This window comes from Aotus nancymaae, unplaced genomic scaffold (assembly GCF_030222135.1).
Source record: "Aotus nancymaae isolate 86718 unplaced genomic scaffold, 86718_ANA_hifiasm-v0.15.2.pri h1tg000006l, whole genome shotgun sequence".
In the NCBI taxonomy this organism is placed as follows: domain Eukaryota; kingdom Metazoa; phylum Chordata; class Mammalia; order Primates; family Aotidae; genus Aotus; species Aotus nancymaae.
The window spans coordinates 91,992,536-92,064,624 of NW_026988417.1; the positions used below are offsets into that span (position 1 = coordinate 91,992,536).

The 72,089-nt window shown below is 38.0% G+C and overlaps 1 protein-coding gene and 2 pseudogenes across 1 annotated transcript in view; 1 reads left to right on the forward strand and 2 right to left on the reverse strand.

The window, feature by feature from the left end:
* Window positions 1-3,407: 3,407 nt before the first annotated feature.
* On the reverse strand, window positions 3,408-9,204 carry LOC105717586 (rRNA-processing protein FCF1 homolog; annotated as a pseudogene).
* Window positions 9,205-15,147: 5,943 nt separating this feature from the next.
* On the forward strand, window positions 15,148-31,906 carry LOC105717574 (F-box/WD repeat-containing protein 12-like; annotated as a pseudogene).
* A 32,327-nt stretch (window positions 31,907-64,233) lies between these two features.
* LOC105717541 (alcohol dehydrogenase 1C-like) overlaps window positions 64,234-72,089 on the reverse strand; it is an 18,319-nt gene continuing 10,463 nt past the window's right edge. The window contains exons 6-9 of the mRNA XM_012452804.3: window positions 70,435-70,695; window positions 68,246-68,381; window positions 67,513-67,651; window positions 64,234-64,515 (exon numbers count right to left, since the gene is read on the reverse strand). Coding sequence (XP_012308227.1) covers window positions 64,491-64,515; window positions 67,513-67,651; window positions 68,246-68,381; window positions 70,435-70,695 — 561 coding nt within the window. The 3' untranslated portion in view covers window positions 64,234-64,490. The remainder of the gene's footprint in view (window positions 64,516-67,512; window positions 67,652-68,245; window positions 68,382-70,434; window positions 70,696-72,089) is intronic.

Sequence of the window (72,089 nt, forward strand, 5' to 3'; positions counted from 1 at the left end):
TATTCTATTTAAATCCACTGTTAAAATGCATTTGTATTAGGGACTTTTGTTCATTATTTTTTGTTCATATTTATTTAAACAAAAACTTTTTATAGAGCAATTTTCATGTTTCAGGCATTGTACCTGATGTTGGGGTTATAACGATGAATGTGATTCATCATTTGAAGAATTCAAGAATTCTTCAAATAAATAATCAGACAATTGCAATGCAATGTTTGACATGTTATGATGGGGAAAGTAGAGAGTGGAATGGAAACAGAGAGAAAGTGTATATAACCTAGATTTCTGAGAGTTTAGAGGCCTTGCTAAACTGTGATTTGAACAATGGCTAGGAGTTAATGAGGCATGGAGTATGGTGGGGGTGGAGTATGGGCATGAATGGGTTTCAAAGCAAGGAACTACAAGCATGAAGGCTTAGAGACAAGGAACCTGAGATCATTCTTTGAGGGGCAGACTTCGGGGTAAGCAATGAAAGGACCTCAGTGTGATTGAGGCATTGAATTCAAGGGGTGAAATGACAAAATATGAGAATAACATGGAAGGTTGATACAGAGAAAGGAGTCGTAGGCTGGGCGCAGTGGCTCACGCCTGCAATCCTAGCACTTTGCGAGGCCCAGGTGGGCAGATCACCTGAGGTCAGGAGTTTGAGACCTGCCTGGCCAACATGGTAAAATCTTGTCTTTACTAAAAAACAAAAAAAATAGCTGGATGTGGTGCACCCCTGTAATCCCGGCTATTTGGGAGGCTGAGGGACAAGAATCGCTTGAACTTGGGAGGCGGAGGCTGCAGTGAGCCAAGATCACACCATTGCACTTCAGCCTGGGCGACAGAGTAAGACTCATTTCAAAAAAAGAGGAAGGAGTAGTTGAGAATCCAGGAGAATCTGCTCAATTGGTAACTGGTATATAATTCTGGAAGGTCACTGTACTTCTTTGGGTCTTGATTTCCGTCTCCATAAATGAAAGAGTCAGTCAAGTGATGTCAGAGCTGATATCAGCTCATATCCTATAAATGCTAAGTTCAAGAAGTCCCTCTAACAAATGGCTTCTGTTTGTGGGGCTGGAGTAGCTTAATACCATTCTTGCCTAAAGATGTTTGCATAAGCTCTGGAGGCTTGGTCTGCATTTTTTTCCTCCTCAGGGAAGTTTATCTCAAGCCTTCTATAGCACATTTTTTTCTGTTATCACACATCATGCTAATGTTACAAAGGCACTATTAATGTTTTACCACTGATGCCAAAGTCAAATGTTCCTAAGTCATAAAAAAGCCAATCCCAATAAAGTATATTTAAAGTATATTTAAAGAGAAGTAATATTTCCTGATAGCCACAATGTAAATTGCATGAGTTCTTTGTGAATAAGTTAATAAAAAAATGCCTTCTTCCAGGGTTAAGTTCTGGAATTAGGTTTCAGGTTAGGGATGATAACTGTGATAACTGTTTAAAATGAATTCCTAGGGCTCATTAGTAGTCACTGCCTATTAGTCATAGTTAGCGTGAGTGGCAGAAATGGCAGATTTTCTGTTCTTTGTATTGCTTCTCAACTTTGTGAAAGTGGCCATTCCATAAATAAAAGCATGCTTTCCATCAAATTATTATCAATGCCTATCTCATCTCCTCAGATAATTAGATTTACCCTTCACATTTTTACCCAAAGCTTTGGTGATTTTTTGTCTTTAAGTATTTTTGAGAATTAATTTTAAAAATGCATGAAAACTATGTGTTTTCTAACTTTTAGCATAGGTTTTCTTACAAACCCTGTTGTATGAAACATTGTGTTAGCCTAATGCTTTGAATGGAGAATACCTGGAATTTTGCGAAATTCTAAGCGTGTTTATCTCTTCCTATAAAGGTGAAGCTTATGTAATCCACTGTTAGCAATGCAGAGGCATCTTTTGCTTTTCTAGAACTAGTGATGAATGGATTTCAATACTCCCTTGCTATTGGTGATTGATGGAATGCACCCATTTGAATGCTGCCTGTGTGTAGCAGTAAAATATTTAGCTAAAGATTTTTAAAGGATAGCTAATTAAAGGTAAATTTTAAAATTCTATAAATCTATTTGATTATATTGTTATAGAACCCACAACACTAGACTCATTTGCTCTGATCTCAATATACATAGAAACGCCGGTGGCATCACCAAGCGGGAAAGCGGCTTTAAGGTCAAACAAACCAACATCTATACTTTTCAGATGCTTTGGATCTCTACTGATTTCAGCCAGTCCACTCAGTGGACACTGATAATTTCAACTAAAACTATTGTTGATTTATGTCAGTCACTACTAGGTGGGGTTTCACAGCAATATCATATTCTTAGGGTCAGAAAAAGCAAGATCATTTGCTAGGGAAACAGTTCTCTTTAGATATAAAAGTTCTTGCACTCTAATTTAATTAGATGAAGAAAATACTTTGCAATCAAGATATTTACACTCACTACTCAAACACAATGTGGTCCTTGCAAACTATATTGTTTGCTGTTTTCGATATGCAAATTTCATTTTCTGTCCTATGGACTCTTGTCTCAATTTCTGTGATGCTTTTTACCTAGAAGTTTGTGTTATAGATCTACAAGCTCCCAAGGCCCAACTCAGTGATGTTTTCCCAGCTCTATCCAGTCAGTAATGAGGTCCCTATGCTCTGAATCTTGAGTTTTAGCTTTTCTGACCAGACGTCACCACATCCAGCCTTCTATTGTAGTTACGCAGATATGCAGCGCTCTAAGCTCCAGGACTGATCCGTCAACAACCTGAAGACAGTGAATACATTAAACTTTGTTTCTCCAGTTGTCTAGAATAGAGTCTTGTTGTTAGGTGCTTAAGGAATGTATGCTGAATAGAAATACTTCTGAAATGTCAAATAGTAAATGGTCGATTGAAAATAAACCCTTAGAAGTAGCACACATTGTAGCTTTTCCTTTTTTTCCCTTAAAAAGATGCAACTAATTATTTTTTATTGTAAATACACAATTTATAATTGTATAAATTCATGGGTTACAAGGTGATGCCATAATTTGTGGATACAGTGTAGAATAATTAAACTAGTTAACCTATACATTATATTTAACATTTTTGTAGTGAGATCATTTGAAATTTAATGTCTTAGCAATTTTGAAATGTCTAATACTCTATTATTAATCATATTCACCAGTTGTACAACAGACCTCAAAAAAGGGGATAAAACATATCCTTTCTGAGATTTTGTACTCCTTCATTATCATTTAAAATGTTTAAATGACATGAAATATAAATTTCAAAGCAGCATCAAAAAGTGAGCATATTTAACTATACTCAGTTCATAACAGGAGCATGGGTGAAGAGAATCATAATTCATGGTATTGCATGTTTAATGAACTGGCAGCAAGAGGAGGTTGGTGAAAGAAAGGCAGAGGAACTTTGTCTTGTACAAATTAGAACTGAGGAGCTCCGTAATCATCTAGCATCTGTTCAGTGCTGTATTTATGGTAAGAAATGCACATGCTTAGGAACTCGAAAGAATCTTATGCATTCATCTTTTAAGGTCCAGTCAATCGTGGCCACAAAGTAGCACTTGTGCTGAATCAGTCATCTGCTAAGCAGTCATCTGCATAGGTTCCTTTGTGTATGCATGGTAATTATTCAGATCTTGGATCCTTGGCAATCCTTAGAATCACTTGATACTTCGGCCCCAATTTCTCAATTTCAGTTATACAAGGGATACACTTGGCATACAGACAGTTACACAATCAGTTATACAAGGGATACACTTGGCATACAGACAGCCCATCATTGACCACACTAAGTCCAGTTTGGCTTTAATGGAAAAGTTGATAAAGTTGGTATCAACAAAAATACCAACGTGATAAAGTGGGCCCATCTGTGTATTTTATTGGAAAAATAAGCAGGATGGGTGTTGGGGAACTTCTCTTTCCTGTGGCATGCTGGGATCTTTCTTTTCTTTATTTTTGGGTTTAATCTATCCTTTTCTTCATGCCTCTGATCTCTGACACTAAGGATTCACTTCATGGTCACAAACTTTCTTGTTTTCTTTTGCTTCTCTATGCTCATACCACAGTCTTGTTTCTTCCAGAATCCCACTGTAGCTTTTTCTGGTGAAGTCAAATCATTTCAAAATTGTGTTAGTTTTGTAGGTGGCTAAGATATAATTTTTCTTTGTCATATCTACTAGTACTCATGATAATAACAAACAATTTGCTATAGTATACATTGGTAGCATGTTTTCTTTCATTGGTCTTTTTTATTTTTACATTTGATCTTCACAGGAATCTCTCAAAGGATGTGGTGTCACTATCTCCATTTTATATATGAGGACAGCAACATGGGCAAAAGGCTGAACGCACCTCACAACCGACTCAAAGCTCTTTTTTTTTTTTTTTGCTATTCTCTAAATCATTTCCCACAACTGGTCAGCTTTACAGTTAATCTGAGCCTTCTCATTTTTCATAAAATTTTATGTAAGAGTCACATGTATAAGATCTCTCACAAATTCTTCTTACACACACACACACACACACACACACACACACACCCCACTCAGGCACAAATAGTCACAAATGTCCATCTTGGAGCAATTCAAATGTCTTACTGATTCTTTCAAAAGGCAACTTATGGGTTATAAGTGGGTCTTTGTTTTATTTTATTTATTTATTTTGGTATGTGGTCAGTTATCAGTTTAGTAATAAAGTCTCTGGTTTTAAACTCTGTAGAAAGAAAGGTCAACAATAACAGGGCCTGAAAAATACCAAAACCAACCACAGAATCCAATGAACTTCTCATTCATAAAGTTGGCAAAAGCATTCATGGCAGATGGTAAATCATTCACTTTTTGATCCTTTTCCCCATTATCATCAGTGAGGCAATTAGCAGAATCCAGTTGCTGTTCAGGAGCATTAAAACCACCCAGTGTCATAGATGAGCCCTGCGTACGTGAGCCTAGTGGGACTGTCAGAGCATACCCAACACTGTCATGATCACAGCCCAGCAGCCCGCAGCTCTCCATGTCTTCAGGGCACTAACAATTTTTTGTCACAGCATACTTTCCCCTGGTCTGATCTGAGTTACTGCATTCTCCCTTTTCCTTCTAGATGTATCTGCTTCACAAACCTCACATTTCAACCTCAGGAATGACACTCTTTAGTTCTGTAACAGTGTCGTGTAGAGTGGTGAGGTAGAATAGTTGTAGTAGATGCTGGCAGCACCCTGCCAAGATCTCATTTATTATTAGATCACCAGGATTAAGGAAGGGATTTTTTTAATTTTGAAGAAGCTGAGGATTAGAGAGGTTAAATATTTTTTCACTGATGTATTAATCATGTTTATGTTCTATATATTATGATGCTTTGATATCTGAGGACTTTGGGGACCTAGGGAGGGATTGCCCCTCCCAAGTTTAGCGAATTTCTAGAGTTAGCAATCAGATCGCTGAGAGCATACATTTGTCATGCAAACCAGCCGATCTGAGTCCATATACCCACTTCCACCTGTCTCTTTTTTATAAATCAGGTTCCAATTGTTAGGGACATTATCCTCCTTCCCTAAGTCACTATAGGGCCAGTTACTAGAAAGCAAGGGATCACCCCATATATCCCAGAACACATTGAAATTATTCAAATTACCTAATCCTAACTTATTTAGCTTGCCTGGTCTGTCTGGATTCTTTTTTCCTGTGAAAGCCACAATAAAGACTCTGACCCATGCTACATCCCTTTTGCCTCTAGACTGGCCTCAGTGCTTCCCTGTGTGGCTCTGCATGGTGTGACATGCACCTTCCTCTTGGGAACCATAAGCCATAAGCTCTTTTTTCAAGGTAGCTCTCTGTGTATGGGTCATCTTACCATATCTGATTAAAACAAATCCAGGGTATATTTAAAGATACTGATGGATTTCTCAAAAGTGACAAAGCTGAACCTAGAACCGGAGTCTTTATATTCCTAACAAGGTTCTTTATAACTCATTTATAAAGAATATTATGTTCTTTATAAATGCCACTTAAAATTTAATTTAAAGTTATTACGAGATGTTAGAATTAAGTTAAAAAAAAGGTTGGGCTCTTCTAAAAATGACAGCCAGTACTCTTGATCAAGCTCTGGTTACAAACATTTTATGTTGCTTAATAGAACTATTTGTACTAAAATATCCAGGTCTTATGTAATTGAACAACTTAGAAATTTGTCAGCATGGAAATGAATGTAAGAAAAAGACTGCCACAGAGTTTTCCATCCAGAATGATTTTCCTCAGTATGTTTAGTTATAGTGAGGAGGAAGGAGACTTGCAGATACCTGATGAGAAATGTGATAGCATGTGAATAAATTCCTTTAATGAAGCAAAGGATGTTTAGCAATGAAATGAAATACCAAGGTCAGTTATGCTTAGTCATTCTCAGCACCAACTTAATTACTTCTGAAAAGGTTTAATTTTTTTCTTTTTTTTTTTTTTCCGGTGATGGAGTCTCACTCACTCTGTCGCCCAGGCTAGAATTCAGTGGCACCATCTTGACTCACTACAACCTCTGTCTTCTGGGTTCAAGCGATTCCTCTGCCTCAGTCTTATGAGTAGCTGGGATTACAGGCGTGTACCACCATGCCTGGCTAATGTGTGTGTGTGTGTGTGTGTGTGTGTGTGTGTGTGTTTAGTAGAGGGGGTTTCACCATGTTGGCCAGGCTGGTCTCGAACTCCTGACCTCAAGTGATCCTCCTACCTCAGCCTCCCAAAGTGCTGGAATTACAGGCATGAGCCACCATGCCCAGCCAGAAGATTTAATTTTTAAACTGGGCTTTTATTTAAGTTGGAAAATTCAGATATCCACAGGGTTTTTTGTTTTGTTTTGTTTTGTTTTGAGACAGAATCTCACTCTGTCACCCAAACTGAAGTGCAATGGCACAATCTTGGCTCACTGCAACCTCCACCTCCTGGATTGAAGTGATTCTCCTGCCTCAGCTTCCTAAGTAGCTGGGATTACAGGCATGCACCACCATGCCTGGCTAATTTTTGTAATTTCAGTTGAGATGGGGTTTTGCCATGTTGGCCAGGGTGGTCTTGAACTCATGGTCTAAAGCAATCTGCCTGCCTCAGCCTACCAAAGTGCTGAGATAACCAGTGTGAGCCACCCTGCCTGGCAGTTACAGATTCTGAAAGAAGAAACTTCCACAATAGAAGTCAATGGTCAATGGCAAAGGTTTCTCTAATATTTGATGACTACATAAAAATTCAATTTTTAATTACAATCAGCTCATATAAATCTACATCAATGAATAAATGAAACAGCACTAAGATATTTCAAAACAGCAAAAAGGAAAAAAAATCCTCCAGCCATCCTTTGCAATGTATGTGCTTTCCTTTTCATCTTTTGTCTAAGCCAGTCAGCTACTGTTATCATTGTTGTTACTGCTACAATTAAACACTTATTTTGCGTCTATTATGAGTCAGCTTGTTTGCAAGTGCTTTATCTGCTGTCTTACTTAGTGTTGCTGTAAAGAAATGTTTGAATCCTGGTAATTTGTAAAGAAGAAAGGTTCATTTGGCTCATGATTTTGATGGCTGGAAAATTCAAGATGGGGCATCCGCTTCTGGTGAGAGTCTCAGGTTGCTTCCACTCTTGGGGGAAGGTGAAAGGGAGCAGGTGTGTACGGAGATCACGTGTTGAGTGAGGAAGTTGAGAGAGAGAGAGAGAGAGAGAGAGAGAGAGAGAGAGAAAGAGAGAAAGAGAGAGAGAGAGTTGGGAGATGCCACGCTCTTTATAACAACCACTCTTGCAGGAACTAATAGAGTAAGAACTCACTCACCACTTAGTCTATTCATAAAGGATCTTCTTCCATGACTTAAGCATCTCCCATTAGGTCCCATTTCCAACAATGGGAATCAAATTTCAACGTGAGGTTTGCAGAGGACAAATACCCAAACCATTGCACTTGCATTGTTTCATTTAGTTCTCACTACATTATATAAGAAATAAACTATTATTTACTCTATTTTTCAGATGCTGGACTCTGAATTAAAAAGTTTAAGTAACTGGCCTAAGGCCACATGTCTATTAAGTAATATGACAGCAAAGCTCATATTTTTAAGCTACATACCATAGTTCCCTCAAATTAATTTATCTTATCTGAGCATTCTAGCTGAAGTCAGGGAAAAAGACAATTTCACCTGCATTGTCCAATAAGGTCGCCACTAGTCATACATGGCTACTTAAGTTTAAATTAATTGGAATTAAATATAATTAAAAAGACAGTTCTCCAGTCCCTCTAGCCACACTTTGAGTGTTCAATAGTCATATATGGTTAGTGGCTACTGTATTGGGCAACACAGCTACAGGATGTTTTTATCATTGCAAAATTTCTCCTGGACAGTTCTTGTCTGGAAGCATACTGGGTGTGGGTGTGAGGTGTGATAAGAGAGGAATTTACAGGTGTCACTTGGGGAAGAGAGATTCAAATATACCACATTAGAGTTGTCTGTTTAGAGTTGTCTGTTTTGTTCTTAAATAGCAAATTAGGGTAATTGTTAAGAAGATAATTGGGAGCCAATACAGTGAGACTTTCTTCTTGCCTTATCCCATGCTGGAAAATGCCCTAGAGACGTATAATGGCTCTCCATGAATTACGATATGTGTAGGTGCCAATGGGTACCCTAAAATATGACTCTTCCATATCTTATTAATAATGTCAAGCTGTTAATATACTTTTGCTCTTCTAGGTTATAAATGCTTTAGGGAGGGTAAAAGTGTGCTTTTCTATTTGTGACATGTTGTCTTCTATTTCTTTTCATAGAGGATTATTTTTCCTATCTTCCCTCCCCTCCTTTTATTTTCTTTGTCAAGGAGCATGCAGGGTGTCTAGGTTTCTGGAAAAGGCAAAAGAATAGTGAAAGACCCACCTCCTATAATGTTACCTTTCAGGGTTATCTCATAGAAAATCAGCATTGGGTAAAAAAAAAGTTGTGAATTTGAGGGTGCTAATAATCACACATACTCTGTAATTCAAATGGCATGATTCCAAAGCTGTGACTTGATTTCCAAAATAGACTGATTAGCCTCTCAGTAGCCCCAAATCATACTTCTTCTGATTAACAATCATAAAACATATATTCAGAGTGATTATATGGGAGAAATAATACAGAATAGAACAGTATGTGGTATACTCACTGTGATATCTTGGGCAAACTTCCTTAATTATGATTAAGTTTTTCCAATCTTTAAAATGAGAATAGAAGAAAATGGCAGATAGGAGACAGAACTAGATTACAGCTTTCACTCAGACAGACAGAACAGTAGGTGTAGACTTGCACCGTGAACTTTTGCTCCAGAGCTACTGCAGAAATATACCAGGAAAGACAAGGACAATCTGCCTCCTTTGGAGGGTCTGGTATACTGCAGGAATATAACAGGCCCTTCGAAGGAGGCAGATTGTTCCTGCAGGACCTGGGAGACAGTCCAAATACTGTGAGTGCCCAAGCTGTGAAAGTGGGAAAGGGGTAACGTCCTTCCCAGAACACACACCCTTACTGGGGAACCTGAAGGTCTAGATCACAGGAGAAGGATTTGACCTTACATGGAGCTGAGTCAATTTAGAGAGCCAGGCAAAATATAGGGGTAGAGGAAGCAGGAAAAGCCCTGTGGGCTCTCTGGGTCCCCAGGGAATCAATTTCTGACTTGTCTCACAGGGATTCTTGGGAAGGGCTGCCAGAGGCACTGGGAAAAGACCACAGGGAGAAGGAAACTTCCAGCTGAACTCTGTAACAGTTCCAACCAAACACAAAGTCTTTTGGCCAGAAAGCAGGGGAGGGCATGAATATGGTGTGCAGACTCCACAGGCAGGGAGGTGAGAAAGCCCTGCTTGCTTTCTCTGCTGGGAGGTTGATAGCCCAGAGGAAGTTCTCAGCCCTGCTCACCACTGCCTGGAAAGAAACCTGGTTCTGTTGTGGGAGACATGGTGGGAGTCAGACTGGCCTTTTGGGTTGCATGGGAACTGGTGAGGCCTGTAACTGCCCGCTTTCCCCAACTCTCCTGACAACCTGCATGACACAGCAGAGGCAGCCTGGGAACACAACTCTGTTGACCTGGGAACCACACCCCTATTCCCCACAGCAGCTGCAGCAAGCCGCACCCAAGCAAAGTCTGAGCTCAGACACGTCTAGCCCTTCCCCAACCTGATGGTCCTTCCCTACCCATTCTAGTAACTGAAGACAAAGGGCATATTCTCTTTGGAGTTCTAGGGTCCTGCCCATCACCTGATCCTTCTTTTACCACCATAGCTGATGCTCTCTTGAAAGTGCCACCTCCTGCAGGATGCCAACCAGCACAAAAATAGTGCATTAAAGAACCGAAACTAAGTACCCTCACAGAGTCCATTTCACCCCACTGCCACCTCCACTACAGCAGGTGCTAGTATCCATGGCCGAGAGACCTGCAGACAGTTCATATCACAGGACTCTGTGCAGACAACCCCCAGTATCAGCCTGGAGTCTCGTAGCCCGGCTGGTTGGCTAGGTCCAGAAGAGAGATAACAACCTTTACAGCTTTGCTATCAGGAAGCCACATCCTTAGGAAAAGGGGAAGAGTACTACATCAAGGGACTACCCGGAGGAACAAAAGAAACTGAACAGCTCTTTCAATTTTGACAATAGGGTGTCAATTTTAGATCTCTCCTTGCTACCCCAAAACCTAAAATGCAATTAAAAAAAAAAAGAAAGAAACTGAACAGCAGCCTTGAGCCCCGGATCTTTCTTCTGACATAGCCTACCCAAAAGAGAAGAAACCAGAAAAACAATTTTGGCAATATGGCAAAACAAGATTTTTTAACACCCCTCAAAAAATCACACTAGCTTACCAGTAATGGATCCAAACCAAGAAGAAATCCCTGATTTACCTAAAAAATAATTCAGAAAGTTGATTATTAAGCTAATCAAGGAGGCACTAGAGAAAAGTGAAGTCCAATTTAAGGAAATCAAAAAATGATACAAGAAATGAGGGGAGAAAACATTAGTGAAATAGATAGCATAAATTAAAAAACAATCACAACTTCAGGAAATAAAGGACACACTTAGAGAAATGCAAAATGTTCTGGAAAGTTTCAGCAATAGAATTTAACAAGCAGAAGAAAGAATTTTAGAGCTCGGAGAGAAGGTATTTCAATTAGCCTAAACCAACATAGACGAAAAAAAAAAAAGAAAAAAAAAGGGACATAACCTCCAAGAAGTTTGGGATTATGTTAAATGACCAAACCTAAGAATAATTGGTGTTCCTGAGGAAGAATATAAATCTAAAAGTTTGGAAAACACATTTGGGAGAATAATCAAAGAAAACTTCCCAGGTCATGCTAGAGACCTAGACATCCAAATACAAGAATCTCAAAGAATACTTGGGAAATTCATCACAAAAAGATCATCACCTTGGCATATTGTCATCAGGTTATCTAAAGTTAATATCAAGGAAAAAAATCTTAAGAGCTGTGAGACAAAGGCACCAGGTTACCTATAAAGGAAAACATATCAGATTAACAGCAGATTTCTCAGCAGAAACCCGACAAACAAGAAGGGATTGGGGCCCTATCTTCAGCCTCCTTAAACAAAACAATTATCAGCCAAGAATTTTGTATCCAGTGAAATCAAGCTCCATAAATGAAGGAAAGATATGGTCTTTTTCAGACAAACAAATGCTGAGAGAATTTGCCACTACCAAGCTAGCACTAGAAGAACTGCTAAAAGGAGCTCTAAATCTTGAAACAAATCCTGGAAATACATCAAAACAGAACCTCTTTAAAGCATAAATCTCACAGGACCTATAAAATAAAAATACAATTAATAAACCCGTAGGTATACAGGCAACGAATAGCACAATGAATGAAATGGTACCTCACATCTCAATACTAATGTTGAATGTAAATGGCCTAAATGCTCCACTTAAAAGATACATAATTACAGAATGGATAAGAATTCACTAACCAACTATCTGCTGCCTTCAAGAGACTTGCCTAACACATAAGGACTCACATACATTTAAGGTAAAGGGGTGAAAAAAGACATTTCATGCAAATGGACACAAAAGTGAGCAGGAGTAGCTATTCTTATGTCAGACAAAACAAACTTTAAAGCAACAGCAGTTAAAAAAGACAAAGATGAAAATTATATAATGATAAAAGGCCTTGTCCACCAGACAAATATCAGAATCCTAAATATATATGCACCTAACACTGGAGCTCCCAAATTTATAAAACAATTACTACTAGACCTAAGAAATGAGATATATAGCAAAACAATAATAGCAGGGAACTTCAATACTCCACTGACAGCACTAGCCAAGTCATCAAGACAGAAAGTCAACAAAGAAACAGTGGATTTAAACTATACCCTGGAACAAATTGACTTAACAGATATTTACAGAACATTCTACCAACAACCACAGAATATACCTTCTATTCATCAATGCATGAAACTTTTTCCAAGATAGACCATATGGTAGGATGCATAACAAATGCATTTTTAAAAATTTAAATTATATCAAGCTACTCTCTCAGACAACAGTGGAATAAAACTGGAAATCAACTCCAAAAGGAACTTTCAAAACCAAATACATGGAAATTAAATAACCTGCTTCTGAATGATCATTGGGTCAACAAATAAATCAATATGGAAAGTAAATAATTCTTTGAACTGAATGATAAGTGTCACAATCTATCAAAACCTCTGGGATACAACAAAAGCAGTGCTAAGAGGAATGTTCATAGCCTTAAATACCTTCATCAAAAAGTCTGAAAGCACACAAATAGACAATCTAAGGTCACACCTCAAGGAACTAAAGAAAAAAGAACAAACTAAACTCAAACCCAGCAGAAGAAAGGAAATAAGATCAGAGCAGAATGAAATGAAATGGAAACAAACAAAAAAATGATACAAAAGATGATAAGTGAAACAAAAAGCTGGTTCTCTGAAAAGATATATAAAATTTATATGCCATTAGCAAGATTAACCAAGAAAAGAAGAGAGAAGATCCAAAGAAGCTCAATTATAAATGAAAGGGGAAATATTACAACTTACACCACGGAAATACAAAAAATCATTCAAGTGTACTATGAATGCCTTTATATGCATAAACTAGAAAGCCTAGAAGAGATGGATAAATTTCTGGAAAGATACAACCCTCCTATCTTTCATCAGAAAGAATTAGAAACCCTGAGCAGAACAATAACAAGCCGCAAGATTGAAATAGTAATAAAAAAATTACTGACAAAGAAGTGCAGGACCAGATGGATTCATAGCTGAATTCTACCAGACCTTCAAAGAAGAATTGGTACCAATCCTATTGACACTATTTCATAAGATAGAGAAAGAGGAAATCCTCCCTAAATTATGCTATGAAGCCAGTATCACCCTGATACCAAAACCGGAGAGGACATAACTGAAAAAGAAAACTACAGACCAATATCCCTGATGAAAATATATGCAAATATCCTTAACAAAATATTAACTAACCAAATCCAACAGCATATCAAAAAGATAATCCACCATGATTAAGTGGGCTTCATACCAGGGATGCAAGAATGGTTTAACATACATGAGTCAATAAATGTGATACACCACATAAACAGAATTTTTAAAAATCACATGATCATCTCAATAGATGCATAAAAAGCGTTTGACAAAATCTAGCATCCCTTTATGCTCAGCAAAATTGGCATACATGGGACATATCTCAATGTAATAAAAGCCATATATGACAAACCCATAGCCAACAGTGAACAGGAAAAAGTTGAAAGTGTTTCCTTTGAGACCTGAACCAAGGCAAGGAAGGCTTGTCTTGTCTTTTACTATGTCTATTCAACATAGTACTGGAAGTCCTAACCAGAGCAATCAGACAAGAGAAGGAATAAAGGGCATCCAAATTGGTAAAAAGGAAGTCAAACTGTTGCTGTTTGCTGATGACATGATCATATACCTCAAAAACCCTGAAGACTCATCTAAAAAGCACCTAGAACTTATAAGTGAATTCAGCAAAGTTTTAGGATGCAAAATTAATGTACACAAATCAGTAGATCTGCTATATACTAATAGCAACCAAGCTGAGAATCAAATAAAAAACTCAACCACTTTACAATAGCTGCACAAAACAAAACAAACAAAAACAGAAAAAACAAATCTTAGGAATATACCTAACCATGTTGGTGAAAGACCTGTACAAGGAGAACTATGAAACACTGCTGAAAGAAATCATAGACAACACAAACAAATAAAAACACATCCCATGGTCATGTATGGGTAGACTCAATATTGTGTAAATGACCACACTGCTAAAAGCAATTTACAAATTCAATGTAATTCCCATCAAAATACAATCATCATTTTTCACAGACTTAGAGAAAACAATTCTAAAATTCATATGTAACCAAAAAAGAGACTGAATAGCTGAAGCAATCATAAGCAAAAAGAACAAACCTGGAGGCATCACATTACCTGATTTTGAACTATATTATGAGGCCATACTCATCAAAACAGCATGGTACTGGTACACAAATAGCCACATAGACCAATGGAACAGAATAGAGAACCCAGAAATAAATCCAAATACTTAAAGTCAACTAATCATCAACAAAGCACACGAAAACATAAAGTAAGGAAAGGATGCCCTATTCAACAAATGATGCTGAGGTAATTGGAAAGCCACATGTAGGAGAATGAAACTGGATCTTCATCTCTCACTTTTACAAAAATCATTTCAAGATGGATCAAGGACTTACATCTAAAACCTGAAACTATAAAAATGTTAGAAGATAACATTGGAAAAACCCTTCTAGCCATTGGCATAGGCAAATATTTCATGATCAAAAATCCCAAAGCAAATGCAATAAAAACAAAGATAAATAGGTGGAACTTAATTAAACTAAAGAGCTTTTGCATGGCAAAAGGAACAGTCAGCAGGGTAAACAGACAACATCCAGAGTGGGAGAAAATATTCACAATCTATACATCTGACAAAGGTCTAATATTAAGCATCTGCAACAAAATCAAACAAATTAGCAAGAAGAAAACAAAAAATCCTATCAAAAAGTGGGCTAAGGACATGAATAGACAATTCTCAAAAGAAGATATATAAATGGCCAACAAACATGAAAAAATCCTCAACATCACTAATTATCAGGGAAATGCAAATCAAAACCACAATGCCATACCACCTTACTCCCACAAGAATGGCCACAATAAAAAAAGAAAACTACAGACCAATATCCCTGAAAAGGGAACACTTCTATGCTGCTGGTGGAAATGTAAACTGGTACAACCACTATGAAAAACAGTGTGAAGATTTCTTAAAGAACTAAAAGCAGAACAACTATTTGATCCAACAATATCACTACTGGGTATATATCCAGAGGAAAAGAAGTCATTATACAAAAAGATACTTGAGCATGCATGTTCATAGCAGCACAATTCACAACTGCAAAAATGTAGAACCAGCCCAAATACCCATCAATCAATGAGTGGATAAAGAAACTGTGGTCTATATGTATGTGTGTGTGTATGTGAGAGAGATATATATAGTATTCTATCATATATGATGGAATATGACACAGTCATAAAAAGGAATGAATTAATGGCATTCACAGAAACCTCGTTGGGATTAGAGACTGTTATTCTAAGTGAAGTAACTCAGGAAAGGAAAACCAAACATCGTATGTTCTTACTCATAAGTGGGAGCTAAATTATGAGGATGCAAAGACATAAGAATGACAGACTGGCCTTTGGGGACTCAGGGGGAAAGGGTGGGAATGGGGTGAGGGATAAGAGACTACAAACTGGGTTTGGTGTATACTGTTCGAGTGATGGGTGCATCAAAATATCACATATCACTGCTAAAGAACTTATTCATATGAGCAAATTCCACCTACCCTGCAAAAATCTGAGGAAAAAAAAATAAAAAAAGAAAAAACACAGGATAATGTTAGTACTTAATTTGTGAAGATGAAATAGGAATAAATGGGGTAATAGGTGTAAATAGCTGAGCACAGTGCAAGGTGCATAAGATGTGTTCAATCGCGCTAGTTTTAAAATTATAGTACTTTAATGTATTCATGAAGTTTATTTAATGCATACCCACATATTAACAGGCAGTTTTGTTCACTGTCCCCCAAGTCTGCAGACTATGGTATCTGTGAATCCGATGGCCTCAAAGGCAAAGTTAACACTAATACCTGTCATTGCCATCACCTCCTGGACAGGCTTTTTAAAGTTTTTAGGGTTAAAATAATCAGTGACTGAAAAGAGAGTGGATGTGGGTTCAGGCATGGAAAATGGAGATCTGATTGCCTGACTTAGTTTTGAAGCGAATCTTCTCTTTCCTGGACGTATTCAGTTTGCTTCAGGTTTCCCGGGTGAACAAGGATTGGAATAGGGTTGCAGACAGCAATTACCTGTTGGGGGCGTACTCTCTGCAGAGATGGGACTGCAGCAATGTCACTGATCAACACCTGGGCGCACACACATGGAAGCAATTTTTCCTGCACCAAAGAAGGAAGGAGCTTTGGTTGTCTTTGGTGCAGCCAGATAGCTTTATCTACAAAATAACTAAGAACACTGCATTTGAAGTAGGATTGGATTATCTCACAGGAAATAGCCTTACAATGGATAAACAGGAGAAATTAATCATTTGTAGTGTATCTCCAAAGAAAGAGCTTTGTGCCTGGGATGTGCAAGAGGTCACCATGATCTGGTGAAGCCCAGTGCAGAAGTTCCAATTCTCAAATTTGGTAACCCTCCCTCAGATGCATCTCGTCATCACTGCAGATATAAGCAAAATGATCAAAGTGTGAAACTGTCAGGACAGGGATCCTCTGGCCGCTCTCCCCATGCTAGAGACTGTTATTTTATGGAAGCCTGTCTCACAAAGGATGACCCATTCCTGATGGTTGGCGATGCTGCATGTGACAGCTACACATTTACACTGCCTGGGGTAAGGTATCTTTCTAAAGCTACTACATTTCAATATGCTATTGTACTTCTACAATGCTCTCCTGACAAGAAATTCGTATTTGCATGTGGGACATACAGTCGTATCTTTCCACAGATACTCCTCTCGGAGGACTTACTGAGACTCCCAGAAGGCAGTGCTCCTCTGTCTACCTTTCTCCCACACAAATTCTGCACCACCACCTGCTGGAACCCAAAGAAGAAAAACAGGATAACACTGATGTCCCATAATTGCCATGGAAGAAAAACAGAATTAATCATCTTTGATCTCACAACCAGGAATACTGGAGGCCAAACAGTCATCCAAGCATATGAGATCTTAAGTTTCCTTATATAGAGAGCCCTATCTGGATAGGAGCCAGTGATTTAGATTTGATTGTCTTTACTTGTGGGGGCATACTTGCTCCTCTTCAGCATCACTGGCTTCCTGCTGCAATGATTTCAGGACCACTAGACAGCCATCAACAACTTCTGGGTGGATCCTCTCTATGTCCTCACCACATCCGATGACTCTGTGCACCTGTACCTGTGGGAAGAGAAAGGCCACCCTTCATACCTCAGGAGCTGCTGTCACCTGGAAAATACATGGCGTGATCACATACCACACGGTGGAGACCAGGTTTCACCGCGTTGGCCAGGATGGTCTCGATCTCCTGACCTCAGGATCCACTGGCCTCAGCCTCACGAAGTGCTGGAACTACAGGCATGAGCCACCATGCCAGGCCTACAGACATTTTCTTCCAGATCATTGCTAGTCACCATAATGCTTATAATGCTTTTCTGGCAACATCTAAAAAAATACATATATCCTTTTCACTGATAATGCCACTAAAAAGGATTTACTGTGAAGGTATATCTCCAGCGATTCGAGTACATTGGCTGTTCATTACAGCATTTGTGATAGTCAAGAGCTGGAAGCTCCCTAACTGCCCAAACATAAGAGATTGTTTACATATTACCATTGTATACTCACACAAGGAAGTATCATGCAGCTGTTATTAATGTTTTTTTTTTTCTAAAGAATAGGAGACTGTCTATGTTCAGATAATTTATTTCCAGTCTTTTGAGGCAAAAATACTTTAAGTATCTGTAATCATGCTTAGCTGGCTTTCATGGTTTTTGCTCTCTGTATCATATCTAATAAACCTTAGTTAAAAAAATAATAATAATCAGTGACGCCTAATACTCTTGCCTGGGGAAACATCTCATTGATGTCAACCCCAATGAGCCTAGAAACACCAGAGGCTTTTAGCACAAGAAAATGGCTGAGCCAATTCCTTAAAGTCCAAGGCTATACAGGTGGAACTGGAAGTGACCTATAAATTCAGAGGATAAACTTCTCTTAGGCATACAAAGCTGATGCACCTGTGTTGCTAGAAAGAAAAAAAAGTCCTTTTGGTTTTATCTGTGATGGAAGGAGCTCTTTGTTTGCATGGCTCCAAATTTGACATTGAATAGACAGAGTCACTGAAAACAATGCAAAGGTACAGTCTTACTCTTGTGGGGTTTAACACAGCTCCGAAGCTTGTAAGTACCTCATAGCTTATGATACAGGCCTTATCTATAGGAGCCGAGCATGGGTTTTCCCCACTGTGATTTCATGCACAACAGTATATTAAGTAGCTGTGCTTAATATGTGCTTCTGCATATATTAAGGGGGATAATATGTGCCATAAAGATGGTAAGTCTTACTTCCTCTGCAGGCAAATCTGCTAGTTCTGTCTAATGTTAATGTAGTTGGAGAGAGAACAGTGTTCCATAGGGACACACGGTGACAAGAAAAGAAATAAAGGATTTTAACTGTGGATCAATACTTGTACATGAAAGGAAATCAAAGAAACTGGAACTAACTTTTCCTTCAAGCAGAAGTTGCCCTTGGGATACAAGAAAGAGCTGCATTCCCTGCTCTCTGGAAGAGGGAACATTAAGACTTTATCTCCAAGCTTCTAATGACCAGCTCGAATGAAGACCGAGAGTGCAATTTACACAAAGTTTATTGATAGAAAATAGTTTATGTTATCAATTTGTTATAATGAAAGTTACAGTTATTTTTGAAGTCAATTATCATTTCACTTTGGAATGGAAAAAAAATCAATTTTGATGAAAACAAACCTTCAAAGTTCTCCAAAAGAATTTAAGATTTATATCTGTAATAATATTGAGGTTCAAAGGTAATATGAAGCTGAATCTCAATGACATTAATATTTGTGGCATAAGTCTTGTCTATTTTGCTCAGTGTTCTATCCCAGGAGCCTAGAAGAGTTTGCACTTAGTATATGCTTAATATTTCTTGAAAAAATGAATTAATACCCGAGTTAACACTAGAATTAATACTCATTATGAGATATTATATTATCACAACAAGAGTCCAGAATTTGAGACAAGACACTTGTGTTTTAATCCTAACTGCCATTAAGTAGCTAAATCAATTGAATATGATCATTTATTTAACAAAGGTTATATTTCCACACACATAAAAGGGCGTAAGATATCTATGATGTATGTTTCTTGGTAGAATAATAGGTAATATCATAAAGTGTTTGAAACATTGATGTATCCAATGTGGAAGAAGAAAATACAAATTCTGGAGGAAACTTTATCATAGGTGATGGTTACTCCAATTTAAAGGATTATCATGTGTGTGTATATGTATGTAGGAAAAAAAAGCTCTTAATCACATATATTTTAAGTCTGAGGATATTTCAATATACTGAATATATTTGCAATTCTTAATTTAACTTGATTAGGTAGACTTGAGGTAATTTCTTTAGAAATGGAGAATTACTCTTTTGCTTTGAGTCCTTTTAGTCAAACACAAAATTGGAAGATTATGAATCTTAGGCTGCCTATTTCTTGTATCTGGTGTATAAACGCACTTTAATGTTTCTGTCAACATATGACAAGTTCTGCCGTCTTTATGGTGCCTTTGGGGAAGAAGGGAGTGAGTTAGGAAAGGAGCTGGCACTTGGCCCATATATTGCCTGATTATCTCCTTTATTTCACACTGGTTTCATCTTCTCCGATGCTCTCTACAACTCTGAATTCTTCATGGCCCCGAACTGCTGGAAGTGGTACCCGGTTTTCCCTTCCAGCACGTGCTTATCAGTACCACGGAGTCCAGAGGACGTAATCTGAAAGGCGATTAAGTAATTGGAGAGAAAATGCATCATAAAATAAAATCTTTCCCCATAATGCAGTATTTCCAAGTTTAGAGGCAAAATATATTCCTTAAAGACTGGACTACACATTTGATGTGTTGATTGTGTCTGTCTAGTACAGCTGTTTCAGGAAAATGACCAATGTACTTAGTTTGTTTCTATCATTAGAGTTTTCCCATAGGTCTCTCTTGAATTATTTTGAGCTGCATGTTCTATGGGATATGATAAAGCAGACAACTCAAACTTTAGGGTCTATCTTGACACCTCAAGTAGAAGGAACTTGTGGGTGATAACATATTAATGCTTCGCTCCCTGTTTTGTTCTTAACCAACCATTAGAAGAAGCTAAAACAGAAGGCTTTTTCTGTCAAGTTTCCTATCCTGACTCTGGCCTGCTAGTTCATGACTTGTAGCTAATATCCAAGAGGAAAAGTGAGAAGCCCTATTCATTGAAGATTGTGCCTTAGTTCATAGTTTCTTTTGTTTTTTCCTCCTTGTAATTTGTTTCTTTTTTCAGCTATTCTAGTACAAAATGTCAGTTATCGTGCCTCTAGGCTAAACAGATTCCATAGCTGAATGGAGGTAGTGGTAAATCACAAGTTTGCTCTCTTATTGCACATTTCACTTGGTGCCTGCTCAAAGTATTAGCAAGTTACATCTACAAATTTTCTTTACTGTGTTTTCTTTTTTTCTGGTCAGCAGACATTGATCCTTGGAGAGCTGATACTTTTTGTCTTTGTTTCTTTCTGATTTTTGGAGGTGGAAGACATTCATGTCTATGTCTTCTTGGTCTATTTGCTCAGGCTTTTGGTCAAAATAGCTGTCCTGGCAAGCACATGTCTTTCTATCTTGGGTTTAGACTTCAGGAAATCATCGACTAATTATGTGTCCTGATTGTCGGTTCTCTGAGCAAAATAACTTTCTGGCTTTACTCCCCATAACTTAAATAATTTTGCTCTTCACCCCTTCTTGTTTTCCAAGTTAGTTTTTCCTTCCCCCTTTTGTGTCTGAATAAACCATGTGTCCTATTTTTTTCCCTATTTTGATGAACATTTTGATGAGCTAGTTCAAGGCTATACTCTACCTGTTAAAACAAGTTTTGAATTTTATTATTAACTATTTAGTTAATGTAGGAAAGTATATTGATTCTGTATCCTTTCATGAATAAAGTAAATAAATGACATGAATATGAATAAAGTGAAAAAGCAATAGAATTCCATAAATGCTGCTACTCAGAGCTTTTACTGACATTACATGGAAAATGTTCTGGCTAAGATCAACGGAAAAATTTACTTTCAGATCCGACTATATCAGGAAGTGTTATTTTCCACTAAAGAGTGTTTAATAGAGTTTATCTATTGCCAATGCCCATGAAAAAGAAAAACGATGCCAGAAGGAGAGAAAAACAGAGTGCTTAGAGGAGAGAAAGTAGGAAATTATTTTGCCCTGGTAAGCAGGTAAAGCAGGCAGACAGATTTCCATAGTATATATTGAATACATGTACATTTTTCTGCAGATAAGAATTGAAAAGTAATTACTCCTTAAAATGCTCTACTTTGAGCAGTGCAGGTTGAAAGCCTGAAAACTTACTATGATTAATAATAAAGGTTTGGAAGCAAGATGTGACAGTGTAGACTGCACTTCTCGTGATAGGAAAAGATGTAGTGCAGTTCTCTGAAACCTGGAAGAAGAATCCTGGCAGTGAACTAGAGCCTATGAGTAGAATCTTATGGCTCATAGGTTTTTAGTAAACCACATATATGCATTTAAAAAATTTCAAAATGTGGGTTCCATATTAGCAACAGAGACCTAGTGTATTTGACACCTGAAGTAGATAGATATATTTTCAACACTCCCTCATCTACCTGAAAGTTTGAACGTTCATCCTTTTGTTACAATCCAGTATAACATTTAATGTAAATTGTTCAGCAACTGAAATGTGAATTTAATGAAAGTGAAACATCTATAAAAGGTTTAATGTAGACATTATGAAATTGTCCCACTGTTTGACTTTCTTGAATTATGCTTTAGTATTAAAACATGATACTATTCAAAAAGAATAAACATAAATTTTGAAGACATAATTTTGAAGACATCTATAACTTAAATTCAGTAAAACATTTTATGTATGAAGTAAAATTTGCACTTAACAAGCAAGATTATTGCATATCATAATCTAGCCTGAAGAATTTCCTTGAGTATGTCTCCTAAGTCAGGTTCATTGGCAACAAATTATATCAACCTTTAAAAAATATGTAAATACCTTTATTTCACCTTCACTTTGGAAAGATAGTTTTGCTGGATTCTTGGTTGACAATTTTTTCTTTAAGAACGTTGAATATGTAATCTCACTGCCCTCTTTATTTTGTTGTTTCTGGTGTTAAGTCAATTATTAATCTTATTGAAGTCCCCTCGTACATGACGTGTTATTTTCCTCCAGCTCTTTTCAAGATTTTCTCTTTACCTTTGTCTTTTATTTTATTTTAATTTGTTGTGATAAGAACATGTAATGTTGGTTCTACCCTCTTAACACATTTTTATTGAGTACATTATTGTTGACTAAAGGAAGAATGTTGTGAAGCAGATCTGTAGAGTTTGTTTGGCTGTATTAACTGAAAATTTATGCCTGTTGATTAATAATTTCCCATTTCCTTCTTTCCCCTGCCCTGGAAAATACCATTTCACTCTGATTCTATGAACGTGACTATTTTAGATAACTTATAGAAGTGGATCATGCAGTATTTGTCTTTCTGTGACTGACATATTTCACTTAGCATAATGTCTTCAAAGTTAATCTATGATATCCCTTATCCTTCCTTCCTTCCTTCCTTCCTTCCCTTCCTTCCCTCCTTTCCTCCTTCCCTCTTTCTTTCTTTCTTCTCTCTTTCTTTCTCTTTCTTTCTTCCTTTCCCTCTTTCCTTCCTTCCTTCTTTCACTTTCTTTCTTTCTCTTCCTTCCTCCTTCCTTCTCTTTCTCTCTCTTTTTTTCTCACACTGTCACCCAGGCTGGAGTGCAATGGCATAATCTTGGCTCACTGCAATGTCTGCTTTCCAGGTTCAAGTGAGTCTCCTGCCTCAGACTCCTGAGTTGCTGGGATTACAGGCGCCCACCACCATGTCCAGCTAATTTTTGTATTTTTGGTAGAGGCGGGGTTTCACCATGTTGGCAGGCCCATCTCAAACTCCTGACCTTGTGATCCGCCCCCACTTGGTCTCCCAAAGTGCTGGGATTACAGGTGTGAGCCACCGCACCTGGCTTCCTTCTTTCTTTTTAAAAGAGAAATAGCATTCCATTGCATGTGCATACCACATTTTCTTTATCCATTCAACGACATTCTTTAGCCAAACATTTAGGTTATTTCTACATTAAGATTGTTGTGAATAGTTCTTCAATGAACATTCAAGTGCAGATATATCTTCAACATGCTGATTTCAGTTCTTTTGGATAAATACCAAGAAGTGAGATTGCTGAATCATATCGTAGTTCTAGTTTTAATTTTTTGAGGACTTTCTATACTATTTCTATATGACTGCATCATTTTAAATTACCACCAATAGTATGCAAGGATTCCAGTTTCTCTATATCCTCACTAACACTTGCTACCTTCGGTGTTTGATAATAGTGAGGTAACAGATGTGAGTGATAACTGATTGTGATTTTGAGTTGCATTTTTTTAGTAATTAGTGATTTGAGAATTTTTTTCATATACCTGTCGGCCCTTTGTATGTCTTCTTCAGAGGAATGCCTATTCAGGATTGTCTGCCTATTTTAAAGTTGGATTATTTGTTTTCTTGCTACTGAGCTGTTTGAGTTCTTTATACATTTTAGATGTTAATCCCTTATCAGTTGTATGGTTTCCAAATATTTTCTCCCATTCCATAGATTGTCTCTTCAGTCTGTCAATTGTTTTCTTTACTGGGCAGGAACTTTTTAGTATGATATAATCCCATTTGTCTATTTTGCTTTAGTTGCCTGTGTTTTGGGGTCATATTCAGGAAATCATTTCCTAGACAAAAATTGTGGAGCTTCCCCTCTATGTTTTTTTCTAGTAGTTTTACAAGTTTCAAGTCTTATGTTTATGTTTTTAATCCATTTTGAGTTGATTTTTGTGTGTGGTGTGAGTACAATTTTATTCTTCTAAATGTGGATATTCAATTTTCCCTACACTAATTATTAAAGAGATTATCTTTTCTGCATTTTGTATTCTTTTTTTTTTTTTTTTTTTGAGACAGAGTCTTGCTCTGTTGCCCAGGCTGGAGTGCAGTGGCATGATCTTGGCTCATTGCAACCTCCTTCTCTCAGATTAAGCAATTCTCCTGCCAACCTCCCGAGTAGCTGGGACTACAGGTCCATGCCACCATGCTCAGCTAATTTTTTTTTTGCATTTTTAGTAGAGACGGGGTTTCACCATGCTGGTCAGGCTGGTCTTGAACTTCTAAACTCATGATCTGCCTGCCTCAGCCTCCCAAAGTGCTGGGATTACAGGTGTGAGCCACCGCGCCTGGATGATTTCCATTCATTTGCATTTTCTGATGAGTGTTTTACTTTCAATTATGTGGTCAATTTAAGAATAAGTGCTATGTGGTGCTGAGAAGAATGTATTTTTTGCTGACTTTGGATGGAGAGTTCTGCAGACATTTATTAGGTTTGCTTGGTCCAGAGCTGAGTTCAAGTCTTGAATATCCTTGTTAATTTTCTGTCTCATTGATCTGTCTAATATTGACAGTGGGGTGTTAAAGTCTCCCACTATTATTGTGTGGGAGTCTAAGTCTCTTTGTGGGTCTCTAAGAACTTGTTATATGAATCTGGGTACTCCTGTATTGGGTACATATACGTTTAGGATAGCTAACTCTTCTTGTTGCATTGATCCCTTTACCATTATGCAATGCCCTTCTTTGTCTTTTTTGATCTTTGTTGGTTTAAAGTCTTTTGTATCAGAGACTAGGATTACAACCTTGTTTTTTTTAACTTTCCATTTGCTTGGTAAATCTTCTTCCATCCCTTTATTTTGAGCCTATGTATGTCTTTGCGTATGAGATGGGTCTCCTGAATACAGCACACCGATGGAGGTCTTGATTCTATCCAATTTGCCAGTCTGTGTCTTTTAATTGGGGCATCTAGCCCATTCACATTTAAGCTGCTGGCTAACATTAAAAAATTTTTTATATGTATTTTATTGCATTTTAGGTTTTGGGGTACATATGAAGAACATGCAGGATCATTGCTTAGGTACATACATGGCAATGTGGTTTGCTGCCTTCCTCCCCATCACCTGTATCTGGCATTTCTCCCCATGTTATCCCTCCCCAACTCCCCAACCCCCACTGTCCCTCCCCTAGTTCCCCCTGACAGACCTCAGTTTGTGATGTTCCCCTCCCTGTGTCCATGTGTTCCCATTGTTCAACACCCACCTATGAGTGAGAACATGTGGTGTTTGATTTTCTGTTCTTGTGTCAGTTTGCTGAGAATGATGGTCTCCAGGTTCATCCATGTCCCTACAAAGGGCACAAACTCATCATTTTTTATGGCTGCATGGTATTCCATGGTGTATATGTGCCACATTTTCCCTGTCCAGTCTATCATTGATGGGCATTTGGGTTGGTTCCAAGTCTTTGCTATTGTAAACAGTGCCACGGCGAACATTTGTGTGCATGTGTCTTTATAATAGAATGATTTATAATCCTTTGAATATATACCCAGTAATGGGATTGTTGGATCAAATGGAATGTCTATTTCTAGGTCCCTGAGGAATTGCTACACTGTCTTCCACAATGGTTGAACTGATTTACACTCCCACCAACAGTGTAAAAGTGTTCCTATTTCTCCACATCCTCTCCAACATCTGTAGTCTCCAGATTTTTTAATGATTGCCATTCTAACTGGCGTGAGATGGTATCACAATGTAGTTTTGATTTGCATTTCTCTAATGACCAGTGATGATGAGCATTTTTTCATGTTTGTTGGCCTTATATATGTCTTCTTCTGTAAAGTGTTCATATCCTTCACCCACTTTTGAATGGGCTTGTTTGTTTTTTTCTTGTAAATCTGTTTTAGTTCTTCGTAGATTCTGGATATTGGCCCTTTGTCAGATGGGTAGATTGCAAAAATTTTTTCCCATTCTGTTGGTTGTCAGTTCACTCTAATGATTGTTTCTTTTGCTGTGCAGAAGCTCTGCAGTTTAATTAGATCCCATTTGTCTATTTTGGCTTTTGTTGCCAATGCTTTTGGTGTTTTAGTCATGAAGTCCTTGCCTACGCTGACATCCAGAATGGTTTTGCCTACATTTTCTTCTAGGGTTTTTATGGTGTTAGGTCTTATGTTTAAATCTTTAATCCATCTGGAGTTAATTTTAGTGTAAGGTGTCAGGAAGGGGTCCAGTTTCTGCTTTCTGCACATGGCTAGCCAGTTTTCCCAACACCATTTATTAAACAGAGAATCCTTTCTCCATTGCTTGTTTCTGTGAGGTTTGTCAAAGACCAGATGGTTATAGATGTGTGGCATTGCCTCAGAGGCCTCTGTTCTGTTCCATTGGTCTATGTCTCTGTTTTGGTGACAGTACCATCCTGTTTTGATTACTCTAGCCTTGTAGTATAGTTTGAAGTCAGGTAATGTGATGCCTCCAGCTTTGTTGTTTTTGCTTAGAATTGACTTTGCTACGTGGGCTCTCTTTTGGTTCCATATGAAGTTTAAGGTGTTTTTTTCTAGTTCTGTGAAGAAGGTCATTGGTAGCTTGATGGGGATAGCATTGAGCCTATAAATTACTTTGGGCTGTATGGCCATTTTCACGATATTGATTCTTCCTTACCATGAACATGGAATGTTTCTCCATCTGTTTGTGTCCTCTCTTATTTCGTTGAGCAGTGGTTCGCTCTCCTTGAAGAGGTCCTTTACATTATTGGTGATAACATCTTTTTTGAGTTGTGTTGCTGCCTGCTGGCTAGCTTGTACTTGGCACTGTGCTGCTTATTGCTGCATTTGTTGAGTCCTGTGGAGCCTCTATTATAGTTTTAACAGATCTGGCAGAAGTTTTGACAACTTACATCTGAGGACAACAGTATGGGATTAGGGAACTCCTCAAATGGCCCTGAGTTGTGTGTCTTGGCCCAGATTTATCTGTGTGTCTCAGATTGAATCATGTGTTTATTCCCGCATGAGTCATGACTGAGGCTGGCATGAGGGAAACAACTCATTCTGTGACTATTGGTTGTTTCGTTCACCCAGGCATTAGTCCCTTTCTATAGAGAACTCAGGGAAAAGACTGACACCTTGTTCAATACATTGGTTCACTGGGTGGTCACTTGTGTGGAGAAAAAGCAGTTACCATGTGCTTGTGTATTTATTGTGTTGATTTATTTTTTGTTGGGTGGGGGGAGACAGGAGAGCCCTAGGAAATTCTAGTTGGCCAGCTTCCTGATTTCATTCCCTACTCCATCTTCCTTTTGTAAAGAAAAAAAAATCTTTTTACTGCTTTGGTGTTCTAAAATGTCCTAATTTTATCTCACTTGTGAGTATTTTTCCATTAATTGTTTTAGGCACTTGATGAGGGACTTTTAAAAAAGTATCCTATACTTTCAGATCTGGGAAATTTTTTGTTGATTTCTCTGAACACTTTCTGACATTTTGTTTCTTCTGTCTTTGAAATTTCTGTTAGTTACATGTTTGATATCCTACGTTACTCTAATGTTTTCATTTTACCTGTTGTAATTTTGTTTTTTTAAAAAGTCTTTCTCTGTTTTAGGTTTTCTTGAACAGTTCAAGTCCTTTCATTATTTTTATTATAATTTTAAAAATAATATTTTAACTTTTTGGGGACTGTTTTCTGTTCCCTTTTCATATCATCCTCTTCTCATTTCACAAAATCAATTATCATCTTTATTATCTCTAAGCACACACATTATGTTTTTAAAAGTTAAGTTTTTTTCCTATGTTTTGAATTTTGTTCCTTATATTTTATGCTGCTAGTTATATGTTTTTGATTCTGGTCTATTCCGATTCAAGAATGAAAGATTAGGCTGCTTTAATGGGTAATTGTTCGTATTTTTCTTTGCTGTTGTGTAGATTAATTTGTTTCCTCAGTAACCCATCTCCTATCTGGCAGGTCTGACTGGAGCTTTGTGTAAATGTTCGTGTATGAACTGCTTTAATATCTCTAGGCAAGGTGGTGATCATTAGGCTAAATACCTCTCAAACATCAGACTAAGGAGTTCTTAACTCTGAGATCCTAGCACCACATTAGATACTCTGGTTTCCCCAGATATTTCAACTTCTTTAGATTAGAATTTTCTAGCCATTTTTTAAAATAAGAAAATACATTTACAGATGCCTGAAATGTGTCAGGCAGGGTGCTTACTGTGTGGGAAGGTTTTTTGAGAGGAAAAATAGCCTCTTCCTCATAGAAATTATAATGTAATAGGAGAGAAATCAAACCATCATAGGATAAAGGTAATATATTAAGAAGTCACGTCTAGGGAGGGGTCTCCCTGCAAAGTCTTAAGCCTGGTCTATGAAGAAAATCAGGTAGTTTTTCACTTTCTAATTTAGTACGGGAGAAAGCGAAAAAAAGGGCCTGTTGCTAGGCATTTGACATTTTTATATCATTACTTTTTCAATGCTGTGAAGTGATTCTGAGGTTTATCTCACCAAATGGGTGACTAACTTGAAGCTTAGCTGCACTCACGTTCCTTGCTGTGTGAGACCAAGAGAAGCCAGCCAGAGAAGGGACTTTCCCACATAGAAAGATCTCCGAGAAGGAATAAGTTAATTACCAAAGAGATTTTTACAACTTGTCCCAAACTTATACTCACTAAGAATAAGGAACTGAAGGGATGAGATATTGCCTTTAAACCAAAAGCAAGGAGATCTTTCCCTTCAAATGTGTCAGAGCACTGAAAGATGGCCGAGGCCAAGCTTCTCTCTTTTGTCTGTTTCAGCAGAGGAGAAGGAAGCTATTTTACGTCATTGGAGTCCCTGAAATACATCTTAGTATCCTTTTGGAGTGTTACAGTGGCTTATACAAGAACTGTGGGTAATTATGAGAATGTTACTGAAAGACATGAATTTACATAGGGATGAACACTTTAAAAAAATATTTCAAACTCTTTTCATTTCCTGGAGATACAGTGACTTGAACTGATTATTTATGATTTCCCAACCCACATTGGTATGATTGTATCTTGATTGAGAACAAATACATTCTTCTACGGCGTTATCAGCGGGATCCAGAGTGAAATTTCAGAAACCCCTATTAGTGGGAGGTTTGAGGTGAGTATTTCAATACTCTAAAATTTCCGATTGTTGGTTTTCTTTGTAAATTCTAGTCCCATCTCTTAAAAAATCCCAGCTATTTGGATTTAAACACTTAAAGGAAACATGTCAAACCAATTTTAAAATGCATTTTTTAATTCATATGATAAATCTAATACAAAACATTCAAAATTAGGATGTGCTGCCCTTTTTAGTCATAGGCTTATCTTCTAATCAGCACAATCCTGTCAACTTTTAACAATACTGGATTCTTTTTGCTTACTTTAAATTTATTACTTATAAGAAATAATGTGATACAAAAATGAACACAAAGTTAGGTTTCTACACATCCAAAGGAAACACATAGAGTTTGTGAAATGTCTGTAACTTTTGTCAGTTTATGAGTTAAAATGATTAGTTACAATGGCTAGTTTTCAAATTCAAAATATTTTTGTCAAATTGTCTAAGGGTTAACTATCCACATACTTAACTTCCTGCATACCACATATCTGCTTTGTAAAGAGCCAGACTAAATTCGGATTCCCCTGTCTGTGAGACCTTGGGAAAGTCTCCTCATATTTCTGTGCCTTTATTTTTCTTATTTGAAAAAAGGGGCTAATAACACCTTCCTCTTTATGTCCTTATTGTAGCTTAAATACGATAAATTATATTGACAAAAGCATTAGATTTCTATTGCTGTGTAACAAAACAAAGGTCTCACAAACTTAGGGGCTTAAAACACCTCTTTATTAGTTCATAGTTCTGAAGGTCAGAAGTCTAGGCAGTCTCAACTGGGTTCTTCACAAGATTAACGTCAAGGTGTTGGCTGGGCTGGGCTCTTAGCTGAAGAGTTAGGAATAATCTTCTTCCAAGTTCATTCAGGCTATTTGCAGAATCTAATTTCTTGTACTCTGTGAGGTCTCTGTTTCTTGGCTGACCATCAACCATGGATCGTGCTCAGCCTTAGAGGCCACTTTCTAGTCCTTGCATGTTGTCCCTCCATCTTCAAGCCAGCAACAGTACAGCAAATCCTTCTCGTGTTTCAAATCTCTTTTGATTTCTCCCTTTTCCTTTAAGGAGCTCTTGTAATTAGATTAGGCCTGGCCTCTTACGCAAGCTTCTCTTTGCTATTTAACACAATCATGAAAATAATATCAATCATATCAACAGTTCCAAGGATTAGAGTGGGAAATCTTCATGGTGGGGTGGGTGGGTTGCATGGAACTCTGTCAATCACAACAACATGGCAGCATGCTTGGAAATATGTTAATAAAAGTACTATTTCTCCTCACCACGTCTATATCCTAGCATTCCCAGCATGTCTCCTTGATTTACAGTTAGAGCAAACTGTGTCAGTCATTTAGTTTATATAGGTTGAGATACAGGTTTTTTCCAGCTTGAGAAAATCCAGTTTGGTTCAGCTTACTATTTCTGTGCCTGTTATATGCTAAGTACTCTAAAACTCACCAAAAGGAAATTGATGAAAGTAAATTCTCTTCAGGAAGTGATTCTATAAATGTCTTTATTTTGATGAAGAGAATGTAGGAGTTCTTAACTGGGATTGAGGAGGGCTGAGCTCTGGTACAGACTCTACTTTTAGTTAATTTTTCCCGTTGGACAGGGTTCTTGACACTGACAGGCTTTAAATTCTTTATGAAGTGAGAAGACCAGACTGTAGTATTACTTTGTTTCCATTCAGCTCTAAAAATTCTGTACTTTTGTGACTTGCTTTCTGGTTTTATAAGTTTTTAATTATTAGGTCCAGAGTCCTGAGTATGGTCACATTCATTCTTTGTCTGCATTCTTACACATACACACACATTTTTTTTGGCCACAAAATTAAGAATAGTTTTCTCAGACATCATCTGGCACATTACTCTTTTACTTTTCTAATTTTATAATTGCATTCACAGTCTTATTTACATGTTTGTTCCTTATGTCATTCCATAAACCTAGAAAATAAGAGTGGGGACCTTATTTTCTTTGTTGACCACTGTCTCTTCAGAACAATGTTTTATTAACCATATGGCAGATAATAAATAAAACATAATTAAATTGAAGATAACTTTGGCAAATATCTGTATTGCTAATATTGATCTCATGTTTTAATACCATCATTTTTTTCTATGATAATTCCTATTGTGCTTTGGTAATTAAAAACATGGTAATAATCACATTACTACTTCTAGGCACTAGGCTAAGATTTTTGCAATTTCTTGTTTAATTTATTTGGAATGCTTTGCTTTTAAAATAGCTTTCAACATGTGAAGTTTGTAAACTGTTTAAACTATGATTGACCTTCTGTCAATGTATTTTATAGGATATTACTTGGTTGCTCCAACATAAGGATGGCAAATTATAGTGGCCTAAAGAAGATAGAAGCTAATTTCCTTTTCATGTCTGTATGGTAAGCTCTCCAAGGCTGTTATGGCAGCTCCATGACCATCGGGGTCCATGCCAACTTCTATCATGCTGCTCTGACGTCTTCCACATACAACTTCCATCCTGTGGCCACGATGGTTGCTCCAGCTCCTTTATCACTATCCTACTTCAGCTAGTTGGACAGAGAGAACATGGAAACATCCTCTATTTTTTAAGGGCATCACCTAGGACTTCATTCATCATATCTGCTTACATTCTATTGATCACAACTTAGTCACATTGCCATATTCAACTGTTAGTGAGGTGATGAATGTGGTCATTATTCTAGAAAGCTAAATTTCAATGTTTTTATTACTGAAGGAAGAAAGGAAAAATGCATATGGGTGGATAATTAGTGATCTGTACTCCAATAAATAAATAAGTTGAACGCTTTCTCAACCCTGGGAATACACTAAGAGATTAATATTCATGTGTTTTTGTGGGCTTTGCTAGTACCTAGATGATTGGTTTGGACATATTTTAGAAGCTAAGAAGAAATAGGTCTATATCTTCCACATTCATTTTAGAAGTTAAGAAGAAATAGACCTATATCTTCTACATTAAACTCAAAATTTAAAAAGAAATTTTATCATGTGCATTCTTAAATAATTCCATTCTTGAAATTCCAGATGGCTCTCAGACTTGATTTCAGACATTGCTCCTCCCACTTCAGCAAAATGAAAATAATAGTGATCTAGTTACTTTCATAGATTTATTAATTCATTATGCAAATGAGTTTTGATTACCTACTCTGAGCCAGATTCCAAGTCAGTTATTGGTATTTGAAAAATAAACAAGATAGGCAAGTTTGCTGTTCATTATGAGCACTTCCCTAGGATTTTGGTTGGAATCTTGAGCCTTTCATAAAGGTTCATTACAGAGAAAAAGATGGATAAGAGGAGGCAACAATTGTAATGCAAATATTTGAAAGATAGAGAAGAGGCCAGGCTGGTTGCTTCACGCCTATAATCCCGGCACTTTGGGAGGCTGAGGCAGGTGGATCATTTGAGGTCTGGAGTTTGAGAACAGCCTGACCAACATGGTAAAACCTCGTCTCTACTAAAAATACAAAAAAAATTATCCAGGCATGGTGTCGCATGCCTGTAGTCTTAGCTACTCGGGAGGCTGAGGCAGGAGAATTGCTTGAATCTGGGAGGCGGAGATTGCAGTGAGCTGAGTTGGTGCCATTGCACTTGAAAACACGAATGTTCTTGCAGCACAGTTTACAATAGCAAAGACCTGGAACCAACCCAAATGCCCATTGATGATAGACTGGACAGGAAAAATGTGGCACATATACACCATGGAATATTATGCAGCCATCAAGAACAATGAGTTCGCGTCCTTTGTAGGGACATGGATGAACCTGGAAACCATCATTCTCAGCAAACTGACACAAGAACACAAAATCAAACACCACATGTTCTCACTCATAGGTGGGTGTTGAACAAGGAGAACACATGGACACAGGGAGGGAAGCACTATACACGGGGGTCTGTTGGGGGGGAGTTGGGGGGACAGCGGGGGGTGGGGAGTTGGGGAGGGATAGCATGGGGAGAAATGCCAGATATAGGTGAAGGGGAGGAAGGCAGCAAATCACACTGCCACGTATGCACCTATGCAACAACCTTGCATGTTTTTCACATGTACCCCAAAACCTAAAATGCAATTAAAAAAAAAAGAAAGAAAGAAAGAAAGAAAGAAAGAAAGAAAGAAAGAAAGAAATAAGGAAGAGATGGCAGAACCTGCATGCTGAAGAAAAATGAAAAGCTGGGTTTCCATACAACACTGGGTTAAGATGTCCTGAGTTCTTTATTAGGCAAAAAGCAGAAATTTATATGAAAATATCATATTACAGCATTTAAATTCCATTATACAAAATACATTTCAGTGAATTATGTTCTTTTCACAGTGCAGTTCTAGTTATTATTAATCAATCTACTCTCCCATTTTTATAAAGCCCCTGAATTAAAGTATCCTCTAGATATTGTTAAGATAACTGCAGTGAGTGGACTCTACCTGGCGAGAAATTTTTTTTTCAAGTTTTCAAGAGCCATATTTTATTTGTAAACAATTCCTTTCATGGGAATAGACTTTCTTCTTTCATTTCAAGAAATCAGACATGTATAATTGATCTTTGGGAAGTTAAGATTCTGAGTCACTCCTTAATCTTCAGTAGGATTTACTAAGTTTAGAAGTGTGTCATGAAGATGAGAAGGAAGAGAACAGTTTCAGGGCTCTCGAGGTTAGGAGCACTTAGGTGATCTGTCACCAGTTCATGGATTCATACAATTGCAAAACTGGAAAGGACCTTCAGGGAATTCCATGATAGCCAAACCCCTCTGGTGCCCGAGGGGCATCACTGCCACATTCCCTTCAAGGCATGGCCAACTGCTGGTTCACCACATCCAGAGGAAAGGAACTCACTAATCCTGAGGGCAATTATTCTATTTATTTGACAAATCTAAAAGTTAGCAAGTTGTCCAAATCTGTCTTCCAGAGGCTTCTGATGTTGTCCTAGTGCGATGTGTTGTAAATCCTGTAACCATCCTCTCAAGTATTGGGTTGGATGATATACACGCTGTAAAATACATGTGTTAAAGATTTATTGATGAAGTTCACTGTAATTGTCAAGTGATATGATTAACTCCTTGCCGGTTATAGGGAATACATTTTCCCAGAGGTAACATGATACAGGATCATCTTCAACTTTGTGCAGGTGGCCCACCTGAGAGATGTTCAAGTCCCAAAAGATATCCAAAAAAGTGCTTCTTGCTTTTCAACAATTCACTTAAAGCAAGTGTTTGCTCTGATTCCTGTTAACAATGGAGAGCTGACCATGGTACCCACAAGGCAAATGTTTGGTCAGTGTTTGGCCCAATGTTTTTCTGCTCCTTCTGTGCTTGACAAGGTGGCCAACATAAGATACAGATTGTGTGGCTGTCTTTTAGAACATGTTCTAGACGGTAGTGTAAAAGAAGATAAAAATATGCTGCAGAGAGGTAGTAACTTGGGTGTTAAAATATTGTTCTTAAAAATCAGTTCCATGATTTGTCTACAAAGATTCCAAAACCCGAATATATTTTTAGTCATAGCCAGGATTTCCATAGCTTTCTGGAAATAAACAGATGTATTAGTCCTTTCTCCTGTTCTCTCACATTGAACCATCATGTCAGCCCTGGAGCTGAGACTTGACAATTCATTCTTCTGCCTAAAGATGAAGATTGACAGAGGATATTATTTCAGTCTGGATTTCTACATTTTTCCTTTCAACCTCAGATGAACCACTTCTCCACTCCTAATCTCAGTCTCTACATCTGTAAAATGAGGAGAATGATCTATGCCAGTTTTACAGGCCTGTTCAGCACTAATGCATTCTGCTCCCAGAATAAAATAAAATAAAAATCTTTATCTGTCTTTCCAACCACAACAAATTACCTCCATGTACTCTCTGCAGATTGACTTCTTAAAGCAAACTCCAGTACCAGATCCCTTCTGAATGGCTTCAGTGAGTTACTTGGGTCATTCCAGCTTTGGGAAGAATTCCAATAAATCATCAGCAAAATTCCACATGCTATGGGGGTAAAAAGCAACTTCTTTTCCTCTTTCCTGGCCTGGATTTTTGGAAGTGACTCTCTCCACTCTGACCATGTGCATTCAGTAGGAATGTATTTGGATAGAGAGTATCCTGGGCTAGACCCTCATTCATCACCACACCCTCCCTTGGACTCTTGCACCAGTGCCCTTGCTGGTCTCCCTGACCCCAGGTTACTAGGAAGAGTTAATCAACTTTAGTATATATAAGAATTGCTCAGGGAGCAGATTGAAAGTGCATATTTTCAGATTTTACCCTGGGCATTTCTGTTTCACTGGGACGACAGTGGCCCCAGGACCATACTTTGAGAAACGCTGAACTACAGCACAGGGTGCTTGTAGGGGATACCCATTTAGACTGGGGAGGACAGGGCCAAGTCACTAGGGGCCTTCAATGCCAGGATTAGTAATCAGGGCCTTGGACTTTTTGTGCTAAGTGATTAATGGAAAGGCAGGGTGGCCTGTATGGCCCAGTGTAGAAGCATCAGAAATTTGGTCTGGTGGGAACATTTACCTTGTAAGGGAAGAAATGATGCACACCTTGTATTGGCCTAACTAAAAGAGTGGTGCTATGGAAGGAAACTGGCAGACATTACAGAGACTACCTGATTCGTGTGCTCCACAGCGAAACCCTCAGGGCTTCTGGAGAGTTCTTCAACTGAAATAGTTTCTTTTACAGTTTAAGTAAGCTTATTCAAAGACAGAACTGACCTCTTCTCTAGCTGCCTGCTAATTAGTTTCCATACCTGGAAACCAATGTGTGAACACTATTCAGTATCCCTAGATTTTGCTTTCTGCAGAAATTCTTCTTTGCTCTCTCACCTGTCTCTTATGAGTCTGGTTTTTATTTTTGTTCCTTTACTCTTCTGACCAACAGACACCCTCAGAGGCAAATAAATACTCTGTTTACAAAAGAACTAAATGTCCATGAGTCATTATTTGACAGTTTATTTCTGGAACATCCACAGAGGTATTGTTCACCTGGATCTATCATAGCAGATATATAACTGGATAGGGAAAGGCTTTCTGTAATATTCCTCATCAAGATATTTTAAAAACACCTCAAAGCTTATTCATCAAGATCAAGTAGGCTTCATCCCAGGGATGCAAGGCTGGTTCAACACATCCAAGTCTATAAATGTAATCTGTCATATAAACAGAACCAAAGACAAAAGCCACATGATTATCTTGAGAGATGCAGAGAAGTCCTTTGACAAAATTCAACAGTCCTTCATGCTAAAAACTCTCAATAACTAGGCATCGATGGAACATATCACAAAATAATAAAAGCTATTTATGACAAACCCACAGCCAGTATCATACTGAACAGGCAAAAACTGGAAGCATTCCCTTTGAAATCTGGCACTAGACAAGCATGCCCTCTCTCAGCACTCCTATTCAACACAGTATTGGAAGTTCTAGCCAGAGCAATCAGGCAAGAAAAATAAATAAAGGGTAATCAATAAGGAAAGGAGGAAGTCAAATTGTCTCTATTTGCAGACGACATGATTGTGTATTTAGAAGAACCCATTGTCTCAGCACAAAATCTCCTTAACATGATAAGCAACTTCAGCAAAGTCTCAGGATACAAAATCAATGTGCAGAAATCACAAGCATTCCTATACATCAATACAGACAAACAGAGAGCCAAATAAAGAGTGAACTCCCATTCACAAATGCTGAAAGAGAATAAAATACCTAGGAATACAAGTAAAAAGGGATATAAAGGAATTCTTCAAGGAGAATTGCAAACCACTGCTCAATGAAATAAGAGAGGACACAAACAGAGGGAAAAACATTCTGCACTCATGGTTAGGAAGAATCAATATTGTGAATATGGCTACTACCCAAAGTAATTTATAGATTCAATGCTATCCCCATCAAGCTACCACTGACTTTCTTCACAGAACTGGAGAAAACCACTTTAAACTTCATAGGGAACCAAAAGAGAGTCTGCATAGCCAAGACAATCCTAAGCATAAAGAACAAAGCTGGAGGAATCATGCTGCCAGACCTCAAACTATACTACAAGGCTACAGTAATCAAAACAGCATGGTATTGGTATCAAAACAGAGACATAGAGCAATGGAACAGAACAGAGGCCTCGGAAGCAGCACCACAGATCTACAACCATCTGATCTTTGACAAACTTGACAAAAACAAGCAATGGAGAAAGGATTCCCTATTTAACAAATGGTGTTGGGAAAACTGGCTAGCCATGCACAGAAAGCAGAAACTGGACCCCTCCCTGACACCTTATACAAAAGTTAACTCCTGATGGATTAAAGATTTAAACATAAGATCTATTACCATAAAAACCCTAGAAGAAAACCTAGGCAAAACCATCCAGGACATAGGCAAAGGCAAGGACATCATGGCTAAAATGACAAAAGCACTGGCAACAAAAGCCAAAATAGACAAATGGGATCTAATTAAACTCCAGAGCTTCTGCACAGCAAAAGAAACAATCATTAGAGCAAACCAGCAACTAACAGAATGGGAAAAAAAATTTTGTAATCTACCCATCTGACAAAGGGCTAATATCCAGAATCTACAAAGAACTAAAGCAGATTTATAAGAAAAAAATAAACAAACCCATTCAAAAGTGGGCAAAGGATATGAACAGACACTTCACAAAAGAAGACATATATGAGGCCAATAAACATATGAAAAAATGCTCATCATCACTGGTCATTAGAGAAATGCAAATCAAAACCACATTGAGATATCATCTCACGCCAGTTAGAACAGTAATCATTAAAAAGTCTGGAGACAACAGATACTGGAGAGGATGTGGAGAAATAGGAACACTTTTACACTGTTAGTAGGAGTGTAAATTAGTTCAACCATTGTGGAAGACAGTGTGGCAATTCCTCAAGGATCTAGAAATAGGAATTCCATTTGACCCAGCAATTCCATTACTGGGTATATATCCAAAGGATTATAAATTGTTCTGCTATAAAGACACATGCACATGTATGTTCATTGCAGCACTGTTTACAATAGCAAAGACCTGGAACCATGCATTTGGTGGAAACTATACTTCAAATTTTGAAATTTGATCTTTTCCTGGGCTACTTATACGCAGTTAGATACTCTCTTGCAATGCTAGTCACCAGCAGCCAGCTCAGCTCCCAGTCAGCCACGTGAGGGTAAACAGCCAGGACTTTACAATGTACTGTATTGCAAGATGACTTTGTCCAACTATAGGGTAATATAAATGTTCTGAGCATGTTTAAGCAAGGCTAGGCTGAGCTAAGATGTTTCACAGGTTAGGTATATTAAATCCGTTTTCAACTTGCAGTGCGTTTATCAGGACATGACTCCATCGTATGGAGGAGCACTTGTAATTATATATGTTTTTTATAAACAGATTAACTGTAACTTTTTTTAAGAAAGTCATACTGGAAGCAATATATGTAAAGTACTAGCAAACTGATTAAATAAAATAAGATATAGTAGTAAATAAAACCCCAAGTAATCTTTACAAATTATTTGCAATGCATTCATAATGTTAAATAGAAGAACAAAGATATGATTTGGGTCTGTGTCCCCAAGTCTCATGTCAAATTGCAATCCCCAGTGTTGGAGGTGGGGTCCAGTGGGAGGTAACTGGATCATGAGATGGATTTCTCTTTTGTGCTATTCTCTTGACAATGAGTTATTGCAAGATCTGGCTGTTTAGAAAGTGTGTAGCACTTTCCCCATTCCCTTCCTCCTGCTCTGGCATATAAGACATGCCTACTTCCCCTTCACCTTTCTCCATGATCAAAAGCTTCCTGAGGCTTTCCCAGCCATGCTTACTGTACAGCCTGAGGAACCATGAGCTAATTAAACCTCTTTCTCCATAAGTTACCCAGCCTCAGGTATTTCTTTATAGCAGTGCAAGAATGAACTAATACAAACAGGTTGTAAAACAGCATGCTCAGCATCATCGTACTGACACACACACACACATGCATGTTGACTGGAAGGACTCATCCTGAAATGTTAACTGTGGTAATAGCTAGGGGCCTTTTGTGACAGTTGATCTCCCTTTACATTTCTCTGAGTTTTTCTAAGATTTTTGGGTTGAGTGTGTATATTTTTGAAACTGGGAAAATATTTTCATGCAGTATATTTTTCAGGTATACATTTTATATTTTTAATTTTGTGGGTACATAATAGCTGCATATGTTTATGTGATACATGAGATATTTTGATACAGTCATATAATACACAATAATTGCATCAGGGTAAATGAGGTATCCATCCCCTCAAGCATTTATCCTTTGTGTTACCTACAATCCAATTATACTCCTTTAGTTATTTTTAAATATACAATTTAATTATCATTGACTAGAGTCACCTTGTTGTGTTATCAAGTACTAGATCTTATTCATTCTCACTATCTTTTGTATCCAACCCCACTTCTCTCAACCCCTTCACCACCCTTCCCAGTCTCTGGTAACCATCATTCTACTCTCCCCTCCATGAGTTCAACATGAAGCGTATTTTTATGTGAGCTTGGTAGGTGAAATCTTATTTTAGCCTCAGAAAGAAGTAATATTTTCTTTATCATTTTATTTGAACTTTTCTTGTGACATCTGTCCCTTTTTCTTGTATAGCAAAACATATATTATCTCTTCCATTGGAGTCTGAATTTCTTGATAACACAACAGATTTTCTCAGCTCAGTATATTTTACAATTGCTAGTGCAATAACGATGCCCTGCAAATGGAACAGAAATAAATTATGAGGAGAACTAGTATCACCATATTAAGGTATATGGAAAAGACAAAGCATTCAAATCATTGAGGTGCTGCTGCAGGAATAGACACAGAGATACACAGAACAATAGACACAGTCTCCAAGAAAGAACCTGTAAATATACGACCTTCTTACAGAAGGTGCTAATTAACATAGAAAAAGAAACAACTAATCACCAGTTTATGCTGGGACAATTTGTTTAGCTTCTTACGTCACACAAAATAATTTTCAGCTGAATTTAAGAGTTAAATCTTTAAAAATCAAACTATAAATGCATATACCTTTTGCACCATTGTAAAGTCAAAAGATTGTAGGTTGAAGCATCTTAAATTGGGGATGTCTGCATTTTGTTGGATAAATTTCCAGGTCACATTTTTGAGGCTTTTGTTATAATATTGTCACTTTGACCCAATTCACCTGATTAGACATCATTTGTCTAGCATCCTTCACAGCCTCCACGGAGGGAGCCGATGAAGCAGTTACTCTGCTGAGGACTGTCGCCTTCACAGTTTACAGCTACTGTAAGGGAAGGGTAGTCTGGGTAGGAAAAGGGTGAGACAGTAATTGGGGACAAGGTTCAGCAATTGCAGGTCTCTGCATTTGGAGCTTTTCTGGCAACAGCAGTCTCCTAATCTCCTAGTTAGTTGTTTATGTTTCATTTGAAGAGTTTTATATCTGAAGATAATTCAGAAATTCTCTCAGGATCCTGGCCCCTTACACTGTCTCTGTCTTCACATACAGTCTGGGGATCTGCCCTTTCTCTTAGGATTTTTTGAGGCATTTGCTTTAAGACTTGAACCAGAACCTGGGCTAGGGTGAAGAGACTTGGCTCAATTGTTCTGAAATCTGGCCAAGAGAATGCTCTTAGGAGGCATCCCAGATAATTATGCTTTACATAGGAATGTATTACATTTATGGGCAAGATGGTTTAAGGAGATAAGTACTTGGATGGGGCTAAAGGGACTTAGGCCTGTTCATTTCTCTCTCTCCTTAGATAATCTTCTTGCGCAGTATCCTGGTTCCCATGCTTTCTGTACCCACGCATATACTCTTGCAATCTATACATTGTTCCTGTTCAGCAGAATTTGGATGAAGTAACGCCCAACAGCCTGAGGAGACTGACTGTTACTTGAAATAAAGGAGTGTTCTGGTTTGAACTCTCTTGCTCAGAAGGGCCGGTCTGGGCTTGCCTCTCTTGTAGTATCTTACTAAACCTTGCAGCAGTAGTCACTTTTTTCTCTGCCAAGTTGTCAATGTGTAGGTCTTCCTGTAGTCTGAGTTTTAAGAGATTACAGATGATAATTAACCAATTAATTGCTTTACTATAGAATCTATGTATAGGTGGAATCAAAGGTGGTGGAATCTTTTTTTATTTATTTTTTATTTATTTATTTTTTATTGCATTTTAGGTTTTGGGGTACATGTGAAAAACATGCAAAGTTGTTGCATAGGTGCATTCATGGCAGTGTGATTTGCTGCCTCCCTCCCCTTCACCCATATCTGGCATTTCTCCCCTTGCTATCCCTCCCCAACTCCCCCCCCGCTGTCCCCCTCACTCTCCCACAACAGACCCCCGTGTATAGTGCTCCCCTCCCTGTGTCCATGTGTTCTCCTTGTTCAACACCCTCCTATGAGTGAGAACATGTGGTGTTTGGTTTTGTGTTCTTGTGTCAGTTTGCTGAGAATGATGGTTTCCAGGTTCATCCATGTCCCTACAAAGGACGCGAACTCCTCGTTTTTAATGGCTGCATAATATTCCATGGTGTATATGTGCCACATTTTTCCTGTCCAGTCTATCATCGATGGGCATTTGGGTTGGTTCCAGGTCTTTGCTATTGTAAACTGTGCTGCAATGAACATTCGTGTGCATGTGTCCTTATAGTAGAACGATTTATAATCCTTTGGATATATGCCCAGTAATGGGATTGCTGGGTCAAATGGAATTTCTATTTCTAGGTCCTTGAGGAATCGCCACAGGTGGTGGAATCTTTACTGATTCCCTGACCCTTTTCACTCAGTGAGTTACATATTTGAGGGATATCAGTGAAGTGCATCACTATGGTTCACTTGTTTCCAACTTACAAGAGCCAGCATGAATAACCTTGTTATTCGTGGGCTCTGTTTCCAAGTTACAAAAACTCAGCCTGTATAACCTTAGGGAAAAGAGGGAAAATTTTGACTGACAGAAACCATGACAGGAGTGAACAACCAAAGAAAGAAAGTGGGCAGAAATACAACTGGGCGAAGAAACTTGAAACCATTCAATTTAAAGAAGACTTTCCCTCTCTCTTATGTGAAGTGGTGTAGCATAGTGGTTAAGAGCAGAGATGCTAGCCCTAACAGATCTGGGTTCAAATCTGAGCTTTATTTCCCACATTCTGTGACATAAGGCAAGAAATTCAAACCTTCTGTGCCCCAGTTTACCTATCAATAAGGTGAGGATGATAACAGTAGGAACCACCTCATACGTTTGTTATGAGCATCAAGAGAGTTACCGCATGACAAATGTTTGAATTTGTGCCTAGCACATAGCAGGACCTGTGTATAAGTGCTACCTGTTATTCTTATGGTATCTCTCAGAATATTGGTTTCAGTTGTTCACCATTGACTTGCTTTTGTCATAGAGTTAGGAAATACAACCCCTAAAGATGTTTGATTCTTAAGTCTAACTGCAGCAGGAGAATTCTGATCTTTCTCTCATCTTAAGTACAAATATATAAGAAAGGCTCTCTTTGCTCAGCATGGGTTGAGTGCTAACTCCTCAGCCAATGAAATCTCACCAAATTTGTGGGGTTTGGGACGAGTTTGGCAGCTACTAAGGCAGTCATGTGGACATCCTTGAGCAGCTGAAGGTGGATGAGGAAAGTCACAAGTCATACTGGTTCCATTGTATATACAGTGTCCCTTGGAAGCCAGGACCCCTGCAGATACTAAAATCTGCCAATGCTCAAGTACCTGATATCATTTGCATAGTATATGCATATAATCTATGCACACCCTCCTGTATACTTTAAATCATCTCTAGATTACTTATAATACCTAGTACAATGTAAATGCTATGTAAATAGTTGTTACACTGTATTTTAAAATTTGCATTTTTTATTTGCTGTATTATTTTTAATTGTTCTTTTAAAAAATATATTTTCTATTCATAGTTGGTTGAGTCTGTAGATGCAGAGCCCCAGAACCTGCAGATATGGAGGACTGACTATGCTTGATTAGCGAGATCAAATGAAGCCTCAACATTGCCTGGCAATCCAATGACATTTCCTAGCCAGCTTCCTGCCCAGTTTTCTGAAATAGCTGTCTTAATCTTTCAACATTCATGTCAAACCTTTGAACATCATCACCTTATTTTCCTCCATCTCCCTTTGCCTCATAAGAAGAACTTACTGTGCACAGAAAATTCACCCTCTAGGGAAAAATCTTTCCCTCTAAATGAATATACAATTCATTAATAACCCCTGCCAGCTCTGCCTCCAAAGTATATCTTAAAGTTTTTAGTGCTTAATGTCTAAATGCCTCCTCTAGAATTAAATTTCTATGAGAGTAGAAATTTAATCTCTTATTTTCCTCTTCCTTAACTGCCTGATACATACTGGGAAGTCAGTAAGCATAGAATATGTAAATTACAATATAAGTTAGACAGAAACTCACTCAGGTTCCTATTACTTCAGCACTCACACTCCTTTTACCCTCCTCCTCCATCATCTACATCTCTTAAGAAAACTCACTGTTATTTATTTTTGCTTCTTCACAATGTGATTTATTAACTTTTAAACATATCTATCTCTCTCTCACTAAAAAGAAAATCATAGAAACAAACAACAAACTCCCCATTGCCCTACACCTTTCCAACTACCACTGGGAGAGTTAAGAGGGATATTTACATGCTCTCTGAATTGAGGGTTGAGAGCTCTAGGCGGAATACTACTTCTAGTATAGAAGTAATAATACCACTTCCAGGCCAAATTTGGGCTTCCATTGATGGGCCTTGAGAAATTGTAATTATCCTGAAGTAATTGAGATTTTGCCATTTGACTAACTTATAAATTGACTTATAAATGGGAATAATTTGAATTTGACTTTATAATTTGAGTTATCAAGTGCCAATATGTATTTTGATTTTGTAATTGGGACTTGGTAGCTTCTGGAAGTTTTAATGGTGATTCAGGAGATGTCTGGCTGTGACTGCAAAGCCAGCAATAAACCAAGGTCATATTGTTTAAGAAAAGACCCTTTATGCTTATTGCCTCCTTTTCCTCACCTCCCTAGCACTCCTCATGCTGCCATTCTATTTCATACCTCCAGCCCTTCATTGAAACAGCTGCTGACTCCTTGACTTTGGGCTTCCAGCCTCCAGGTCTGTCAAAGAATAAATTTCTGTTGTTTTAAGCCACTCAGTCTATGGTGATTTGTTACAGTAGCACTGGAAAACAAATACAGAATCTATGTTTATCATTCCCTGTATATTTGCGTTTCCCTGATTCTCTTCTCTCTCCTGAGCAGGAGTGCTTCTTCTCCACTCTTTATCTGTCTGCTCCACTGTCCTTCAGCTCTCTCTCCACATTACTAACGTGATGCTTCTTGTTTATGTAACTATTTGGAACTTAGCATGCACATCCTGCTTTGCTGTCTGTTTTATATGTAGAGACTGTTTTCTAGGTTGGATTTGAGTCAAGAAATGCAGAAGTCAAAATTGAAGAGCAAAGCTTTCTTCTTTTTTTTCTTCTCTTTCTCTTCTATACAGAAAAACTGGGTTTGAATCTTTTTTTTCTTTGAGACAGGGTCTTGCTCTGACACCCAGGCTGACGTGCAGTAGCATAATCTCTGCTCACTGCAGCCTCTGCCTCCTGGGTTCAAGCAATTCTCCCACCTCAGCCTCTCAAGTAGCTGGAATTACAGGGGTGCGCCACCATGCTTGGCTAATTTTTGTATTTTTAGTAGAGATGGGGTTTCACCATGTTGGCCAGGCTGGTCTTGAACTCCTGACCTCAGGTGATCCACCCACCTTGGCCTCCCAAAGTGCTGGGATTATGGGCATGACCCACCACACCTGGCCAGTTTTGAACCTTTACCCAAGCACATTAATTGTTATACTTAGGAATGAAATTTGCTTAGATATTTTTAGTATTGATTTCAGTGCTGAATTTAATTGATGCTCATTCATATCAATTTCTATTTCATTGTTGTAAAGTACTGCTAGTCAAAACATTTCCATAGTGAGATTGACATATACTAAAATAGGCTGATAAATGTTCAATTGAAATGCATTTTTTTTTTACAATTCGTTTTATAATATAACCCTCAGTGTTCTTCCTATCATGTACATTGGAAATAATGAAAATAATTATAGCCTTATTTTATAGATGAAAAGACTGAGGCTTAGAATGAATGAGCAATTTTCCCATGATCACATAGCTGATAATTCACAGATCTGAGATAGAATTCAGCATTACCTGGATCCAAAGTTCTATTAGTTCCTTTATTCCATGATGTTGTTAAACACTGTATTGAAATGTTAAATAATAATAATGACAATGCTAACAGCTAACATTTATTTAGCTCTTACAATATGCCAGGCACTGTATGCTTTATTCGATTCAATCATTTAATCCTCATAATAACTCTATGAGTTATTATTAACTTTTGAAGGAGTGGAGGCCTTGTGAAGGCAAGCAATTATGAAAGGTTTAAACAAAGAAAACTATTGTCTGATGTAGTTTATAGGTGGGGAGGATTTAGAACCCATTTACTCCTCTGTTCTCCTTATCAATATTTATGCTTTTTCTTTTTTAGTTATTTACTGTACTTTTTTTCATCTGGGCTTTGGTGCATCTAATATTTCTTTCTGCGAGTTATTTTTCTACCTCATTTGGAATTCACTAGTCAACTATAAATGCTAATAAACTATGAATATTTAAATACAGTTGGAATAAGACAATTGAAAACTGGCCACTTGTTAGCTTTTTCTTTCTTCTTCTTTTTTTTTTTTAATATGATATTTAAGTTCTGAGGTACATGGGCAGGTTGTGCAGGATTGTTACTTAGGTCTACACATGCCATGGTGGTTTGCTGCGTCTATCCCCCATCAACTACATTAGGTATTTCTCCTAATGTTATCCCTCCCCAATCTCCCCACCCCGATTTCTCTCCCCCAGCTCCTCCACCCTTCAACAGACCCCAGTGTGTGATGTTCCCCTCCCTGTACCCATGTGCTCTCATTGTTCAATACCCACTTATGAGTAAGAACATGCAGTGTTTGGTTTTTTGTTCTTGTGTCAGTTTGCTGAGAATGATGGTTTCCAGTTTCATCCATGTCCCTGCAAAGGACATCAACTCATCCTTTTTTATGGCTGCATTGTATTCCATGGTGTATATATGCCACATTTTCTTTATCTGATCTATCATTGGTGGTCATTTGGATTGGTTCCAAGTCTTTGCTATTGTAAACAGTGCCACAATGAACATATGTGTGCACAGGTCTTTATAATAGAACGAGTTATAATCCTTTGGGTATATACCCAGTAATGGGATTGCTGGGTCAAATGGTATTTCTATCTCTAGATCCTTGAGGAATCACCACACTGCCTTCCACAATGGTTGAATGAAATTACACTCCCACCAACAGTGTAAAAGCATTCCAATTTCTCCACATCCTCTCCAGCATCTGTTATCTCCAGATTTTTTAATGATTGCTGTTCTAACTGGCGTGAGATGGTATCTCAATGTGGTTTTGATTTGCATTTCTCTAATGATCAGTGGTGATGAGCATTTTTTCTTATGTTTTTTGGCAGCATAAATGTCTTCTTTTGAGAGGTGTCTGTTAATATACTTCACTCACTTTTTGATGGGGTTATTTGTTTTTTTCTTGTAAGTTTGTTTTAGTTCTTTGTAGATTCTGGATATTAGCCCCTTGTCAGATGGGTAGATGCAAAAATTTGTTCCCATTCTGTTGGTTGCCAGTTCACTCTAATGATTGCTTCTTTTGCTGTGCAGAAGCTCTGGAGTTTAATTAGGTCCCATTTGTGTATTTTGGCTTTTGTTGCCAATGCTTTTGGTGTTTTAGTCATGAAGTCCTTGCCTATGCCTATGTCCTGAATGGTTTTGCCTAGGTTTTCTTTGAGTGTTTTTATGGTGTTAGGTCTTATGTTTAAATCTTTAATTCATTGGGAGTTACCTTTTACATAAAGTGTAAGGAAGGGGTCCAGTTTCTGCTTTCTGCACATGGCTAGCCAGTTTTCCCAACACCATTTATTAAACAGGGAATCCTTTCCCCACTGCTTGTTTTTGTGAGGTTTGTCAAATATCAGATGGTTGTAACTGTGTGGCATTGCTTCGAGGTCTCAGTTCTGTTCCTTTGTTCTATATCTCTGTTTTGGTACCAGTACCATGCTGTTTTGATTACTGTAGCCTTGTAGTATAGTTTGAAGTTAGGTCATGATGCCTACAGCTTTGTTCTTTTTGCTTAAGATTGTTTTCACTATGTGGACTGTTTTTGGTTCCATATGAAATTTAAGGTGGTTTTTTTCAGTTGTGTGAAGAAGGTCATTGGTAGCTTGATGGGGATAGTGTTGAATCTATAAATTACTTTGGGCAGTATGGCCATTTTCATATTATTGATTCTTCCTAACCATGAGCGCGGAAAGTTTTTCCATCTGTTGGTGTCCTCTCTTATTTTGTTGAGCAGTGGTTTGTAGTTCTCCTTGAAGAGGTCCTTTACATCCTTTGTTAGTTGTATTCTTAGGCATTTTTTTTTTCTTTGTAGCATTTGTGAATGGGAGTTCACTCTTGATTTGGCTCTCTGTTTGTTTGTTATTGGTGTGTAGGAATGCTTGTGATTTCTGCACTTTGATTTTGTATCCTGAGACTTTGCTGAAGTTCCTTATCATGTTAAGAAGATTTTGTGCTGAGACAATGGGGTCTTCTAAATATACAATCATGTCATCTGCAAATAGAGACAATTTGACTTCTTCTTTTCCTAATGGAATAAGCTTTATTTCTTTTTCTTGCTTGATTGCTCTGGCTAGAACTTCCAATACTATGTTGAATAGGAGTGGTGAGAGAGGGTATCCTTGTCTTGTGCCTGGTTTCAAAGGGAATGCTTCCAGTTTTTGTCCATTCAGCATGATATTGGCTGTGGGTTTGTCATAAATAGCTTTTATTATTTTGAGATATTTTCCATTGATATCTAGTTTATTGAGAGTTTTTAGCATAAAGTGCTGTTGAATTTTGTCAAAGGCCTTCTCTATATCTATTGACATATTCATATGGTTTTTGTCTTTGGTTCCGTTTATATAATGGATTACACTCATAGATTTGCATATGTTGAACCAGCCTTGCATCCCTGGGATGAAGCTGACTTGATTGTGATGGATAAGCTTTTTGATGTGCTGTTGGATTCAGTTTGCCAGTATTTTACTGAATATTTTCACATCAATGTTCATCATGGATATTGGCTTGAATTTTTTTTTTTTTAGTTGTGTCTCTACCAGGTTTTGGTATCAGAATGATGTTTGTCTCATAAAATGAGTTAGGGAGGATACCTCTTTTTGTGTTGTTTGGAATAGTTTCAGAAGGAATGGTATCAGCTCCTCTTTGTACATCTGGTAGAATTTGGCTGTGAACCTGTCTGGTACTGGACTTTTTTTGGTTGGTAGGCTATTAATTGCTGCTTCAACTTCAGTCTTTGTTATTGGTATATTCAGGAATTCAACTTTTTCCTGATTTAGTCTCAGGAGGGTGTAAGTTTCCAGGAATTTATCCATTTCTTCTAGATTTACTGGTTGATGTGCATAGAGGTGTTTGTAGTAATCGCTGATGCCAGTTTGTATTTATGTGGAATCAGTGGTGATATTTCCTTTATCATTTTTTATTGCATCTATTAGTTTATTCTCTCTTTTCTTTTTTATTAGTCTGACTAGTGGTTTATCTATTTTGCTGATCTTTTCGAAATACCAGCTCCTGGATTCATTGATTTTTTGAAGAGTTTTTTTGTGTCTCTATCTCTTTCAGTTCTGCTTTGATCTTAATTATTTTTTGTCTTCTGCTAGCTTTTGAATTTGTTCGATATCACTCCTCTACTTCTTTTAATTGTGATGATAGGGTGTTGATTTTAGATCTTTCCTCACTTCTTATGTGGACATTTATTGCTATAAATTTCCCTCTCGATATTGATTTAAATGTGTTCCAGAGATTCCGGTATGTTGTGTCTTCATTCTCATTGGTTTCAAACAACATCTTTATTTCTGCCTTCATTCCATTATTTATCCAGCTGTCATTCAGGAGCAGGTTGTTCAGTTTCCATGTATTTGTGAGGTTTTGAGTCAGTTTCTTAATCCTGAGTTCCAATTTAATTGCACTGTGGTCTGAGAGACCGGTTGTTATGATTTCTGTTCTTTTACATTTGCTGAGGAGTGATTTACTTCCAATTACGTGGTCAATTTTAGAGTAAGTGTGATGTGGTGTTGAGAAGAATGTCTATTCTGTTGTTTTGGCATGGAGAGTTCTGTAGATGTCTATTAGGCCTGCTTGGTCCAGATCTGAGTTCAAGTCTTGGATATCCTTGTTAATTTTCTGTCTCATTGGTCTGTCTAATATTGACAGTGGAGTATTAAATTCTCTCACTATTATTATGTGGGAGTCTAAGGCTCTTTGTAGGTCATTAAGAACTTGCTTTTATGTATCTGTGTGCTCCTGTATTGGGTGCATATATATTTAGGATAGTTAGCTCTTCTTGTTGCATCGATCATTTTACCATTATGTAATGCCCTTCTTTGTCTCTTTTGATCTGTGTTGTCTGTTTTATCAGAGACTAGGATTGCAACCCTGCTTGTTTTTGCTCTGCATTTGCTTGGTAAATCTTCCTCCATCCTTCTATTTTGAGTCTCTGTGTGTCTTTGCACATGAGATGGGTCTCCTGAATACAGTACACTGATGATGTGTTTTGACTCTTTATCCAATTTACCAGTCTGTGTCTTTTAATTCAGGCATTTAGCCCATTTACATTTAAGGTTAATATTATGTGTGAATTTGATCCTGCCATTTTGATACTAGATGGTTCTTTTGCCCATTAGTTTTGTTTTCTTCATGTGTAGATGGTCTTTACCATTTGATATGTTTTTGCAGTTGCTTGTACTGGTTGTTCCTTTCCATGTTTAGTGCTTCCTTCAGGAGCTCTTGTAAGGCAGGCCTGGTGGTGACAAAATCTCTCAGCAATTGCTTGTTTGTAAAGGATTTTCTTTCTCTTTCACCTACGAAGCTGAATTTGGCTGGATATGAAATTCTGGGTTGAATGTTCTTTTCTTTAAGGATGTTGAATATTGGCCCCCACTCTCTTCTGACTTGTAAGGTTTCTGCTGAGAGATCCGTTGAGTCTGATGGGCTTCCCTTTGAGGGTGACCTGACCTTTCTCTCTGGCTGCCCTTAGAATTTTTTTCTTTATTTCAACCCTGGTGAATCTGACAATTATGTGCCTTCAGGTTGCTCTTCTTGAGAAATTTCTTGGTGGTGTTCTCTGTATTTTCTAGATTTAAATGTTGGCCTGCCTTGCTAGGTTGGGAAAGTTCTCCTGGATAATATCCTGAAGAGTGTTTTCCAGCTTGGTTTCATTCTCCCCATTACATTCAGGTACACCTATCAAATGTAAATTAGGTCTTTTCACATAATCCCATATTTCTCGGAGGCTTTGTTTATTTCTTTTCACTCTTTTCTCTTGTCTTGCCTTCTCTTTTTATTTCATTGAGTTGATCTTCAATCTCTGATATCCTTTCGTCAGTTTGATTGATTATTCAGCTATTAAAACTTGTGTTTGCTTCACGTAGTTCTCATGCTGTGTTTTTCAACTCCATCAAGTTGTTTATGTTCTTCTCTAGCCTGGTTATTCTAGTTAGCATTTCGTCTAACCTTTTTTCAAGGTTTTTGGTTTCTTTGCAATGAGTTAGAATGTGTTCCTTTAGCTCAGAAAGTTTGTTATTATCCACCTTCTGAAGCCTCTTTCTGTCAATTTGACGCACTCTTTCTTGGTCATGTTGTGATCCCATGTTGTTGAGGAGTTGTGATCCCTTGAAGGAGAAGAGGTGTTCTGGTCTTTGATGGTTTCATCTTTTTTGCACTGTTTTTTTTCCCATCTTTGTGGATTTAACTGGCTGTGATCTCAGGGAGCTGCTTGATGAGATCACTTTTCTGCCTGTCGAGGAGCTACTGGGTTTCTAGGGACTCCTTCAGGTTACTAGGTAAGCTTCCTGTGTCTTTTTTGTTTACCCTGGGAGGTTAGGCCCGCCTCTTCCACTGACGTGGAGGAGCTGCTGGGTGGTCAAGAACACCGTCCTGTTGCTACGTAGGCTTCCTGTGTTTTTTGTTAATACATGAAGCCTAGTCCAACCTCTTTAATAGTGGGTTGTGTTTTTCCTCCACTGAGCTGGATCATTCAGGGTTCTGCTCAGATTGAGGCACTGGCTGTGTAACCCGCTAGATTTAGTGCTTCAGCCCTCTGGGGTTTGTGGGGGAGGGTAGGGACCCACTCAGCCTCCCCGTCTGTCTCACTGCTTTTAGCTCCCTCTCTCTCCAGGCACAGGGAGGGGGCGATAGCTGGGTCTGTAGGCTCTCCTGCCTGACTTATGGGCTTATGCATTTGCTTTGATCTGTGTGCCAATCTGGGACACCATCCTGGATTATTATTCAACTCTGTGCTTGTAATTCCTGGCACTTGACTGGCAAAGATCTCCTGTTTTGTGTATTGCTGAGGCTTTGGGCGAAGCGCTGTATCTGGACCAGAGTGACAGAGGGGTAGGCTCCGACTGTTCGGTCAGATGAACTTTCTGGGTGAAGTGGCACCCCTCCCTGCCTCAGTTTGCCCTGCCTGGGCTTTGCTCACCATCCAACCAGACCCATTGAAATGCACCTGGTACCTCGGTTGGAGCTAGGAGATCTCTTGATTTCTGTGTCTCTCTTGCTGGGTGTTGTGCACCAGAGTTGTGTCTATTCTGCCATCTTGACTAGTTTTCTCTATTTCTTTCTGTTGTTTAGTTTTCCTTCTAACAGTCAGGCTTCTCTGCTGTAGGACTGCTGGAGGTCCACTCCAGACCTTACTTGCCTGGGAATCACCAGTGGGGACTGCGGAACAGCAAGGATTACTGCCTGTTCCTTCCTCTGGTAGCCTTGTCCCAGAAGGGTACCTGCCAGATGTCAGCCAGAGCTCTTCTCTATGAGGTGTATTTTTGGATATATGGGGGTCAGGGAGCGATTTGAGGAGGATTTCTGTCCCTTATCAGAGTTCAAGTGCTGTGCTGGGAAGTCCGTTGCCCCCTTTAGAGCTGCTGGGCAGGAATGTTTTAGTCTGCTGAAGTGGAACTCACAACTGCCCCTTTTCCCAGGTGCTCTTTCCTGGCAAGGTGGGGTTTTATTTATAAGGCCCTGACTGGCTGCTGCCTTTTCTCAGAGATTCCCTGCCCAGCAAGGAGGGAGTCTAGTCACAGTCTGCCTGTAGAGGCCTTGCTGAGCTGCTGCAGGCTCTGCCCGTCTGCTGTGTAAACTCCTTTGCAATATTTTTTACAAAGGCAAGATTAGAACTGCCTCGGTAATGGTGGACGCCCCTCCCGCCGCACTGAGCTTGGCCATCCCAGGTTGAGCTCAAACTGCTGTGCTGGCTGTGAAAATCTCAATACAGTTGGTCTCAGTTTGCTGGTCTTTGTGGGGGTGGGACCCACCGAGCCAGATGACTTGGCTTCCTGCCTTCGGTCCCCTGTTTTTCAGGGGAATGGGTGGTTCTGTCTCACAGGCATTCTTGGTGCTGGCTAACACAGCTGCCTAGTTTTATGCTGGAAACCTGCGGCGCTGGTGTTATTGGCACTGGTGGGAATCTCTTGGTCTGTGGGCTGTAAAGACAGTGGGAGAAGTGCAGTATCTGAACCAGAGTGCGGGAGTGCTGGGAAAAGTCCCCAGTGGCCTCCCTTGGGTAGAAGCAGGAGTCCTCTGGCCCTTTGCACCTCCCGGGTGAGGCAGCACCTCACCCTGCTTCAGTTTGCCCTCCTTGGGCTATACCCACTTTCCAACCAGTCCCATTTGGATGAACCTGGTACCTCGGTTGGAAATGCGGAGATCATTTGCCTTCTGCATCACTCTAGCTGGGAACTGCGCTCTTGTGGGAAACTGAGAAAAATCCATACTGGATCATTTCTATTGACCTTTGAACGATGTAACTAGTATCCTCATGGCTTTCCAAGAACAGGAGTTTAATTTTTCTTTTATCCACACTTAGAGGTATTGTACAGGCAGCTATTTAATCAGATGTAGTCTGTCAACACGAGCAAGTTAGCATAAAGAACATATTTCTCTAGAATTGCCAAGGGAACATTTCAGTAAGCTTTAATTATGTAGTCACTGAGACTCACAAGAAGACTGAGAAACATTCACCTAATAGAGAAGCAAGGGAGGTCCTATAATTTCAGTTGCTTTTGGTTTGGAAAAGTATGAAGGAAAGAAGAAAGCTCCAGATAATCTGGCTTTGACCTTTCATCCACCTTCTCCTCCCCATTCTCCAATACAGGTGTTCTTTAGAAGCTTGTATCTCCATGGTCCTCCAAAGAGGAAACCATTCCTTATTCAAGTCCCTGCTCATCATGCTCTTTCTCTTCTTTCCTGTCACTCTGGCTCATTTAAATCCTACCCAAATTTGAGACTCAGGACAAGGTTGCCCCCGTGGAGGTATATTAACTCCATCTCACAGTCATGCTTTGCTTCTCTGCACCTCTGTGATACTGGAATCCCTCCTATGGGTTTTAGGGTCTATTCCCTTTTGTTGTCCTCTATATTTAGTGTTGAGATTAGTCTCCTAAATTCTACTGGAAATTTCTAGTCAGGGATGTTCTTGAATTTCATTAGTATCACCAACTGTACCTAATTCAATGTATACAGTAGGTGTTTAATGAAGGATCGTTGAATTCTTGTGCTCCTTTATGTTAGGACAGGCACTGTGCCATGAGCAGTCCCATAATCCAGAAGATCTGGTGTCTCCTCTTTAAGGGATTATAGATTAGCAGTGGGATTGGCTGTGGTCAGGTAGACAAGACAGAGAACCCTCCTGTGAAGCAGGAAGTGGTCAGTGCCAGGAGAGAGTTCAACATGGAGTTCAAAGGAGGAAGACACTACTCTGTCTTCATTGTGCATTCTCGGCTCTTAACTCAATGTCTGTCACAGAGTGAGTGCAGAAATTTGTTGATTAAATTAAAGGAATGACTTCTACTTTGAAAGTGAGGAAGTCTTGAAAGAAAGTTATTTTATTAAGATTTATCAAGAAAGATGAATTGCAATTGAGAGCTAGCAATTGATCAATTTATGAAGAAAGATGATCGCAATTGATGCAATCAACAGTATGGACAAAGAATCTTAAATACTTTTTTTTCTCCTCATACCCCAATTTATACATTTTTCTGTTTACTCCTCCCTCACACCTGTAGATCTGGCATTTAAGGGAATCTTAGATTCCTAAATGATCCAATAAGAAAAACATTTCAATGTCTCTATGAGTAATATCTTCCCAAGGCTTTAGAGGCTGCTGAGATAGTTAATATTATTTTGACCTTTATTTGGCCAGAAGTTTTTTTAATAACAGAAATTACAACTACAGTATTTTAAAGTTATTTCATAATTACGTATATATGTTGGCAGCTGGAATTTTTGTTTACAGTTTCTTTATAAGGTAAAAAAGTAATAAAATTATAAATCTTATCATAAAAAAGTTAGCTTTAGTTCTTCAGCTGTTTTCAGATCTAGATTCCTGAGGTGAACAGCCTGTTTTGTACATTTCTCTATCTTTCACCATGCTCATACCAACCTATATACTAATAAGTAGGAATTTAAATTTGTTTTGTCTTTCACAAAAATTGGATCATGCACTACAAATTACTCTGTACTTTGCTTTTTATGCTTAGTGATTCATGATATTAATACTGCCAGATTTTAAGATATATGCATATATATATATATATATATATATATATATATATATATTTAAGACAGGGTCTTTCTCTCTTGCCCAAGCTGAAGTGCAGTGGATGATCATGGCTCACTGAAACCTCTGCTTTCTTTTTTTTTTTTTTTTATTGCATTTTAGGTTTTGGGGTACATGTGAAAAACTTGCAAGGTTGTTGCATAGGTACATATGTGGCAATGTGATTTGCTGCCTTCCTCCCCTTCACCTATATCTGGCATTTCTCCCCATGCTATCCCTCCCCAACTCCCCACCCCCCCTCTATCCCCTCTCTCCCCCCCAACAGACCCCAGTGTATAGTGCTCCCCTCCCTGTGTCCATGTGTTCTCCTTGTTCAACACCCACCTATGAGTGAGAACATGTGGTGTTTGATTTTCTGTTCTTGTGTCAGTTTGCTGAGAATGATGGTTTCCAGGTTCATCCATGTCCCTACAAAGGACGCACACTCATCGTTTTTGATGGCTGCATAATATTCCATGGTGTATATGTGCCACATTTTTCCTGTCCAGTCTATCATCGATGGGCATTTGGGTTGGTTCCAGGTCTTTGCTATTGTAAACTGTGCTGCAATGAACATTCGTGTGCATGTGTCCTTATAGTAGAACGATTTATAATCCTTTGGATATATACCCAGTAATGGGATTGCTGGGTCAAATGGAATTTCTATTTCTAGGTCCTTGAGGAATCGCCACACTGTTTTCCACAATGGTTGAACTAATTTACACTCCCACCAACAGTGTAAAAGTGTTCCTATTTCTCCACATCCTCTCCAGCATCTGTTTTCTCCAGATTTTTTAATGATCGCCATTCTAACTGGCGTGAGATGGTATCTCAACGTAGTTTTGATTTGCATTTCCCTAATGACCAGTGATGATGAGCATTTTTTCAGCCCAAAGTAATTTACAGATTCAACGCTATCCCCATCAAGCTACCAATGACCTTCTTCACAGAACTGGAAAAAACCACCTTAAACTTCATATGGAACCAAAAGAGAGCCCGCATAGCCAAGTCAATTCTAAGCAAAAAGAACAAAGCAGGAGGCATCACACTACCCGACATCAAACTATACTACAAGGCTACAGTAATCAAAACAGCATGGTACTGGTACCAAAACAGAGATATAGATCAATGGAACAGAACAGAGGCGTCGGAGGTGACACAACATATCTACAACCACCCGATCTTTGACAAACCTGACAAAAACAAGCAATGGGGAAAGGAATCCCTGTTCAATAAGTGGTGTTGGGAAAACTGGCTAGCCATATACAGAAAGCAGAAACTTGACCCCTTCCTGACACCTTACACTAAAATTGACTCCAGATGGATTAAAGACTTAAACATAAGACCTAACACCATAAAAACCCTAAAAGAAAACCTAGGCAAAACCATTCAGGACATAGGCGTAGGCAAGGACTTTATGACCAAAACACCAAAAGCATTGGCAACAAAAGCCAAAATAGACAAATGGGACCTGATCAAACTCCACAGCTTCTGCACGGCGAAAGAAACAGTCAATAGAGTGAATCGGCAACCAACAGAATGGGAAAAAATTTTTGCAGCCTACCCGTCAGACAAAGGGCTGATATCCAGAATTTACAACGAGCTAAAAAAGATTTACAAGAAAAAAACAAACAAGCCCATTCAAAAATGGGCAAAGGATATGAACAGGTACTTTACAAAAGAAGAAACCTCTGCTTTCTGAGATCCAGTGATTCTCCCATCTCAGCCACCCAAATAGCTGGGACTACAGTCACGTGCCACTATGCCTGGCTAATTTTGTAGAGATGACTTTTTGCCATGTTGCCCAGGCTGGTCTTGAACTCCTGAGCTCATGCAATCCTCATACCTTGGCCTCTCAAAGTGCTGGGATTACAGGCATGAGCCACCACTCCCAGCCCTCTGTTTTTAAGAAAGATCCACTTACCATTCAAAATAGGGAGTTATCATTCCTTATTCTTTCAATCAATCAGACAGTTTAAAAATTTTTGTTTCTTCTACAAATAAGGCTGCAGTAAATAGCCTTGTTTCTATGTCCTTATGCACAGATATTTTTATGTATATGGAGTCTATTCCAAAATATGGTATTGCTTGGGACATGCACGTTGTAAATTTTAATAAATATCACTAATTGCGTGTCACAAACCTATGACAATGTATATTTTTACCCATACTGAAAGCTAGTAGTATGATATCTCATTTTGCTTTAGCTTGTATTTTTTGACAACCACTAAGGCTCAGTATCATTTTATATGCCTGTTGGCCATTTTAATTTCCTCTCCAGTGAATTTTCATAATTGTCCATTTTCCTATTGTCTATTTTTAAATAAAAAACACTTGGATATGGATATTAGAGATATGATTTTTTAATTAATAATATATGTTGAAAATATTTTTTCCTTTTCTGTTATTTTCTTTTTTAGTTTATTTCTTTATACTAGAATTTGAAATTATTCTTCATGCTAAGAATTTTATTTTAAATACATTCATGAAATTATTGAAGTCAACCTCCCATTTTGTTTTCATTTTATTTTGTTTACCCCATAATAAAAATTTCTTTACATAATATTCTTGAAAGTCTTTAACAGAAGCAGGACAATCAAATTTCTTTAATAATTTCTTCAAGAATGTCAATCATATCCTTTAGTAATTTATAGGAACTTGACATCAAGAGCTTCCTGATGAATTCTGTTGTCATGTTGTGTGCTATGGACTGGTTTGTGTTCCACCAAATTCATGTGTTGAAGTCTAAACCCCAATGTGACGGTATCTGGAGATGGGGCTTTTGAGAGGTGATTCCGCCCTCATAATGGGGTTAGTGCCCTTATAAGAAGAGACACAGGTGATCATTCTGTCAGTCATGTGAGGATACAGAGGGAAGGCATCTGTCTACAGACTAGGAAGTTGACCTTCACCTGGCATCAGATCTGTTGACCCATTGGTCTTGTACTCCCCAGTCTCCATAATGGTGAGAAATAAATATTTGTTGTTTAAGCCACCCAGTCTGTCATGTTTGTTATAGCTGCCCAAACTTATTGAAACATGATGGTAGACAGAATTCTAAGCTGACTCCCAAGACTCCAGCTCCCTGGTATACATACTTTGTATGATCCCTTATCTTATATGAGGATGGAACCTTTGAATATGATGGAACAGTCACCCATCATATTCATATTACAAAGGAAGTGCTGATGGAAGAGTCATGTGTGTGATTATCTGACATTACAGGATACTCTGTTGTGTTACACTGGAGGGATTTAGGGGTCAGGAGTTTGCAAGCATGAGAGGGTGTGCTGAGGAAGCCATGCTGAGATTGTTCCCTCGTCCACAGCCAGCAAGAAACTGGAAGCCTCAGTCCCACAGCCACCAGGAAACGAATTCTAGCAACAGCAATGTGAGTGTGAAAGAGGGCCCCAAGCTCCAGAAAGGAACACAGGCCCGCCAATATCATTGAGACCCCAGTTGGAGCAACCAGTTCAGCTGTTCCCAGATTTTTGACCTGTAAAAACCATGAGAGAATAAATGATGTTCATTCAAGCCAATAGTTGTATGGTAATTTGTTATTCAGAAATAGAAAATTAATATACATGTGAATGAATGCTTTTTATAATTAACTATCTTCAACTGTGTTTATTTTTTCAAGTACATTTGAAAAAATTCAGAGTAAACTTTTACTAGTAATCAAGGAGACATTTAGAAAGGGATCTCTTCTAAAAAAGGCTTCAGGAAGGGGAGAGAATTTGGGGAATCTTCACCATGATATGACAAAGACTGGTGAGTAGAGATGGGACTGTCACTTGGGATAAGATTTTGACTTGCAGGAAGGCAAGGTAAAAAAGTAATAAAATAAGAAGATACTGACAATATAAAGCTACTGGCTAAAATTGTTTAAAAATGAAAAATTCAGTAGAAAATAGTATAGAATAGAAGCAGGATCTAGCATAATTTATGAAAGATTATGATGTAAGAATTGAGAAATGGTATAACATAATTTTAAAAGTACTGTATACTGGCTAAATGTTAAATTGTTTTATTTCTACTTCTGATATTCACATAAAGGAGTTTAATAGAGGATTTAACTAGCAGCTTTTGCAGTTATGAATGAATAACAAAGAAACTCTAAGGACTTAGTTATTGCGGTCAGAGATCCTTGTCCCACAAAGATGACTAAGAGTTGGCCTTACAACAACTGTACCTCCCATTTTTAGCTCTAGATTTTGTATAACAACTGTATTAGAAAATCCTAGAAGGTCTTCAAACTCATCAAGTCCATTTCCAAATTTAACCATTGCTATCTCCTCCAAAAAGCATGTTGAAATTTAGTTGCCAATGTAATAATATTAAGAGATTGAACCCCTTAAGAGGTAGGTAGGCCAGCAGGCTCTATTGTCATGGCTAGGGTTAATTATATTGAACAAATGGGAGCTCAGCTTCCTCTTGTTCTCTCTCACTCTCATACCTTCTACCATGTAATGATACAACAAGAAACCTCTGAACAGATGTCGACATCGCGATATTGAAATTCCCAGCCTCCAGAACTGTGAGATAAATAAATTTCTTCATTGTAAACCACCCAGTCTCAGGTATTCTGTTATAGCTGCACAAAATGGACTAAGACAACCATCTTTACCACAAATACCTAATATTGTCTTTAAATTCTCAAGTTGGTGATGGGACCAACTATCCACATCAAGTTGTCAGGCCAACACTTTGGAACTAGCCTCCTCCCTATTCCTTGTATCCCACACTCTTACCACCTTGAGGCCATGTCTCTGAAACTTCCCAACGACGTCTCATTTATCTGGTGCCCTGCTCACCCATTGCCACAGCTTGAAACAAGCTGCATTCGGTCTTGCTGGTACATAGCTAAAACCTCCTCATTCTCTTTGTTCCTCTCCTCAGCTATAATGCACCCTCCTCAAGGTCAAAGAATGAGTTTCTAATATGCCCATCACCAATTTGCTCAGAAAAATTTCAATAGAGTTCTTGTTCTTATAGGGCAAAATCTAAACTTGTAAGGCATCCAAGAATCGCTGTTAGTTGGCCACAGACCTTTCCCATTATGAAATTTACAGGTCATGACTACTAAATGCTTGTAATTTCCTAAATATGTTCTGCTCTTTCCTGCTGAACCCTTGGTCTTGGATGCCTTCCTCCAGTTTTGCTTCTGTCAAACTCCTCCTCATCCTTTAAATTTAGGAATAAATATTTGCATTGGGTACCAATGAACAGAATGGAACTTTCGGGTTAAACATTGCCATTTTCTCCTTTAGGTATTCATTTTGGATGTAATGGTTATTTCTACCCCCCTTACTTTTCTTTTTGCTCAGAACTATTAGAGATGAAGAACAGATAGCTAAGAGAGCCTCAAATCTCTTTTGCTCTCAAAAGTCAACCAGCACATTCTTGAATGTCCTCTGTCTTTAAATGTCTCTGAAGGAGGAGAAGGTAGCAAATGTAAAATAAATGGTATTTGACTGCTCTAAATTCTTTCTTCCATTCATTATAGTTTGAAGATATTGGAAAGATTAAATCAAAAGCCTTAGAATTTTCTTCCAGTAATCAAAAAATTTATTCCAGCCTTCATTTTGCTTCCAAATTCTTGACGCTTGGATTCAGGTTTAGAATATTTAGTTTTGAAGTTATTTCCCAGCTCTTTCCTCCCACACACCCAACAGCATATCATCTATGTGATGCTTAGTATTTACAATGGTCTAAAAATGTTTGTTTCAAAACTGTAGTTATCATTTAGCTTCCATTTATAAGAGAGAACATGCTATATTTGGTTTTCTGTTCCTGTGATAGTTTGCTAGGGATAATAGCCTCCTGTTCCATCCATGTTCCTGCAAAGAATACAAAATCTCCTTTTTTATGGCTGCATAGTACTCCATGGTGTATATGAACCATGTTTTCTTTATGCACTCTACCATTGATGAGCAGTTAACGTTGATTGTATTTTTTTGCTACTGTGAACAGTCCTGCAATAAAGATACCCATGCAGATGTCATTGGGTAGAATGATTTGTATCCCTTGGGGTATGTATCCAATAATGGGACTACTGAGTCAAATGGCAGTTCTGTTTTTAGCTCTTTAAGGAACTGCCACATTGTTTTCCACAATGGATGAACTAATTTAAACTCCCACCAACAGTGTATAAGCACTTCCTTTTCTCTGCAACCTTGCCAACATCTCTTATTTTTTCTCCTTCTTAATAACAGCATTCTGACTGGTGTGAGATGGGAGCTAAATGATGAGAACATATGGATGAAAAGAGGGGAACAAAAGACACTGGGATCTACTTGAAGGGGAGAAGGTCAGGAAAAAGAACTATTGGATACTAGGTCTAGTATGTGGGCGATGAAATAAGCTGTACAACCTCCTATGACTTGAGTTTACTTGTATAACTAACCAGCATACGACCCACTAAACCTGAAATGAAAGTTTCAAAAATAAAAATAGAAAACAAAAAACCCTAAAAAACCCAAAAAGCATAGTTATATCTTCTTAAGGAGATTAGATATCTTACAAACACAGTAAATTATTGGTTTCTGAGGTGAGTAGTAGTCTTTAAATATATTTATATAAAAATTATCTGTTGATCTCTCTGACTTGCTTTCACGATAATTACTAAGTTATTTGTTGAAGTGTCAAATACCTCAAAAAGCAATGCTGAAACCAAAACCAGATATTTTTCTCTCTCTGGTTATCTTAGTTCATTAGTTTTGTTGGTGAGGTGTTAAGTAGCCTGTGGGTTCTGTGGTGATTGTGATAGTCCTGCGCAGATGATCAGAACGCTGAGATCCAAGTAAATGAGATGAGCAAAACAAGTTCACACATGTAATCATCCATCTCATCAAAACAGTGTTTGGCAACAAGTATACTGCTCCCATTTTACTTTTATTCTTGCCCTACCAATTTTACTTTCTCTTTTTATGCAATGGCCCACTTCCTAAATATTGCTGGGGATTTGATAGGCAAATAGAATTTAATGTATTTTAATAAAATAGTTACTTTAACACTTTCAGGGAACACCTAACTAGAGGTTATTTGTGCAATCATTGTTTGGTAACAGAATTGAAGAGTCAGGTGTCTAAGCCTGTATTTATCAGATACAGACTTGCTCTAACTGTACTTTAATGCCTGAGCAATTTTCTAATAATTCTGTCAAGATGACTTTCTTTCTAGTCCCAGAGAAGCATGTATGATTTGTAAAGTAGCAAAAGGTTATTTCAGAATTTTGTTTGTGAGCTCTTTCTGGAGGTGCTAAGTCAGTACATCAGAGTTATTAATTAAACCATCAACATAAACTTTTGTTTCTTTGAAGTTTAAAAAGATTCTTTGACTAAGCTTTTTGCTGCTGGCTAAAATGAGTGCAAACTATGTACATTCACAAAGTTCCATTATGGAGAGGGCATTGGCAAATATAGAAGTTTTTGATTCCAGCGTCAAAATTTGCCGGAAGTCACCCTGATCATGTGCACCACTTTAGGCCCACCAGGACACAAGCCAATCTGAGGTTCCACTTCTGTATTTCAATTTTGACTTACCTCCTTTGCCACAATGTCAATGTAACTAGGAGCCAGTGCATGGTGCAGAAGGCTCCCATGTGCCACTCCCACCCCATGGAGAACTGTTCCACTCTATGACAACACTGGCAGTGCCCACCTAATGCCCCTCACTCTACCTGCTCCCCAAACCTGGGAGGAAGGATGGTGAGAGCTAGATGCCAGCCCCTGTGCCACTGGCAGGATTTGATGGTCACTGCTGTGCGATGGAGCATGTAGAACCCTCTTTACTTTTTCTAGCTCTCCCACCATCAGCATCAGTGTAAAAGCCACAGAGCACCCAGCAACAGGTAATGTCCCGTGATGTTATCTTAGGGACATTCTGAAAACTGTCTTGACCCTAAATATCTCCTTCAGCATTCTTGACAAAACAATCACATATTCCCTACATTTACATGGCCCTTCCCAGTTGGCAAGTTGCTTTCATTAACATCATCCCTGCTTGGTAAAGCTGTTACGAGTTGGTTGAGTAATGTTTTCAAAACAGTGTATGAACAAGCTCGGGGAGATTGAGTGACTTACTGAAGGTCACACAGTAAATGATAGACTACTTTACTTTATTTCTAGGGTCTTCCACAATATGAAATAGATTGTAGATACTGCAACAAGTACCATGTTTGGCGACAGGTGTAACTTCTTTACCAGGAATAACTTTTGCATGTCACATTTAGAGATAAAACTAAAATGCTAATCTCCTGAGAGTGGGAAAGCATTAACAAATGGGCACCAGAGGCCTTTACATATTCAAAATATTAAACTAATTCTAGGATCATAGACTTGATGTAAGACATGGTAGTTAATAGAAAAGTTCTAGATTGAAAACAATTTTACAAAAATGTATCCTTGTATATGTTTATATATGTCCATTTGAAAAACATAGTGCTTTACATGTTTTTGCCATTTCTCAGTTACCAATTTTACATTCTGTGCTCACAGCATTTGCCACCGCATCCACACTCTTAAAGCCACTATATTACTTTAAATTACTTTTTATCTCATTTTCAGTCAACTGGAATCATAAACTAAGACTGTTTAGCCAATGAAGCACTTTCATGAGCAAAAATTACAGATTTTTTTGAACACGATTCCAGGAATAGTTCAGTTTTCACATTCAGTATCTGAACCTAAGTTTGTCATGTGGAACACAAAAACTGCTTTTGTTTTTAAAATTCAGTTATAATTTCACTGTAAAAAAAAATAGTATTAAAAACAATAAAAACACTTTCCTTCACTGTATGAAAATGTGCAACATTTTATTTGAGTTCCTAAGAAATTTTCTGGATTTAGAACTTCTGGTCCTTCTTCACTTGTAAATTTGAGTCTATTCTTTACTATACTGTAGTTTTTATTTTAGGGCTTTGGTACATTTTATTAACAAAAGGAAAATGCTGACAGTGAAAATTGAGATACAGAGTAGGAGACTTCAAGCACAATAGCCCAGCGTGGGTAAGTTCAGGGCAAGTGAAGGGTCCCCTCCACTGGGATTCAGTGACTGAAGATTATGAAGATACCAAAAAGTGCATGAAGTCACAGGAAATATTTTCCTTAATGGGAAAGATGACACAAGTAGAATGGTTAAGAAAAAAGGTTTATTGGCTTCAATTGCCCAGCTGATTTTCAATGATTTATTTTGTTCTCATTTGGATTTTAAACATTTGCTTGAAAAATAATTTCACATCAATTTCTATTTTTTTAGAAATCTCCCACATGCAACTTATTGGTAACAGCTCTGAAGAATAGAATTAATGATATTGCCCATCTGTTGCTCCAGATCGTGTAGGGTAGAGGAGGCTGAAGACTGCTACAAGGGAAGGCATCTGTATTATCTCAAAACATCAGGACAGTACGGATACTGCAATGGGAAAGAAGAGACATCATGTTAACCTGCATCCATGTGAGAGTCCAGGGAGCATCTGAGGTGACTTAGTGAAGATACGACTATATTCTCAGCCACTCCATTTCCATCCCTATGCATTTGGGTGAAGTTAAATAAAAGGGCAGTTCATGTTTTTTAGTTCTCTCTTGTGTTTTCTCCAGTCTTAAGCTCACTCATAACATCCTAAGTATGCCTGTCATTTAGACTTCAATTCTTTATTAGCATCTTCAAACAATCATTTTTGTATGCCCACGTTCCTGGTATAATAAGGAATATAAAACAACAATGGAGGCCAGGCACGGTGGCTCATGCCTGTAATCCCAGCACTTTGGGAAGCTGAGGCGGACGGATCACCTGAGGCTGGGAATTTGAGACCAGACTGACCAACATGGAGAAACCCCGCCTCTACTAAAAATACAAAATTAGCCAGGTGTGGCGGCTCATGCCTGTAGTCCCAGCTACTCGGGAGGCTGAGGCAGGAGAATCATTTGAACTGGGGAAGGGGAGGTTGTGGTGAGTGGAGATTGTGCCATTGCACTCCAGCCTGGGCAACAATAGTGAAACCCTGTCTCAATAAAATGAAACAAAAACAATGGAATAATAACTTGCAATAAGTTCTTCCTATTTGTCACATTTTTCGTGCATTTTCTTACTGAAACTTCAACCTAAACCATGACACTAGGAGGTAGGTTTTCATATTATTTCCATTTTAGAGATTGTAAAAACTGACAGCAGAATTTGTAACTTGCTCTGGTCATTAGTGTAGAGCTCGAGGTTTAATAGACCTTTGATATAGAGATGTTTAAGGATTCATAGAAGTAGAGAATAAAGTTGATTTGTATTAATTCTAAGATACTTCATTTTTTTGTTTGTTTGTTTGAGATGGAGTCTCGCTTTGCCACCCAGGTGGGAGTGAAATGGCACAATCTCTGCTCACTGCAACCTTCGCCTCCTGGGTTCAAGGGATTCTCCCACCTCAGCCTCTTGAGTAGCTGAGATTATAGGTATGCACCACCATGCCTGGCTACTTTTTGCACTTTTAGTAGAGACAGGGTTTCACCATGTTGGCTAGGCTTGTCTTGATCTCCTGACCTCAGGTGATCCACTTGCTTCATTTACACTAGAATTAATGCCATTTCTATAAACCGACTTCTAATGATAAATATTTTTAGGAAAAGATGGTCTTTGTGACTCTTTAAAAATCACATATGTGTGTGTGTGTATATATATATATATATGAAAAATATACACACATAATTTGGAGAATTGTTGGTTGGAATTTATTAAATCATGTTCTCAATGTTGGAGTTTTAGAATGTTTCTAATTTTTGACATTACAGATAACAAGTAAACACACTTAAACCTATATGTATGTTTGAATAGTTGATTATTTCTACAGAATAGGTTTCTAGAAATGGACTCACTGGGACAAAGAATCTAGTTTTTTTTTTTTTTTTTTTAATTTCTAACACAAATTGCCAAATTGCTTTCCCAAAAGGATGTATCAATTACTATTGAAAGCATATGAAAGTGCCTGTCACCTTACCTTTACCAATATTGATCATTAAAATTTTTAATCTTTGGTTATTGATAGAAATTATTTTATGTAATACACATATTAGTATATGACATTCTCATAAAGTGAATTTAGGCATGCTTCATGATTTCTTTTGCTGCTCAACACCATCCTCTGGTTTCAGTCATCTCTGTATTTGCTGTCATCTTTTCAATTCTGTGATGATGATCATGATGATGATGTCATTGATTATGATGATGATGTCACTGATTATAATGATGACAATGATAACTAACCTTTGATGACTGTTGTTTTTCATATATGTGTATGTTTATATACAACATGCACTCTTGAGGGGCAATGTGGTTTAATGGAAAGTGGATAGATTTGCTAGCAACAAGATCTACCTTTGAATTCTGGCTCCCCTTCCTACCACCTGATGATTTTGATCAAGTCATGTCTTCTCTGCTTTTCGGTTTTCTCCTCTCTAAGATAGTGAGATTGAGACTGACACTGAGCAATCACATGAGATAATGCAGGTAAGACACTTAGCAGAACAGCTGGTGCTCTGTGGGTGCTAGTTTCTTTCCCTCCTCAAGAATATTTGTTGATAAAGTATCTAGTACAACAGTTTTGTGAGTGCCTAAGAAACGCTACTTAAACCTGAAAGCCTCATGAAAATAAGTGTGGGATAGCAGAAAAAGCATAGACTCTGGAGCTAGAAGGCAGAGTTTAGATATAACTGCCTGTTTTCAGTTGTGCCTCATATAAATGCAGGTGACAAAATTCATTTTATTGGGTGATTGTAAGTGTTAAAAAGAGGTAGGAAATAGAATTGGCTTATTTTTCTAAGCTTTAGTGAAAATGTAAGACAAACACATAAAATAGGGTTTAGTACCCTTCTCTTTTACAATAACTTTTATTGGTAAAAAAATTTTTTTTGTAAACTGCAAAGAAAAAAAAGAAAAAGAAAAAACTAGTAATATCTACTTAGAAAACAATCTCAGCGTAGTTCCACCTACTCCCATAATGAAAATGTTGAGGATGTCCTGAAAACAGTTTAAATTCATAGACATTAAATGTCAGCATTTATTAAGTGATATGCAGAACCTTCAGAGACTCCATGTTATAATTATGGTTGTTTAAATAGAGTTTCATTTATCTATTTATTTATTTGATCAAAGGTGAGCGTTCTCTTTTAAAGAAGGCTGAGAGGCTCTGATCATTCAGATTTGCTGTAGTCAACGTAATTTGGCTTCAGCAGAATAGGAAATGCAAAGCAACTGTTTTCAGCTTCTCACAGTATGATTTCACATGCGCTCCATGCAAAGACCGAGCTGGTAATGGAAAAACCAAGGCGCTCTAATTTTTTCTCATCCTTCTACCTTTTCATTCTCTGCCAGACAACCCCCTACTGTAAAAAACCAAGCAAAACAAAAAATCAACTTTAAATCTACCTTTTTCCAGAGCGAAGCAAGTCAAATCCTTCATTTATTTTTTCAAAAGGTAAAACATTGGTTATTAATGCATCCAGTGAAAACTTCTTAGCCATAAAATCAGCCACAAGTCTGGGGACATCTTCTTTACTCTTAAAGCCTAAAAAGAAGATAATATTATTGTTAGATTCAACTAGGGGTAAGTAGGAGAATTGAAGAGAAGAATTTCCACATAAATGAAAGTTTAGAAAAAGTGTATTCCAGGCTGCTGTGACTGAGGTTAATAAGAGATAGAGCACTTCCATATGCTTTTACAGTGCTTTGACCTAAAAAACATTTGTAGATAACAAATGTTCTTACTTATTATCTTTTTGGTACAGATGAGAAATTATAGTACAGATGCTTATGCCCAAAGTTAAGGAGTAAGTTTATCAATTGTCCTAATTTGAGTGTAGATTTGAATTATTGTTATAGATTGCTACATCCTCCTTAGAAATTTCCATGCCTCATGCAGTCACAACTTCAAAAACAGATGGGGATGAAATGTTCTGGTTAATGGCGATATCAGAAAAGTGTATTTTGGGACTTTCTGTCTGCATTAGTTCTACATCTAGTAGATTTGGAGCCCACAAATAGAATAGGAATTTTAATTTATTTTTGATCATGTTGCTTTTAAAAACTTTGCCTTGTCACTTGTAAAAGGGAAGAAATTCTCAGGTTAACAAGAATCAGGCTCTGAAGCCTAACTGCATACCTCCAAAAACAGCTCCTTTCCAGGTGCGTCCAGTCAGTAGCAGCATAGGGTTCATTGAGAGGTTTTGGGAAACAGGAGGTACCCCTACAACGACGCTTGTGCCACATGCCTCATGACAACATAACAGGGAAGCCATCTGAAATAGAGTGAATATTTAGCTTCCTTCACATGGAGTGGCATAGTTCCTACTTATAATGCACAATATCATGTTAATAGGCTTCGCTAGATTGTGAGTGTGTAGAGGAAAGAAATCACATCTTTTGCTCCTTCATTCCCCCGCTTTCTTTTGCATAGGATAGTGCCGTGGATTTAGGAAATGCCCAGAAAATGATTTTTGAATGAAGGAATGTATGAGTAAATTGGTGTGTACTTAATTCTGCCTAATAAAGAAATAAAGAAGAAAACATAATTACAAACATATATAAAAGCTGGTTCCTTGTATAAGCATACAGTTTCAGCATCACATCATTCTTAGGCAATCTGTGAGTGGGTTAATTTATTTTTCATTGATTTAATAAGTATTTTGAACACTGTATTTTCAAGTGAATATTTTAATGGTGAACAAGAGGAATGATTAAATCACCAAAATTAATCTCTTGTCCACTTGATGGCCTCCATTTTAAATGGACTTCTATTCTACTGTCCATTTCTAAAATGACCATGTTTTAAACATTGTTTTTATCTCCCCAAATGTATATTGGTTTTGCACTGATTATTCGGGAACCTCAAAAGACAGTCTAGTTGGGTTTTTTAACATGTTCTGTAGCAAGAACATGGTTTAGAATTCCCCCAAGATACATAATTATATAATGATTAGTTTTTTGATTTGGGATTCTGACCTTTGGAATGCCAGCTCAGAACATGCAGCTGTCAGAAATTTGGTGTTTTGAGATAAGGAACACTCCAGTTCCACATGAGAAAATGGAGAAAAACACAGAAAAAGAGCATAAGGAGAAAAGCTATAACCCTGGAAAAAGTTGGATTCTCTTGACACTGAATTCGTCTGTGGCATTTGTCCCAGGTCAAGGCTGCTGAGAGCTTTGATCTCAGGATGCTTCTCCCCATTACCCACACTGCTGGACCTTCTAGAAAACCTCAGCAATGGAAACTCGTTGGTCTCTGGAGACTTTTTCAGTAGGATTCTAGAGAATTCTGGGCAGGTAAAATATAGCTAGAGATGTATTTCCCATTGCAATTGATATTTGTAATTATTTTAAAGTAACATCATGTATAAGCCCAAGATGATGTAAGCACTGCAAGATTGGAAATAATATTTGATACCGAATGCCAACTAAGGCTGGGTGTGGTTGCTCATTCCTCTAATCCCTGCATTTTTGGCTGAGGTAGGAGAATTACTTGAGCTCAGGAGGTAAAGGCTACAGTGAGCTATAATCATGTCATTGAACTTCAGCCTGGATCACAGAGTGAGACCCAGACTTAAAAAAAAAAAAGGCAGCTGACATTTATTGAGAGCTTTCCATATGACAGGTGGCACTGTGCTAAGCATGTTATATGTATTGTCTCATGTAATCTATAAACAATGCTATGAGATATGTAGCTCTTAAGTTTTGGGGGTGGTAAAAATCGGTTGACTTTTTAAATATTCAGTTCAACTAATATTGGGTGCCAGCTATGTGCCAGGCACTGTCCTGTCTCTGTGGTAAAAGATAGTTATGTATTAAAGCAGTCACTTTCTTTAGAGCATATTTAATAATGTTAATAAAATAATAGTTGACCTAAGTTGTTCATTTCTTCTGGCCAAAGAATAATGTGTAAAAATGTCCGGAATTCATTAAGAACATACACAAAATTGTTAAACTGGTTTTGTTAAAATTGTGGGTGAAGAATAAAACTTGCCAATTTGAGAGCACAATTTTCATCATTTATATTTACTTGAGGTTGAAGTGTTAACTAAAAATTAATAAAGTAATTATGTAATGGCTCAGTTAAGAAAAACAAGCCCTTTTTCTTTTCTTAAGAGGAAATATGACTTGAGACAGGTTTACGTACCTGATTGAATGAAAGATTTCTCATAATAATAAATTAAATGAGTCACGTAACAAACAGATGATGGGAAATTTCCATTCATCATTAAATATATCCTTTATACATACAACATATTTTCTGTTGCCTAAAAGCATCCTCCAGGTTGCAGAGGCAGAAATCTCAGGGCACGTCATGGTACATACCATGGTGTCAAGCCGACCGATGACTTCAAATGAAAAATCCACACCTCCATCAGTCATTTCCTTCAGCACCTCCTGGATGGGTTTCTTGTAGTCTTGAGGGTTGATGCATTCTGTGGCACCCAACTCTTTGGCCTTTGCAAATTTGTCCTTGTTGATGTCCACCGCAATGATCCTGGCCGCTCCCGCTGCTTTGCAGCCCATAACGACAGATAGGCCGACCCCTCCCAGGCCAAACACAGCACAAGCAGAGCCTGGGGTGACCTGTGTTTTCAGAAAATGCAAAAATGGATTAAGTAATGATTGTTAGAAAGTGCCTGAGCTTTATAAAGTGCCATGTCCAGTGTTTATCAAGAACTACCCAGACTCTTCTGTCCAAACAATTATCACAACCTCTTTTGGCTTGAGTTGATTCATGTTTAAATTTAAGGGGTTGAACTTGTCAGTGGTTCTTAAACTGCTGCATATTAGATTTATCTGGGGAGCTTTAAAAAAAAAATCCCACTATCCAGGCCACAACCCATGCCAATTAAATCAGAATCTCTGCAGGTGGAACTCAGTCTCCAGGTGACTCTAATGGGAAGATCAGACTGGGAACCAGGTGACTGGATGATTTTTGAGATCCAGATGGCAGTGATTACTATCTTGAAGGGACTCTTGATTGCTGAAATCCCTTGATAGCCAACTTCAGTATCTCATACATACACAAAGGCAATATTTGAAAAATGAAATAAGTGGAAAAGGTACTCCAGAAGACAGAAAAATATTCCACTAAACTCTCAATAAATAACTCGTTGGTTCCTTAACATTCAGTAGTTGTGAATAATATATCCCTGCTTTAAGAAATACACAATTGAACAAGAGCAATGAAATGTTTCTCTATATTTTAATAATGAATAAAATCTATTGTTGTGAGTATTCTCAGCTTCAGTTCTTAGGTAGGCTCAATTAGACCACCTGCTAAAATAGATGGGGTATTTGAACAAGGGATTAGGTGCTAAAGTCACAGAAATTTGGAAAAGATATGCTCTAAATTGTTTACATTGTCTAGGGGTTATTTATTCAACCTAGTCTCCCATAGTCAGCCTTCATTGTAGGTAAAATGCTTTCCTGTACCAAATAATCTCATTCTTATATTCCCTTAAGGGTATATATTCACTCATTCATTCACCCATCAAGTGTTATTCAATATTATGAGGGACAACACCACTTTCTACCTTACTTAGAAAAATACAAGTTTGTGACTGTGATTTAAAAGTGCTAATAATATGTATTGTGATTTACGACTCAACAGGAGATTTGAGAAAGATGATGTTCTAGTCTCAGCTCTCATTTAACCAGCAGCGAGATTTGGGGCAATTATCTTTGTATCTCTGGACCTCAGTTTCAAAAAACAAAGATACTGTTAGATTTTTAGTCTTTTGAGATGAGGAGTCTTTAAAGAATTTCTGCTTGAAATTGATCACTTCTGAAGTATGTGTGTTTTACGTGTTCATGGCAGGAGAGTTAGTTTAGTAGTGAAATTCCATAATGAGTGAATGACGCATCACTGAAGCTTCATTATCTTCCTTCTAAGAATCCACAGAGTGGGTGAGCCTTGGTTTGGAGGTGCATCAGGTAGAGCTTTGGACTCTACTGTTGATCCTAATTCTGGGAGT